At 35.8% G+C, this 72,089-nt stretch overlaps 5 protein-coding genes across 6 annotated transcripts; 1 reads left to right on the top strand and 4 right to left on the bottom strand.

The window, feature by feature from the left end:
• Positions 1-18,162: 18,162 nt before the first annotated feature.
• On the bottom strand, positions 18,163-23,830 carry LOC142617347 (uncharacterized). Its single transcript, XM_075790150.1, has 4 exons — positions 23,671-23,830; positions 21,582-22,260; positions 20,395-21,150; positions 18,163-19,294 (listed from the first exon to the last, which is right to left on the bottom strand). Exons 2-4 carry the CDS (start codon positions 22,182-22,184, stop codon positions 18,548-18,550), a joined length of 2,106 nt encoding a protein of 701 aa, XP_075646265.1. The 5' UTR covers positions 22,185-22,260; positions 23,671-23,830; the 3' UTR covers positions 18,163-18,547.
• An 8,020-nt stretch (positions 23,831-31,850) lies between these two features.
• Positions 31,851-38,557, bottom strand: LOC142617346 (uncharacterized). 2 transcript variants are annotated; one of them, XM_075790149.1, is made up of 5 exons: positions 38,033-38,557; positions 34,710-35,131; positions 34,453-34,640; positions 33,275-34,021; positions 31,851-32,945 (listed from the first exon to the last, which is right to left on the bottom strand). In XM_075790149.1, exons 1-5 carry the CDS (start codon positions 38,110-38,112, stop codon positions 32,154-32,156), a joined length of 2,229 nt encoding a protein of 742 aa, XP_075646264.1. In that variant the 5' UTR covers positions 38,113-38,557; the 3' UTR covers positions 31,851-32,153. The 2 variants fall into 2 exon arrangements, with proteins under 2 accessions (XP_075646264.1, XP_075646263.1); XM_075790148.1 differs by having other exon boundaries at positions 34,453-35,131.
• Positions 38,558-40,441: 1,884 nt separating this feature from the next.
• On the top strand, positions 40,442-45,490 carry LOC142617065 (uncharacterized). Its single transcript, XM_075789758.1, has 9 exons — positions 40,442-42,765; positions 42,846-42,911; positions 43,189-43,288; positions 43,371-43,508; positions 43,614-43,747; positions 43,838-44,154; positions 44,775-44,851; positions 44,989-45,138; positions 45,413-45,490. The coding sequence occupies exons 1-9, from the start codon at positions 40,442-40,444 to the stop codon at positions 45,488-45,490; spliced, it is 3,384 nt and encodes a 1,127-aa protein (XP_075645873.1).
• A 1,699-nt stretch (positions 45,491-47,189) lies between these two features.
• LOC142617064 (G-type lectin S-receptor-like serine/threonine-protein kinase LECRK3) lies at positions 47,190-48,159 on the bottom strand. The gene is made up of 2 exons (XM_075789757.1): positions 48,013-48,159; positions 47,190-47,891 (listed from the first exon to the last, which is right to left on the bottom strand). Exons 1-2 carry the CDS (start codon positions 48,157-48,159, stop codon positions 47,190-47,192), a joined length of 849 nt encoding a protein of 282 aa, XP_075645872.1.
• Positions 48,160-65,185: 17,026 nt separating this feature from the next.
• Positions 65,186-66,849, bottom strand: LOC142617063 (ankyrin repeat-containing protein BDA1-like). The gene is made up of 3 exons (XM_075789756.1): positions 66,247-66,849; positions 65,660-65,830; positions 65,186-65,479 (listed from the first exon to the last, which is right to left on the bottom strand). Exons 1-3 carry the CDS (start codon positions 66,847-66,849, stop codon positions 65,186-65,188), a joined length of 1,068 nt encoding a protein of 355 aa, XP_075645871.1.
• Between the last annotated feature and the right edge of the window lie 5,240 nt (positions 66,850-72,089).

The following is a 72,089-nucleotide window of genomic DNA, read 5'->3' as shown; positions in this document are numbered from 1 at the left end:
ATTTAGGACACATGGCGCAAAATTGGAACTCTAATTTGGAATTCTAATTTGAGTTTCTCTCTGCTTCACCTATTATTATATATGTAGATATATAGATTAGGGGTCCTTTTATCAAAGAATCGTATCGAAATCAATTATTATTTGAACTCTTCAATTAAAAATTGCATATGAATTTTATGAAGGTAAAATTGAAATTTAATTAGTCAATAACTCTAATAAGGAATAAAGTAATCTCTCTCTCTCTCTCTCTCTCTCTATATATATATATATATATATATATATTAATAGGCAAAAGAAAGTTCAATTAGAATTCGAAATTAGAATCCAATAATGCATCATGTGTCTAAATTTATGTAGGGATCACACTATAATTGTCCACTAAAGTTTATGTCATCTGTCCTCATAAGTTTTTTAATTTTCATGACAAGTGAGTTAATGGGTGCAAAATACTAAGAATCTAATATTAATGAACTGTAAAATTAAAATTAAAAAAAAAACTAATCACATATACTAAATAAAAATCACTACACAATATAGATAACCACACATTCTATCTTATTTAAAATTAGAAAATAAAATGATTATAAGTAGTATTAAATTTGGATAAAATTTTTAATTTGTGATTAATTACATTTACTTTTTCTAAAAAAATTGGCTAATTATTTATATTTTTAAGATAAAAATTATGTTTAATTTTAAATATATCTATACGTATGCATGTATTACATGCTAGTTTTATAATAATTTGATTAGTTATTTATATTTTTATAATAAATTTTTTTTTTTAATTTTAAATGCATCAATGTGCTTGCATGGGTTACATGCTAATAAATTATAATAAAACAATTCCTCATCAAATTTGATAGGGTCATAATTATGTATTGTAAGTGCACAATTGCACCTGGACCCAAAGACAACTGTGGGCTTAGGCCCAATGAGCCTTAAACAATGAAATTTGTAGAGTATGGATTTGAAATCTAGTCTAGGGATGCTGAAAACTTAATAAACAGGCTAAGGTGTAAAAATACTTGCGAATAGTAAATGATTATGGCAAAGGAACTTCCTCGGACGTAAGCCGAGGATAATTTCTGTATTATCTCTCTTTCTTCTTTGAAGGTTACAATTCTTAGTCCCTATTTTTGATAACTGATCCCCATTTCTTTGCCCTCTACCCCTCTTAAATACTTCTTCTCTTGGTGCTTTATCCACGTGTTGCAAAAATCTTATCCTCCCCTTTTGACACCACCTTCTTCAAGTGTTTAAATAGTAACCAAAAGGTTCAGTTCTACTGTTCAAGGGTCACTTCCCCATTAATGCGGCCAGGGAGGTAGGTGCAGGATCTTTAATGTGGAGGTGGCAGCCTTTTTCTAAGATATTCCTCTAACACCGGTGCATCTAGAGGGTACAGGGATCTCCCTCTTAACCAACAGTCTTTTCGGAACTCTACCTTGATCTTTCTAGCGAATCTCCAAGTCGTCCAGGGTCTGTCCGAGGAGAGATTCTTCTTCGGATGCATCCTCGGACCCTCGGCTCGTAGGTCGACTTTCAGTCCTAAAGGCCTTTAGTCAAGAATGAACTGACCCTTCTTATCTGAGCTCAAAGGCCCAAAGACCTGCTCGGGTCCTTTTACTCCCCACAATAGCCCCTCAAAACTTTATTTTTTAGCATCCGAGGAGAAAAATAGGGTTTTGATCCGAGGAGAGCCTCCCCCACACGTTTTGTAATTTACCACGCGTGTGAAGATCGTTTCATGTTCCAGAAGATGCCATTTGGCGCTTTGAATTTCAAAACTCGCGCATTTATGACCGTAAGTTACACCTTGTTCCCCACGTTCAACGGTGAGATGAACATCCAACTGTCCTTGTCGCCCGCCGAAACTTTGGGCGAGACGGATGCAATTTCGATGCCGCTTCCCGCACATCATAACGCTTTGGAAACATGCACCTTCATTTATTTCTTCAGAACTTAATCACATCAAAACATCAGTCGTTGCCTTTTCTCTGCAGAAACCCGTGGAAACTCGCACAACTTCAAACTCGTAAGTTCCTATTTTTTTCTTTTACTCCTTTCTCCTCGGATTCTATCCTCGGCTCCCTTCTTAACCACTTTCCTTCTTAAAACTCGCCCTTTCGTTTCTTAAAGATTGGTAGATTTAAGTGTTTAGTTGACTCCGCCGCTGGGATGGAAGGTTTTAGGGCCAAATACCAGATTCCCAGCGACGTAGGCTTGAAATACTGTCCGGCGGAAGCAGTGGGTGGGTCTAGGAAAACGGGAGAGGTCATCATCCCTATGATTGCCTTCATAGAAGGTGGGATGACCGTCCCTATGAGAAGCGTAACCAGGGAATACCTTCGCAACCACCGGTTGTGTCCTGACCAGTGCGCACCCAATGTATTTAGGGTCTTAGGAAGCGTCGACGCTTTAAATGAGCAGATGGGCTTAAATCTTACCTGGCATGATGTCGTCTTCATGTATGAATGCCACAAGCTTAGAAGCGTAGGATATTATATTAAATCCCGATCTAGTGTAGTTAGATTAATTTCCTGTCTGCCCAAGTCCAATAAAGGCATGAAGGACGACTACCTCATCGCCTCAGGGAACTGGCACGACGACCCCCACTATCCAGTCGAATGGGGAGATCTAGGTGTGACTCCTTAGGATCTAACTTCCCAACCCCGTAACTTCATCTAAAAATCTTGAAATGCTTATTTACTTGTACCGACTGTTTAACTCCGATTTTTCATTTGCATTACAAATCTGACCATATTTGCCTTTTTTGGTGTCTTTCCTTGCAGATAAACAGCACGGGCGCCCACGCCTGAGCCACTGCAACGTCGTTGACTTAAACTGAGTACTACGCTTAGAAGTTTTCGTGAGTAAAGACCTGCAGCTTAGAGCGGCTCACTTAATACTAGGGTACGACCCTATATCCTCGGACTTCCAAGAGATAGAGAACGTGATTATCGTGGGGGACAGGAGGCGTAGGAGAATAAACGTAGCAAGACCACATTTTCTTGCCGACCACGACATTCCCGACGACCTCCACACCATTCTTTACACGCAACCCATCGCGGCGATCCCTCTCGCAACGCACTCTCCAGCAACCGTTGTCCCAGAGGAGCAAGTGTCCTCGTCGCACACGTTGGACGAGGAGATAGACCAGTTTCACCTCGAAGACGTCCAAAGACCTCGAGGAAACCAGTTTTTCGTCCTTTCCGATGAGGAAGAAGAGCCCGCCGAGGCCTCTGGGATTGCCGGTTTAGTGATTGCACGTTCAGACGACAGCTCCGTTGAAGAAGACATGGACGTGCTCAAGGGCCTTCTAACTATGAGAGGCGAGAGAGTCGCCAAGAAAGGAGCGAGGGGATCCCAAGTTCCCCCGTCCTTGCCACCACCCCCTCCTCCAGCCGATCCCTAGCCTCCCGCTGAAGAGCCCAAGAAGAAAAGGAAGGTGGAGGCTGAGGAGACTGGTGGTGACAAACAGAAAAAGCTAAAACAGCAGCCACAGTAGGCTCAGCAGCAGAAGCTGGACAAGGGCAAAGGGCGTGCTCGTTCAGTTGAAAGTGGGGAAATCAGAGACGTGGCCGAGGTGCGCCGAGCACTGGCTATGTGGTCTCCTGAACTGAGACTGGACGGAGCACCAATCCCCCTCCAGTCTAACATCAGGGCGTTCCAACAAGGCCATGCTCTCCACCTGGCCGATGCGTTGGAACGTCCCCTTCTGCTGCCCAAGGATATGGAAGCCTTGGAAAAGATGAGCAAGCCTCAGCTGTTCCTTTCTTTGAAAAGGGACTTAGCCCTGGTAAGTTTCACTTCGTGTTTATAATATTTGGCTATTTGTAAATGTTTTACTGTATTTAACCCCCTTGATACTTTATCACAGGCCATTCAAGAGGTTTTCGTTACCGAGAAGTTCGTGGAGAATTCTCGGAAGCAAGCTGGAATGGAACAGGAGATCCGGCTAGAGACAAAGAAGTCCCTAGGCCAGGCCCTAGCAGAAAACGGGAAGCTCACCTCTCAGCTGGCCGACCTAAAAAGAGAAAAAGACGGTGTCGAAGCCAGCCTGAGAACGATGAGGAATCAAGTGGAGGGGCAACGTAAGCTTCTTCACCAAAAGGATGATGAGCTTTCCCAAGCCCAGAGGGAACGCTCGGACTTGGAGAAGGAGCTTGCACGAATGAAGGAGGAAGCGTGCACCTTCAAGCGTTCACTAGAGGCTGCAAAGCAGGCGAGCTATAAAGAAGGGGTAGCCGCAACAGAGGACCAGCTGACAGAAGCTTTCGCGGCCTTATGCCAAGAATACTGTCAGCAGGTCTAGGGGGAGGCTTTAAACGTAGCAGGGGTTCCTTTAGCTTCCGAGCTGAGGAAACCCGATAGCGTTTGGCTTTCCTTTGACATATAGGAGATAGAGGAGACTCCTGCTGTTGCTTCTCCTCTTGCGGCAGCTCCTCCTGCTCTTCCTCCCGTGCTGCCAGAACTCATTCCTGATCCTACAGAACCTGAAGTTTCCAATAAAGAGAAGGATGGGTGTGAAGGTGCCGAGAAGGAACAAAGCCAGGGTGTGGAGCCCATCATTCCTCCAACGACTACAACAAACAAAGGGAAACAAGTCCTTTCTGCCTTTGGCTTGGAGTTAAAAAGCACCGAGGCTGGCAGTACTTCCCATCAAGACCCCCCTCCAAGAGCTTAGGGCCAAGCTTAGGGCTTCTTTTCCTCTGTACTTAAAAATTTCCATGTAATGATGTATACCAAGTTAATTAATGAAAAACAGCTTTATTTGATTTTCATCTGAATTGTGTTTATTTCATCTTGTCATTTTATGCTTGCCATAAAAGTTCTCATTAGCACACAGCGAAAGAAAGAACGAGATGAATAAGTCCAATTTTAACAATTGAACAATTACAACTTTAAACAACTATGCACATACTTGCCTTGCAAAGTAAAGCGTTCATGAACCTGACAAAAATTAACTTAGTTTAGTTGGTAAACAGTGCCTCACTTTGGAAACCCATGTGATACTTAGACTTTGTAACCTGAAACGCTGATTTTAATAAAGTGTAAGGTCCGAGGACCATACCTTACCAAATTTCTACTTAACACTTGAAGATGTACAACTTGAGATTCAATTTAACCCCGGCATAACTAAGGTTCTATTTAACAAATTATAAGATATCAATTTCCACAAGGTGTGTGGTCCGAGGACCATACTTAACCAAGTTTCTGTTTGATATATAAGAACAGTAACTTAAGATGTTAATTTTCCCAAAGTAGAAGGCCCGAGGACTCCGCATAACTAAGGTTCTGTTTAACAAATTATAAGATATCAATTTTCACAAGGTGTGTGGTCCGAGGACCATACTTAACCAAGGTTCTGTTTGATATATAAGAACGGTATTTGTAAGCCCATATGCATTCATAACTTTGAACTGTGAATCAACAAAAGCATCTTTTATTAATAATAATACCTTCGAAGGTTGTTTACATTCCATGGGAGTTGTACAATTTTTTCATCTAGGTCAGCTAGCCGATACGACCCTATGCCTGCTACAGAAACAATGCGATAAGGTCCTTCCCAGTTTGGTCCTAGCTTACCCCAAACTGGGTTCTTAGCAGTGCCCATGACCTTTCTTAGTACGAGATCCCCAGGCACGAGTGGCCTTAGCTTCACATGGGCGTCATACCCCCGTTTAAGCTTCTGTTGATAATAAGCCATTCGGACCATAGCTGCCTCCCGCCGTTCCTCAACTAAGTCCAGGCCTTTCTCCAAGAGGCCATTGTTGTTTTCTGGGCTAAAAGAACTCGTCCTTAGCATTGGGAAACCAGATTCAAGAGGTATCACCGCCTCGGCTCCATAAGTCATAGAGAATGGAGTTTCTCCAGTGGACCTGCGCAGCGTAGTTCGATACGTCCACAAAACATGGGGTAGTTCTTCTACCCATCTGCCTTTCGCATCGTCCAACCTTTTCTTGAGCCCACTGACTATGACCTTATTAACGGCCTCGGCTTGCCCATTTTCCTGAGGATAAGCTAGAGTGGAGTATCTATTTATGATGCCCATGTCACCACAATATTTCCTAAAAGCCCTGCTGTCGAATTGAACGCCATTATTCGAAATAAGTGTGTGTGGTACACCAAATCTGGTAACGATGTTTTTCCAGATTAACTTCTTGGAATCGACGTCCTTAATATTTGCTAAAGGCTCAGCCTCGACCCATTTAGTGAAGTAGTCGGTCCCCACGAGCAGCCACCTTTTGTTTCCTGTAGCCCTCGAAAATGGCCCCACTATGTCCAATCCCCATTGACCGAAAGGCCAAGGACTGGAGAGAGGATTGAGAACCCCTCCAGGTTGATGAATGTTAGGGGCGAACCTCTGGCACTGGTCGCATTTTCTTGCATAGTCTTGAGCTTCCCTTTGCATATTGGGCCACCAATATCCCTGAGTCAGGGCTCTATGGGCTAAGTACCTTCCCTTAGTGTGGCTCCCACAAATCCCTTCATGCAATTCTTCTAAAAGCGTCTCCGTTGATTCAGGGTGTACACACAACAAGTATGGTCCGAAGAAGGATCGTTTATACAGTTTTTGATCCTCGGACAACCAGAAACGTGGCACCTTTCGACGAATCTTATCTGCTTTAGACTTGTCCTCAGGAAGGATGTCGTTTTTTTAAAAAAATATCACCAGGTCAATCCAACTAGGTCCAGGCCTTATCAGATGGATACAGGCTGCATTGACAGTGGTAAGAGTTGGCTCTAGCAAATCCTCTACAAGGATAATCTTGGGCAAACACTGAGCCAAGGATGTCGCTAACGTGGCCAAAGAATCTGCATGTGTGTTTCCACTTCTAGAAACATGAGATAGGACAAAAGAATCAAATTTGGCTTGCAGACGTTTGACCTGGGCCAAGTATTCTTGCATTCTTAGATCCCTAGCCTCCATGGTCACCGTGACCTGGCCGACCACTAACTAAGAATCCGAGAACATATGAACTTCCTTTCCGCCCATCCTATGTACCATGCTCATGCCCACCAAGACTGCTTCGTACTCGGCCTCATTATTAGTAGTCGAGAACGCCAATCTCAGAGATTTTTTGAAGACAATTCCCTCAGGGGACATCAGGACAAGTCCAACACCAGACCCTCTCTGATTAGCTGCCCCATCAACAGACACTTTCCAAGTCGGAGGTGCTACGCCTGTAATCACACCAACTGATTCCTTCAGAGTTTCTTCTAATAATGGTTCGGCAAACTCTGCCACCAAATCCGCAAGAACCTGGCCTTTCACCGAGGTGCGCGGCATGTATTTGATATCAAAGGCTCCCAAAATGGTTCCCCATTTAGCCACCCTCCCAGAGTAATCGGCACTGTGTAACACTGACTTGAGGGGCAGTTGGGTCAGAACCACCATGGTGTGGGACTGGAAATAGTGAGGAAGCTTTCGCGTGGCATGAACTACGGCCAGCAGTGCTTTCTCCAAAAGTAGATAACGCACCTCGGCCTCATTCAAGGACTTACTAACGTAGTAGACCGGTCTCTGCACCCCACATTTGTCCCTTATGAGGACCAGGCTGACTGCGTGGACGGCCACTGCTAGATACGCAAACAGGACCTCGTCCATTTCAAGCCGAGACAAAATGGGTGGCCGAGAAAGATATTTCTTAACCTGTTAGAAGGCTACCACGCAGTCCTCGGTCCATTGAAACCCTTTTCATTTATTCAACAATTGGAAGAAAGGATGACACTGGTTAGCTGACCGAGAGATAAATCTGCTGAGAGCAGTGATCATTCCGGTCAACTTCTGGACTTCTTTTGGATTCCGAGGCGGCTGTAAGTCCTGAATAGCTCTGACCTGTGCTGGGTTTACCTCTATCCCTCTATGAGTAACCATATAACCCAGGAACTTTGCAGAACCCACACCAAAAGAACACTTTGAGGCGTTAAGGCGCAGCTTGTACTTCCTAAGCACCTGAAAGGTGTCGTCCAGATCTTTAACGTGCGAAGGTATTGTTTTACTCTTCACCACCATATCATCCACGTATACCTCAATGGTCTTCCCAAGTTGCAGTTCAAACATTCTAGTCATCATTCTTTGATAGGTAGCTCCAGCATTCTTCAACCCAAACGACATGACCTTATAGTGGTAGTTCCCTGTTGGAGTAATGAAAGCAGTCTTCTCTTGATCCTCCAATGCCAATGGAATCTGGTGGTAACCCTGGAAGGCATCCAGAAAACTCATCTGAGGATGTTCGACAGTGGCGTCCACAAGCTGATCAATACGTGGCATTGGGAACGAATCCTTTGGGCAGGCCTTGTTTAAATCCGTGAAGTCCACACATACTCTCCACGTTCCATTCTTCTTTTTGACCATGACCGTATGCGCCAACCATTAGGGGTAAAAAACTTCTTTAATAGCTCCGGCCCTCTTGAGCTTGAGCACTTCCTCTTTGATAGCCTCAGAGTGTTCATTGGAGGAACGTCGAGGTGGCTACCTTCTCGGAACAATGGCGGGGTTAACATTCAAATGATGACAAATGAAGCTTGGGTCTACGCCCAGAGCCTCATAAGGATCCCACGCAAAAACATCAATGTTGTCTTTTAGACACTCCAGCAAATCCATCTTCTCCTGGTGTGGCAAACGTATGCTAACTTGAAAGAATCTTTCAGGATCCTCCGCTATCAAAAACTTCTCCAATCCTCACGTAGGGCTTCCTCTCCTGTCACCGCATCGGGCGCATTCGGAGCTGTTAATTGCTATAAATCTTTGATGATCAAAGTCGAGGACTCAGTTTCGGCCTGATGCAGCACTGCGGCCAATATGCATTGCCTGACCACTGATTGGCTGCCGAGAATCTCTTCAACGTATTCCCCCGATGGGAATTTGACCTTAACATGCAAGGTAGAGGAGACAGCACCCAAAGCGTGCAGCCACGGCCTAGCAAGGATGGTTGTATATGGGGAATACGCGTCAACCACAATAAAATTCACCTCAACCGTTTCTGAGCCAGATTGAACGGGCAAACGAATCTGTCCCTTCGGTACAACAGCTTTACCTTCAAAGCTTATAAGTGGCGAGTCATAAGGAGTAAGATCCTCCGGCTTCAACCTTAGCCCCTTGAATAAATCAGGATACATGATATCTGCGTCGCTGCCCTTATCAATCATCACCCTTTTTACGTCGTAATTCCCTATCCTCAGAGTGACCACAAGGGCATCGTCATAGGGTTGGATGGTCCCAACCTTATCCTCCTCTGAAAATCCCAAGACGGGCAGATTCACCTTCAACTTCTTCGACTTACAGCCTGCCTCATCAGCCTGAGAATGCGAAACTACCATCACCTTGGTGGGACATGAGCCGGTCCTGCCAAGTGCAGCGAAGATAACATTAATCGTTCCCAAGGTCGGCCAAGATGAATTATTCTTCTGATTGTTCGAGCCAGACTGACTGCAGTGCCCGTTAGATTGATAAAGGTGCTGCTTCAGTTTTCCTTTACTGACAAGCTGCTCTAAGTAGTTCTAGAGGGTCCAACACTTCTCAGTAGTATGACCCACGTCCTGATGGTACTGACAAAAGAGATTCTGATTCCTCTTCGCAGGGTCCCCCGCCATCTTACCAGGCCACCTGAAGTAGGGCTCCTTGCGGACTTTCTCCAGTAGCTGGTGTACTAGCTCTCGGAACACAGTATTTACGGTTTGAGGTGCTGCCGAGCCAAACTGCCCGATGTAATCTCTTCTCGGCTTATTTTTGTAATATCTGTCCGACCTGAAATCCCTTCTCTCTTGTGGGATAACCTTCGCCTTACCCTTTCCTTGCTGTTGGTCTTCCTCTACCCTTTTGTATTCATCAATACGATCCATGAGACGACGTACGCTGCGGACGGGCTTTTTGGTCAAGGACTTCCCCAAGTCATGATCAGTAGGAAGGCCTACCTTAAAGGTATTGATTGCCACCTCATTAAAATCACCATCTATCTCATTAAACATCTCCCAATATCGGTCGGAGTATGCTTTCAACGTCTCTCCTTCCCTCATGGCCATAGATAACAGTGAGTCCAATGGTCGAGGCACTCTGCTGCAGGTAATAAACCGTGACGCAAATGCCCTAGTAAGCTCCCCGAACGAACCTACAGACCCTGACTTAAGGCCGTTTAACCACCTCATAGCAACAGGTCCCAAGCTAGAAGGGAAGACTTTACACATCAGGGTCTCATTATGAGAATGCATCGCCATCCTCTGGTTAAAGTAACTCACATGTTCCACCGGGTCAGTCTGACCATTGTAGATGGTGAAGGTGGGCTGGGTGAACCTCCTGGGGAGCCTCCCATTCTCAATCCTCCGTGAGAATGGCGATTTAGAGAGTTGGTGCAACGCCCGACTCATAGCGTCATTCCCCAAGCCCCTAGAGGGGAGCTTCTTACGCCTATGAGCTGATGGGTCGTCCTCCTCACTAGAGGACGTTCCACTGGGGGGCGACCATGACCTCGAGCTGTAGCTACCTCCTCGGGCTTCCCCTGAAGAAGGATTGGATGAGGATGGTGAATGGTTCCGTCTGACGAGGCGCATTTTCCTTTTAAGATGACTAATCTCCTTCTGCATGGCCTTAGCACCATCCTCATGGGTGGTGCTGCCTCCGCCATGAGTATGGCTAGCTCTAGGATATTCAGTGTGAATGTTTCTCTCTCGATCCCTTCGGCGCTCAAGACGCTGAAAAAGATCCTCAGGTTGCGATCCCTGAGACTCTGCATGGTGTGAGCCTAAGCCTGCCATAGTATTCCAACTCCTTCCAGACTAGACTCCCCACAGACGGCGCCAATTGTAAGTGCACAATTGCACCTGGACCCAAAGACAACTGTGGGCTCAGGCCCAATGAGCCTTAAACAATGAAATTTGTAGAGTATGGATTTGAAATCTAGTCTAGGGATGCTGGAAACTTAATAAACAGGCTAAGGTGTAAAAATACTTGCGAATAATAAATGATTATGGCAAAGGAACTTCCTCGGACATAAGCCGAGGACAATTTCTGTATTATTTCTCTTTCTTCTTTGAAGGTTACAATTTTTAGTCCCTATTTTTGATAACTGATCCCCATTTCTTTGCCCTCCACCCCTCTTAAATACTTCTTCTCTTGGTGCTTTATCTACGTGTTGCACAAATCTTATCCTCCCCCTTTGACACCACCTTCTTCAAGTGTTTAAATAGTAACCAGAAGGTTCAGTTCTACTGTTCAGGGGTCACTTCTCCATTAATGCGACTAGGGAGGTAGGTGCAGGATCTTTAATGTGGAGGTGGCAGCCTTTTTCTAAGATATTCCTCTAACACCGGTGCATCTAGAGGGTACAGGGATCCCCCTTTTAACCAACAGTCTTTCCGGAACTCTGCCTTGATCTTTCTAGCGAATCTCCAAGTCGTCTCGGGTCTGTCCGAGGAGAGATTCTTCTTCGGATGCATCCTCGGACCCTCGGCTCGTAGGCCGACTTTCAGTCCTAAAGGCCTTTAGTCAAGAATGAACTAGCCCTTCTTATCTGAGCCCAAAGGCCCAAATACTTGCTCGGGTCCTTTTACTCCCCACATGTATAATTATAAATTTTTTTAATACAAGATAGAATTTCTACTCTAGCCTAGTCTATGTGTGTGAAGCTCCTTCCTGGAGATTTGAATCCAAACCCTTGTCCCTCACACCCCACAAGCATTTATACTTGTGGAACGACCACTATACCAAGAGTGTGCGGTGACAATTATGAACTTATTAATAATCTAGACCATTGGATACGTTAAACATATCTTTTATGATAATAAATAGACCGCCACCATCCTACTTGTAGACTGTTATAAAACGCCCACATTTACTCTAATAATGCAAAGCGCTTCCTTAAAGCTATTCCCAGATTCCAACTTTAACCAACACTTTTTCATTTCTAATTATTTTTTGACAAAAATGCAAAACTGACCCTCTAACTTTCAACGTTTTTCATTTTAGTCCTCTAACTTTAAGTTTTGTCATTTCAGTCCTCTAACTTTCAATTTTTGTCAATTCGGGCTTCTGTTAGAACTCAGTTAAGATTACCGTTAAACTCACTGAGAAATGACCATTTTACCCTTCTTTTTTTTAAAAATAACAATTCACAATTAAAAGAAAAATCTGTAAAAAAAAAAAAAAAAAAAAAAAATTAAGGAGAACGAGCAACTCCACCCCAAATCAGCCATAACATGAACACAAATACAAGCAATGGATCTCCCTCGGCCACGACATCTTCTCCGAGGAGGACTTCTTCTCCATCGTCGCCCCAGTTCTATTCATCCATCATCCTCCTCACCCATTCTGTGCCACCTTTCCCTTCCCCATCGCCAATCTCCTTTCCCTTCTCTGTTGCCGATCTCCTCTCCCTTCAATATTTTTTCTCTCTTCCTCCACCTCATCGGCCTACCTAGCCATCGATTGAAGGCCTCAAAACTCTCTTCGCCAGAGTACTCTATGTTGAGTTCGGCTCCGACTGTGACTTCAATCTGCACCTCTCTCTCTACTATCTTATTTTCTCTGCCGTGGGTGTAGTGGGTTTCTGTTTGTGTTGCTAGGTGCGGTGGGTCTGTTGTTAGTTGATTTGGTGTTGCTGGGTTTGTATTTGTGTTTGTGTTGTGGCTGATTTGGGGTGGAGTTGCTTGTTCCCCTTAAAATGTTTTTTATTTTTATTTTTTACAGATTTTTCTTCTTCTTTTTTTCTTTTAATTCCGAATTGTTATTTTTTTTAAAAAAAGAAGGGTAAAACGGTCATTTCTCATTGAGTTTAATGGAAATCTTAATTGAGTTCTAACAGAAGCCTGGATTGACAAAAATTGAAACTTAGAGGACTGAAATAACAAAACTTAAAGTTAGAGGACTGAAATGAAAAATGTTGAAAGTTAGAGGGTCAGTTTTGTATTTTTACCTTATTTTTTTAACAAGCAAAAAAGTTACATTACATCCACTAGTGTCTACTGGTATTGTTACATCCTTTTTCTTTTTCCATTTTTCTTCAGTGTCAATCACTTTTTCCTTTTAGTTTTATTAAGGGTCCTTTTAACAAAGAATGGCCCTTTTCAAAATCGTATCTCGTGCTTTTTTTTTTCCCAAAGTTTACATCATTTGAAGAGACCTGGACTAAGACTTCGCATCAATGGTGTCTTTCCACCCGATATCATGGTATCTTTTTTTTTTTTTGGTTGCAAATATAAAATAAAAAAGTGGAAGAGATTGGATAGTTTTGGATCATTCATTGAAAACAAAAGTATGGTATTTGAACTTAACTAACTATCTGACACTTGGACAAACAATAATATCATAATTTTGGATCATTCATTGAAATTGAGAATTTTTAAAAATAAAAAGTAAGCAAATTATAGACAACTTATGATATAAAGATCGAAATCTAATGTATTCAAAATAACAATTAAATCCTTAGATAAAAGTAAAGCTAAAAACACAACAAATGAGCAAGTGATTGGATAGTTTGGGCATATCATTCAATTTGTTCATCGCCAGGGGAATGTACATTTGAGGGAGTATATATGCATCATAATAGAGGTACCATATAGAATGTCTACAACTCTACACACTTGAACATAATTGTTGAGCTTTACATGGGGAAGGTGAATTCTCTCTCTATCTTTGCACGAATCACATATCAAATTACCAACAGCAATTAAACCCAAGGGAGTTGATATCGTACCGTACCGGCCCGTACGGCTGGTATTTTCCGTTCCGCCACCTTTGCCGGTACAGAAACACCTTTGTTTCGTACCGGTTTGAATACCGGACATACCGGGTTGTTTCGTTTATTCCGGACAAAATATTGGATTCCGACCGAAAAAGATGTACCGGACCGAAACAAAACCAAAATTACAGAATTAGATTTAAATATAAAAACTAAAAATTACTCTCTCTCCTCCCACAGTAACTTGCTGTTGCTCACGTTGACGTTGCCACCTCCATTTCGCCATCATGTTGCTAGTTAGCTTAGGTTTTGGCGAGCTCCTCCTCTCTGCTTCTTCTTCTTCTTCTTCTACTTCTTCTTCTTCATTTTCTTTTTTCTTGGCTCTCTCAACTGTATATTAACTTTTCCAATACTTTTTCATTTTTCCTCTTTGTTTTTTGTGTCTTTTGCCAAGCACACGTGAAAGTTACTTTCAATATCAAATTTTAGTACCATTTGTCATGGCTATTGAGTACTATTTGTCAGTGGCATGATGTCATTGATATGCTATTGCCTCAAAAGAAATTTATTTATATATTTATATTATTATTTTAACTATTATTTTTAGTATTAGCATTTGGATTCTCAGCTGAAAAAAAAAATATTAAATATATAAAATAGCGGTAAACTCGAAACGGTACACCGGTATTAATTGGTATCCAAAATATATCGTACCGCTGGCCAAATCGGTATAGCTTCCGGTACGGTATTGACTTCCTTGATTTAAACCAAAAATGTGAAACACAATCTTCGTCCACTAGAATTACCCGAAGAAAATTCAAAATTTTCAGACATAAAGATCAATTAAAAATATTCAACTTTGGAATAAAAATCCAAGAAGAAGAAACACGTGAATATGCAATCATCAAAATGCCATGCTATGTCAGTATTTCAAGGACTCTAATCATTCTCCTTTTCCTCTCTATATCTTAATTAATTACCCACTTGTTTGTTTTTTTTTGGTAAGATAGTCTTCATTCAACACTAGTAATATACGAATTTTGCATTATGTAGGAAGGCCAAACAGCTAAACTTAAGAAAGACGCCAAGGACTTGGGGTCAATGGTGTTTTCCTTGCACCTTATATTGTGCTTTCTTGGATAATCCTCGCATTATTGTAGAAGACCTAGCTAGTTGAAGACTTCGTATCTTTCCATTTTCTACGTACCAACCACGATGATTTTTGTCAACTTTCTTTTTTGACTAAAAATTATCTTAGATTGTCAGTATTTCAAGGACTCTAAAGTCTAATCATTCTGCTTTTTCCTCTCCATCTCTTAATTGATTATCCTCTTGTTTGTTTTTTTTGTAAGATAGTCTTCATTCAACAGGAAAAAGAGTTGCATCCACCACTAGTAATGTACAAATTTTGCATTAAATTAGGAAGACCTAAACATCTAAACTTAACAAGGACACCAAGGACTTCAAGTCAATGGTGCTTTCCCTGCACTTTATATTGTGCTTGCATTATTAAAGACCTAGCTAGACTACAATAGTCGAAGACTTCGTGTAGTTCCAGTTTCTACCAACCACGATGACTTTTGTGAACTTTGTTTTTTGACAAATTAACCTATATGCCAAAATGTGCTTCCAGCTAAAAATTTCCTTCAATTGTTGACAGCTATGAGTTGCCTCTTCGCTCAGCTAAGCCTTTGTTTACTCCTATTTGTTGGGAATGTAGAATCATGTTTATGTTTGGATTGTTTTTTCTAAGGTTCTGCGTTCATGAATTTGTTAAGAAAGAAAACAATTTTCTGGAGCTCAACTTGATTACAAAACAAGTCTCAAAAGAATAAACAAGCTTGACTTGTTTAAAAAAAAAAAAAAAAAACATAAACAAGTTTGATACCAAGTTTTACAACCCTACCGAAGACTGACAAAGTTTTTATCCAACTCTCATTTAAATAGGCTTTCTATTGAAATAGACTACCAACATCCAGTGATGGAGCTAGAAATTTATCTTTGAAAAGTTCATAACTCAATTTTTTCCCTTTTATTTATTGAGATAATTGTTAAAATACCTATATGTTCATTTTAAAGATAATGAATGTTTAATTATTGTAATTTGTTGATATATATATATATATATATATATATATATATATATATAAATATATATATATAGATTGTATTTTATTTAAATGAAAATTATGTTTATTTTTAAACTTTCTTAAATATGTATGTATATTATCAGGTATCAGAGGACAAAATGATAAGATTATTTAAAAATTATCAAAATTTTTAAGATATTTTAAGAAAAAATCATTTTTTTTTAAAAAATTTGGAGGGGCCCAAGCCCCCTTGATCATCAAGTGGCTCCACATCTAACATCACAGTAAAACTGGTCCACATCTAACATCATAGTAAAAAAATTGCTTGTTTTCTTCTTCTTCTTCTTCTTCTTCTTTCTTCTTTTTGTATGTGCGCGCATGTGTTTGTGAAACAATTGCTCTAATAATGCATAGCGTATTGGTTAAAGCTTCACATTTTCCTTTTACTATTTTACACAATATTCCTAATTGATTCAAAAATGTCTATATCTTAAAAAATGTTCACATTCAACATATGAAAATATATGTTAAAAAAAAAAAAAGCTATAAACTTTCATGTGCTTTCTTCTAAAATCCTTGAGAAGACCTAAACTAAGACTTGGCATCCATGGTGACTTTTCCACCAACTACCATGAGAATATATTTCTATTTTACTAATATAAATGAAAAAAATTAGGAGAAGCAATTGGGGAAAGTACGTTAAAAAAAAGAACGCCACACTTTTAAATAGGACATATTAACTAAGCTCACAATTTTAAATGAGACACTTCAAATGAGATGTTTTAAAATGGTAAAAATTTTGGCATTAATGAATCGTACTGTTCCAAATTTAGCCTAACAAGATATTTTGATATTTTGACGGGATTTATTTTTGGGACCAAGCACCATGGGAGTTCATAAAAGTCACAACTCACAAATAAAATTAAAGGTGACAATTCCTTATAATGAATAAGGAAGATTTTTAGTTATTAATATATGCTCGCTTTCATAATGATAAATAATCATGCATAAAGTCAATTAGAGAATCTTATAGATGTGTCAAAACAGGTGTATAGTTCGGATCGGGTCAATCAGGTTTGAGTTGAAAACATGTCCGTGTCAAAATTGACCATTTTAAACATATAAGAAATGGGTCTTGTTAATTGTGTTGCGGGTCGGGTTGGTTTGGGCAAGGCAGCCCGTATTTTTCACATGAATTTTTTATTTAGAGCAAATTACAATTTACCCACTTGTGGTTTGACCAAAATTTTAGTTGCTTATCTGTACTTTGAGAAAAAAAAATGGTTGATTAATCTCTGTATTACAATTGCTCTTAAAGCCATATTCCCCTAGTTCCAGCTATTGGCATTGGCTTTTTTAGTCCTATTATTTATGTTCTGTCATCTTTGATTTTGCAATTAGGTCTTTCTTTTTAGCAATCTTGCACCAATTATCAATACTTTATTAACATGTACATTATTAATAATGACCTCTCTCTCTCTCTCTCTGTTTGTAAAATAATCTTCACTCAACAAGTTAGAAAGTTACATTTACAATTATTTGTTTATTTATTTATTTATTTTTTGCATAAAAAGTTACATTTAATGTTGCATTACTTAAGAAGACCTAAACTTTTTTCCCCCTAAGAAAGAAGAAGGCCTAAACTTAACTACAAGAGGCCAAAGACTTGATGTCAACGGTGAATTTCGTTATTTATTTATTTGAAAGAAACATTGTATCATATGAGCAAGTTTTATAAAGACAAGTGGTAATGGTGTGAAAATGGTTCTGTAGGAGATGGGTGAAGGGGAATGCCGTGAGTGGAGGAGAAGGAGAGAGTGGAATACCTGTTGGGATTAGTGTCCTTAAATCCTATTATATGATGCTATGTATGTTATTATTTATGACATTATGTATGACTTAATGTTGTGTTTAATAAAGTTGTTTTATTATTTTCTAAAAATAATGGTAACATGAATATTGAGACATCATCATATAGTCCATGAGATCTTCATCATCTCTTCTAGGGCTCCCTCGAATTCTACTCTGTTCCATCTAATGATCACTCTACAAACAAGTGGCAATTACTATTTGTTCTGTTTGTCACTTGTTTTGAAGAATAGACGTTTATGGATACTTATTAGAGGTTAAAATTAATCATAATATCATGTATTATGACCAGGCCAACGGTGTTTTACCTTATTTTGATTCAAAGTAGAGTTTATTCTTTCCCAAAAGCTTCACTCTATTATCGCAAATAATATAAGTATGACCACTGTTTCATGGTCATGATATTATGCTTCCAAAGCATGATCTTATTGAAATTTAAAGCACCCAATAATATCCTGAGCTTTCAAAACTAAACACTCTTAGAAATTTGATTATAAATTCAAAAATTAATACTAGCCAATCACACTGATTTATTACAATATACATTAAGTACTACAACGATGCACAAAGAAACATAGACTAAATTTTATTATCAAAGAAACTGAAAATAAAAATTGACACACATTACAGACGCATACAGCTCCAAGGTCGGCTATTTTTTTTTTTATTCCGTCATTTCTTCTCCCTTGATTGAATCTGCAAACCACTTAGCCTGACTCTTTCCAAAGCAGGAAAATTCGACCAATCTGGATCCTGGGAACAAAAATAACAAAACCAGAGGAAGTAGGCAACATCTGGAATGAGGAGAACAATTACTGTAAATCAAGAATATCAGAAAAGGGCCTTCTAAACCAATGGCTGTCCCTGCTTCTTTGTGTCGTATTGCACTGAGTCTGATCATTGCTTCTAGGAAAAAAACTGTGCTACAAAAATAAACAAGGCCGAAATAGTCGTCAAAATACCCGCCGTATATGCCTTATATGGATCACCGGCTATGGCGAGAAGTGCATAAGAATAGCTAAAACAGAGGGTGACATTGAGTGCGAAGAACAAAACCTTCATGTACCCATTTGGAACGAGGAAAATAATTAATGAGTTTGAGATCATAAATGTGATAGTATTACAAACGAGGAACACCGGAAAAAGGCCATCTTCGAAAGCAATGGCTGTCCCTGCTTGGTGTTCACACACTGCTGTGGTATTAAACGGAGTTGTATTGTCAATATTGGGGTTAAAAAAACTTGGTTTGGTTTTCGGTAGTGTTGTATTGGTTCCATCAAGACTACTCCCTACCTTAGTGGTATTGCACAAACCATTATCTTGCCAAAGTCCACCAGGAGGGCTAAGTACCGCTTGATAGCTGACTGTCACAAGCAGTACTGCAACCACCAGAAGCAAACTGCGCCTTTCTTCTGATAATTTCCTTATTTCACGCTTAAAATCCGTTTTCAAAAACTGAAAACAACTTGATACTGGTAGCCCTTGGTACTTTGCATACCTATTAGATGTAGAAAGAGATGAACCCGATTCTCCATTCTCTCCATTCTCTACTTGTGTCATCCCTTGCAAGATATCCCATGCTGTTTTATCCTCTAAATTCTTATGGTTTACATCGACAAATTTGTAACCCCAAGCAAGTAAGTGCTTCACAGCCTGCGTAATGTAAATCAGTCAAGTCTCATCCTTGCATAAGTTTCTTATAAGAAAAAAAAATGATCATAATGTATTACATGCAATTGCAAAGCCACTGAATCATTAAAATATAAGATAATTTTTTTTATATATTACGCCGGTGACAGAACTGTACATAGATCGAGGGAGGCCACCACTCACTAAAATTTTAAACATTTTAAAGTATATTTTAAATTTTGGGAAAAAAGTAGAAAGAAATTTATTTGACCCCAAAAATGAGTTTTGGTTCAAAAAATAAAATGGTCATGTAGACTATTCATGGTTGGTTATTTTAGATGTTTTATTTATTTATACGTTGTTAAAACTTAGTAGATGTTTTCTTTTTGCTAATATAATACTTAGTAGATGTTATTGGAGAGAACTTGCCCGTGATTGATTTTTTAATACTGCAACATGCAACACAGTATTGCCTTCATCATCCTTCCAATTCAAGATTGTTCTTTGATACGATTTAGCATTTTTATAAACATTTACTCCAAGCCATGTCACTAAGAATTTAAAAACCTCAAGCTTGTTATATTTGAGGGCAATATGCAAAGCAGTCTCGTTTCGCCCTGTCACGTCTACAACAGAATCAGGACAGACCAATAAAAATTCTTCCAATAGATCAAGGTGTTTACCACTTTCTACTATGTGATGCAAATGAGTGAGATGCTCCCTTCCTTTAAGTTTCATCTACTTATTTTATATATATATTTTATAACTAAAATTATAATCAAGAAGGAAAAAAAAATCATATTCTATTACATGCAATTGCAAACGCACAGGATAATTATAAGATAATATATATATTACGCCAGTGACAAAACTGTAAATAGACCAAGGGAGGCCACCACTCCCTAAAATTTTAAACATTTTCAAATAGTATATTTTGGTATAAAATATTTTAAATTTTGAAAAGAAAAAAAATGAAAGAAATTTACTTGACCCCAAAAAATGAGTTTTGGTTCAAAAATAAGATGGTTATCTAGACTATTCATGGTTGGTTATTTTATGTTTTTTTTTTCCCCTTTAATTCATATTTTGTTAATACTTAATAGATGTTAATGGAGAGAGCTTACCTCGATTTTATTTTTTAATGCTAACATGTGCAACACAGTATTGCCTGCATTGTCCTCCCAGTTCAGGACTTTTCTTTGATTAAATTCAGCATTTTTAGAAGAATTATTTGCAAGCCATCCCACCAAGAATCGAAATGCCTTGAGCCTGTTATATTTAAGGGCAATATGCAAAGCCGTCTCGTTTCGCACCGTCACATCTGTAATAGAATCTGGACAAACTGATAAAAATTCCTCCAATAGATGAAGGCTCTCACCACTTTCTACTACGTAATGCAAAGGAGTTAGCCGCTCCCTTCCTTTGACACGAAGAAGGTCCCCATCAATTTGTAGAAGCCGAACCACCAGCTGGGTACACTTATTCCTTAGAGCGAGGTGAATAGGGCTAAACCCATTTTGATTTTGTTTCCTTGCAAATGAGGGCTTTAAAGTCATCATCTCCAGGGCAAATTGGATGTTCCCATAAGATGCAGCTATGTGTAAAGGAGTATTAACAAATGGTAGCTCGTCGATGTGCTTCAAAAGTTGTACATCCTCTCCAATTAAGTTGTAAAATTCATCAATGTTATTATCATCACTTTGAGCATTTGAAGAAAGAGATACACCTGATAAAGCTCCAGCACTGTGTAGCATAAGCCTGATCTCTCTGCTATTTACTTGTGTTTGTCCTTGCAAGATGTCCCATGCTGTTTTGCCCTCTAAATTTGTAATATTTACGTCAACAAATTGGAACCCCCAAGCGAGTAAGTGACTAACAATCTGCATAATGTAAATTAGTTAAGTTTCATCCTTGGTTGTTCTTAATCCAAACGAATAAGCTTCTTCTTCTTTTATAATTTTTTTTAACTATAATTATAAATTTATAATTAAAGAAGGAAAAAATGATCATTATGTATTATATGCAATTGATAATTAAGCCAGTGAATCATTAGAAAAATAAGATAATTATTCTATATATAACTAGTGATGGAACTGTACGTACGTATACCAAGGGAGGCCATTACTCCCTAAAATTATAAACATTTTTAAGTAGTATATTTAATTAAAAAAATTTACTTGGCCCCAAAAAAGGAGTCTTGGTTCGAAAACAAGTTCAAAAAACAAAATGGTTATCTAGACTATTCGTAATTTTTTTTTATGCTCATATTTTGTTAATATTGAATAGAATTTAATGGAGAGACAAAACTTGCCTGGGTTTCATTTTTTGATACTGCAATGTGCAACACATTATTGCCTTCATCATCCTTCTGGTCCAGGACCATTTTTACATTTAATGACGCATTTTTAAAGAAATTTCTTCCAAGCCATCCCACCAAAAATTTGAAAGCCTCGAGCTGGTCATTTTTTAGGGCAATATGTAGAGCTGTCTCATCTCGTACTGTCACATCTCCAACGGAATCAGAACAAACTAATAGAAATTTGTCCAATAGATCAATGTGATGATCACCTGTTGCTACAACATAATGCAAAGGAGTGATACAATCCTTTCCTTTGACATGAGCAAGGTCCCTATCAATCTTTAGAAACTGATGCACTAGCTCAATATGCCCAATTTTTAGAGCAAGATGAATAGGGCTAAACCCGTCTGGATTTAGTTTCCGAGCAAATGAGGGCTTCAATCTCATCATCTCCATGGCAAATTGGATGTGCCCAGCAGATGCAGCTATGTGTAAAGGAGTTTGAACACGTGGTACCTGGTCAATGCGATCCAAAAGATTTACATCCTCTCCAATTAATTGGTGCAAGGCATTAATATCTCCACTTTCAGCAGCCTTCTTCATCCCCTCATTCATTTTAGAGAAGGCTGATATATTGAGGCAGGGTTTCTCTTAGTCTGATCTTGTTGATGTGTGCCTTGAATTAGTAGTGCTGCATACAACGAAGCCAATGTTACCAACTCATCCTAATTTGTTTCGAAGATCTCCAGCAAGTGGCCTAATCAAAACGTCAGTATGTTTTAAATTTTTATTCCTACGTGGTTTTGGCTGCTTTGGAGTATGGTTTCAATTTGATTTAGACTCTGCTCAATGGCAAGCCAGCTTCAGAGTAGCACATATTTTATGTTACTATATTTCCTTTCTCTATATCATAGCATATATTTTAGGTTACAACTTACAAGTGAGAGAAATACACTTCCTCTACTTCAAATCCTATATTGCCGTGGTTGTTATGATCGAATTATCCAAACAATAAGTAAAAAGAAAAAGACTTCGATATGAGTGTGGAATGATCTCAATCCCAAAAGAAATTTAAGAATGATTTTTATTTTTTATTAAAAAAAAAAGAGTTCTTTTGAGTAGAAGTGTCATTCTTTCAGCTTCTTTTTTAAATGTCATGTTAGATTCTTGGTGAATATGTTGGCTTCTTTTATAGAATAACATTTATGCATCTAAGTAGTCTGTACCACTTACAAAAGGAATTTTATCCATCATTGGTGTCATGATCTTCTAGGTGTCTGAAATAGTTTTATAAAAAATAGGAAATTTAACCCACATTGGCTTCATTTTTTTATATTTCTAAGATAGTCTTATAAAAAAAATTGGACAAATTTTTAAGATTTAGAATAATTTTTTTAATACACTAAACAAGCGCAGATCAACGTGAAGGGGCTAATATAGCCAGAAATGAAAATTTATTAGACCTTCAAAATGGTGAAACATGCATACCAAATGTATGAGTTTTATTTTTTATTTTTATTTTTTTAATATGACCAAATGTATGATTGATGCTAAAGGAAAATTATATTCCAATATACCTATAAATGAAAATTTATTACACCCTCAAAATTTCATAACATGAATATTAAATATATGAGAGATGTTAAGGATGTTAATAATTTTACTATGATTCTAAAAAATAGAAAATAAAAAATACTACAAAAGTCTTACAAAATATCATAACATGAATATTAAATATATAAGAGATGTTAAAGATATTACTAATTTTGTTACAAAAGTCTTACAAATTATATATCAACTTTTTATCACGAAGCAAAGAAGTAATAAAGAGTTTATCTAGTATGATATGGATGTGGCATCCCTTATATTTGTTGTCATTTCAGTTTTCAAGTATTTTATAGTAAAATTTATAATAGTTTAACGTTTTCTGACAAACTTAAAAATAAAGAAAAAATAATCACATTAAGTGACGAATTATGTTTTTGAAAATTAATAGTTGGAGGTGGGATGCCAATTCAAACCCATCAAGAGAAAAAACAAAATAAATAAATGAAGAAACAAATGGAAAAAGAAAAGGTGAAAAACTCAACATAAGTTTTACCTCAGGTAGTTGTCCTTCGTTCTTCTTCTTCTTCTTTTTCTTTTTCTTCTTTCAGTTTGTCCACTGGCTGCCAGACCCTTCGGTCTTTCTCATTACTTTATAGGATGGCTCCCCTCTACCGCTCTACGTTACCTCTATATTTTTCTAATTTTTATTTATTTATTTATTTTGACTTCGTGATACTCATCCTGTCATCCGTAGGCCAACCACTCTTCTCTCTTTCTTTAATCCAGTCAAGCCTTTTCTTCTCTCTCTCTCTCTTCAATTCTTTTTAAAATAACCTTACTTTGCTCTCTTTCTCTTTTAAATCCTTTTTGAATTTTGGTTTTTTTTTTTTTTTCATTACCCCTTTCTATTGGGCTGGCTATTTTTCCAGGAAGTACAATTAGTATTAGTGGATAAGATAATTAAGTTTTGGTGATATACATTAATACTTGCTTAGGATTAAAAGTGTATATCACCCTTTTTATACTTACCTTATAAATTATGAAAATATCCATTTATTTCCCGACTATTACCCGTGTAAAATTTTCTGTGGATGTGGTGCAAAACTTATTTTATCCATTAATATTTGCATTATTGAAGAATACCCAGACTAAGACTTGGCATCCTTGGTGTATTTCCACCCACTTCACGAAAATCTTTTTATATTTTACTAATATATAAAAAAAAAAGGTTGAAGAAGATAATTCATTTTCTTTTAATGAATAAATACATTTAGTTGACTTACTCTTATGATTTTCTTTCTTTCTCAAGTTTTTGCAATTAGGTCCTACTCAAGAAGAAGCCAAAACCTTTAGGGTCAATGGTGTTTTTCCAATTTCTTATCTATATCTATTACTTTCTTGGAACATGCTTAGCGATGGCTGATTACTAAACTATTGGTATTATGAGCTTTGCATTATTTAACAAAACCTATAAAGTCAATGGTGCTTTCCCAATCCCAATCCGGTATGTTCTTAGAAAATGTTTCATAGTTGTGCCTATTCCAAATCATATCATATACACCTACTATACCTAAGGGAGACCTCATCAATTTGAATAGAATAAACTAAATTAATTAGTGCCTAATCAAAAATTTAAAAAATATAAATAAATTTAGTTGGTTGGTGTCATACAACTACTATACCTATCGTTATCTTTTCTTTCTTAAAAAAAAAAAAAAAAAGATTTAATTGGTTGGTGCCATACAACTAGTGTAATTAACAAAGGCCTAATTAAATTAATGCCTAATTAGAACATTTTTAGATAAAAATAAATTTCTTTTAAAAAAATTAAATTAAATTTAGTTGGTTGATGCCATACAACTACTATACATAAGGGAGATAGAAAAATACTCTGACACACCTTGAATTTTGGATTAGTTGCATTTACACTCACTAAAAAAAAAAAAACTTTTATTTAAGTCAATTTATTATATAAAATTTTGTACTGTAGTAAATAGACCCCATTAACTTTATCTTTCATCAATTCAGTCCATAATCTTTGATAATGTAGCTGCAAGACACCGTAAAAAAGATCCAATCAGTTTGAATAACAAAAACAAAATTAATGTAAACTTTTAGAAGTTTAGGGTATTTGATTTTTACGTGGACTCCTTTTGGGTAGACTAGTGTGTGTGTGTGTATATATATATATTATATACATGGTTATTTGGTGTATTTCTTCATTCTCCTATCCATTGTACGGTTTTTTGGTTTGGTCTTCCCTTCTCCTGCCTACGGCACCTACCTGTATGTATTTTTTTCTCAAATATTTGTTATATATAACCAAATAGCATAAGCTTTATGTATTTGTTGTCTTTTGTTTAAGCTAGTTTTTCTTAAATTGATATAATTTATATGCTTATGGTTTGGGAATCTATTATTACTAGACCTATACCCACACAATGCGTGGGCTTTATAGAGTAATATAACCATGCAACCTTGGCTTGTAATGATCTCTTTACAAGTATAAGTTCTTTTAAGGTAGGGGCAAGGATTGAAGTTCAAATCTCTAGAAGGGAGGAGTTTCACACACATATACACTTAGATTATGCTAGAGTTGGATTTTTATCTCAAATTAAAAAAGAAATATATATATTTTTTTTTTGAAAACTTTCAATTTTTTATATTTTATTTTTTTAATTTCCAATCGAATAAATTCAAGTTTTCCTCGGTTAAATATTAGCATAAATGTGTATACTATGTTGAAAATGCTAAAGTAGATGTGGAAGAGGAAGCATATAATAGGAATACAAGAATACAAGAGTTACATAGTAGGTGTAGTCTTGGGCCTATACAATGGGTTTATATGTCTAATATTTCTCTAACACTCTCTATCTCTTGATTCCCCTTTTATTTGTTTGTAAAATAGTACTCTTCATTCAACAAGTAAAAAAGCCTACATCCATCTTCATTCAACAAGTATAAAAGCCTACATCCAGTACTGCTGGCATTTTCCTAGTATCTATCTTGTGCATTCTTTGAAAGTCTTTGCATTACTGAAGAACATCTAGACTAAGACTTGGCATCCATGGTGTATTTCCACCCACTGCAATGAAAATATTTTTATATTTTACTAATATAAAATAACAAAGGTCGAAGAAGATCATTCATTATCTTTTGATGAATACATTTAATTGACTTACTCTTATGATTTGCTTTCTTTCTCAAGTTTTTGCAATTATTAGGTGCTTTTCCAATTTCTTATCTATATCTATTACTTTCTTGGAACATGCTTAGTGATGAATGATGACTAGCCCAAACTATTGGTATTATGAGCTTTGCATTATTTAACAAAACTTATAAACTCAAAATGACGCTGTCAAAGACCTTGGCATCACTGGTGCTTTCCCAAACCCAACCTGGAATGTTCTTAGGAAATGTTTCATAGTGATGACTATTCCAAATAATATCAATACTTAGGGGAGACCTAATCTATTTGAATAGCAAAAAAATAAATTAATGCCTAATGAAAAATTTTAGAAAAAAATAAATTTCTTTTATAAAAAATTAAATTTAGTTGGCTGGTGTCATATAACTACTATACCTATCTTTATAATTTTTTTTGAAAAAAATAAATGTAATTGTTTGGTGCCATACAACTAGTATAATTAAGAAAGACCTAATTAAATTAATGCCTAATCAGAAAATTTTTAGATAAAAATAAATTTCTTTAAAAAAAATTAAATTTAGTTGGTTGGTGCCATACAACTACTAATACCTAAGGGAGACCTAATCAGTTTGAATAGTAAAAATAAATTAACACCTAATCAGAAATTTTTTATATAAAAATAAATTTCTTAAAAAAAAAAAAATTTAGTTGGTTGGTGCCATATAACTACTATACCTCAATTTAGTTGGTTGGTGCCTTTTGGAAGATCTATTATTTTGTATATTAGAAGTGAGAGAAATTATAATCCTCAAGGGACGATAGGTGAGAGAGATTATAATCTCCATGGATTCTATAATGCTTAAACTCTAGCTAGGAAGCATGAACATAGACACATATAAGGGTACAATACAACCACACAATATTTTTTTGAAAAAATAGGACACGACATGGCGGGATACACATATTAATTAATTATTAAATATATTGTCATTTATATTTCTCGAACCTTAGAAAGATATTATTTAGGATACATACATAGGAAGACTGTATCATGTAAGCTATTTTTTCAAAGAACTCAAGTTTATGGAACTCGAGTACCATAGAAAACTTGAATTTTCCAAACTCGAGTACCTAAAAAGTGATAGATTCTTACATATTTGTGAAACAGTGATAGATTAAATATATTTCGGTAAACAGTAGTATTTGGCCATTTTGGTCAACAATTATTGGTTTACATTTAGGTTCATGTAAACTGTACACATTTTTTTAGTCAAACATGTAAATCTTACATTAAAAAAAGAATTTAAACCAATAATTTTCTATATATAATATAATAAGAAAGATATACCAACTCTAGGATTGGATTGAAGGAGAGAAAAAATCCTTGCCCATTGCAAGTTACAGCAAACAGTGATCATTACCAGGGAACACAGTTTAGGCTGTTTAGCAGGTAATATTCGAAGTAACAACTAAGAGTCTTGAAGCACATTACAAGAGGAATGAGATTTATTAGTTCCCATCTCGGGTTTTTCATCCAGTTGACAACAGAACAACTGATCAAAGTCAGAATCCTCTGTGGCAACTGGCATGTTCACTCTCAGAGTCACTCAACAAATACCTTGTCTGCCTACGGTTCACCCTTTGAGGTCTTGCTCTTGCTCGTGCAACTTCAATGGTTTCTTCTTCTTCAGTATAAGTAGAAGCAGAACCCGAATTTTCTTCAATTACAGTTGCCTCATTTTAAGTAGCAGAGTGTAAGAATTTTTTCTAGGATAATCATTGGTCACTAAAAAGCTTAAATTATATCCCTCATAAAAAAAAAAAAAAAAAAAACTTAAATTATATAAAAACTAAAAAGAGAAAAGAAAAACTGATTGACAAGAGATAAAGTGACAGCTTTTCTCCTGTCACATATCTTATGTGACTTGCTATTATTAGTAAGTAAAAAAATATGTCAGAACGGGGTTCAAATTAGAATTAGTAACAGTTTAACTCCTGGATTTGTTGTAAAATTACTATAAAAATGTTGTGAATATAAGCATTACTCTTATATTTGTTGAACCCAAATTATTGTGATTCATATGTCATGGTGTTTGATATTTTTTTAAGGGTAGTCAAAATAGGATAATTTAGTATCTGTTTGGCAAAAATTATTTTTGCTAACTTATTTTTCTATTCAACTTATTTTTGCTACTATTCATAGGTTCTATTGCATTTTTTGTACTATTCATGGGTCTCACTGTACTATTTCAGCTAGCTTTTACCTTTATCTAAAGTACTTTTAACAAAAAAAATTTTCAATTTTAACAAAATAAGTAGATCTTAAATAAACCCATATTATGTAAAAATCATTCTCACCTTCTTTTTTTTTTCCCCTCTCTCTCTTAGCAATTGATTTTATGAAGAAGAAAAACGGAAACACAAATATAAGCATATAGCATTTACCTGCTGATTGACCAGACACTGACACAAATAAAACACAATGTTTATGAATAAGCCCCATATAAAACACAATGTTTAATCAATAAATTTTATTTTTTATCTAAAGTACTTTCAATAAAAAGTTTTCAGTTTCAACAAAATAAGTGGATCTTAAATGGACCCTCGTTATGTAAAAATCTTTCTCACCTCTTTTTTTTTTTTTTTTTTTTTTTTTCTTAGCAATTGATTTTATGAAGAAGAAAAACGGAAACACAAATATAAGCATATAGCATTTACCTGCTGATTGACCAGCCACTGACACAAATAAAACACAATGTTTATGAATAAGCCCCATATAAAACACAATGTTTAATCAATAAATTTCACCTTTTATATGTTCTGTTACTGTCAGAATTAATTAATTGAACAATAAAGATTGACTGTGACTCAAATTGGAACAAATTCATTGATTTGGGATTATATTTGACAAAATTCAATACCTAATCTAAAATATGAAATAAACATTGGATCTTAATATATGTAATTTACCACCAAAAGAAAAAATATTCGAAGTTTGAACCATGCACTGTCGGATCACGTTACAGGCAATGGAATTGGTTTGAATTGTCTGGATATATCAAATATTAGATGAATGGCCGATCGAGTGAAAATCAAAAGGTTGTAGAAAATGAGTTAATGTGGGCCCAAGTTGGGTCATTTAAAAAAAAAAAAAAAGACCAGCCTCAGTGTCAGTGGATCCCGAATACACATTTCAGTCAATTGCCATTTTCGTTTAGGGATTATTAAATTATCAATTGTGCTATTCACATTTTCTTATTTCTAGAATTTTGTGTGTTAACTTAGAATTAGATACCACATAAAATGTGGATGTATCTTTAATAATTAATGGATGTCTCTTCAAAATATGATTATTAGAATCAGTATGTTTAATGAAATGTTTGATGAATAAAATTTCGTTAAACATTGACCAATCTAGTGTTAGAGCATCTACATCAGTGGAGCTAAAAATTTAGCTATTTAGCACCACAAAAATTTATTTTATTTATTTTACTTATTCATATACTGCAGCAGTGGATCTATTTTATCTTTCAACACAATAAAATAATATAAACATCACAATAAAATAATATATCCACTACAATAAACAACAATCACAACCACCCGCAACTGCTACCGCTGCTACTATTGCCGCCGCTGCCGCTACCAACTCTTCTACCGCCACTGCGACCGCCGCCACAGCCCCCACCACTGCAATGATATTTTTTTACCACTTCATTTTTTTCTATAGAAAATTTACCACTTCCATTAAATATCCATTTTTATTATCTCTTTAATAAATAATATTGTGTCAGTGGGTTGGATTTTGTCATTTTAGTTTAAATTATTTTTATAAAAATAATGATAACTGCATAAAAATAAATAAATGCTATACAAACATAACAAAATAAAATGGTCACATATAGTCACATTGACAATAGATAAGAAAAACTGATAATGAACTATCATGTAATGATATAAAAATATGAAAACTGATAATGAACTATCAAGTTAATTAATTAATTTGGCTAATTAATTGATTAATTTACCATAAGGGGTCAATACATTCTTGGCCTATCAAGTGGTATTAGAGCGAGCACACTCTAATTAGGGTTAATTTTTGCTGTGTGATCCATTGACCCCTGTTGTCATGGCTACAACCGGCATGAAAAGATCTTTTGGTTCAAATACATCCTGTTTTTCTAATCTCTTCTTAATTGAGTGTATCAGAAAATGCAAGTCTAAAAGTTATTTGAAATCTATCATGATGATTAATGTTAAAGATCTTAGCATGACAAAGAAGAAACTAGATTGTCTCAGAATGAAAATGTGCAGAGGAGTTCATCTGAGAAAAATAAAGGTTAAAAGCTTTGTTCATAAATGGCAGATGAGAGAAAACACCATTCCTACTGATATTGTGGCTGCTCAAGACACATGACTGGAGACCAATCTCTCTTGAAGTCAAAGACATTGTACTATAAAATGATGCTTGACAGGGAGTTTCATATGAAAAAGGGAAAAAACTAATATTAGGCTGTATATTTCAGCAGATAAGACGCACAAAGATAACTTAAAGGTTGCAACAAAACAACCATTTTCAATAGAGAAAGAAGCTCTAATTTTCTGCAGCAAAACAAGGACTCCAGACCTAATTTATATTCATTCACTGTTTGAGCAAGTACTCATTTTCAGCCTTACAAGTGAACCACTTCATAATCATACGACAAATTCTTTATTTAAAAAAACAAAAGACAAGTTCAGTGAACAGTGTCAGAACACATTAGCCATAACAAGGGCATGATATTCAGCTGAATGGCTTTTTATGTTTCCGTTGCTTAGATTGACTGCAATGGATTTTCATTTCTATTCCCCTGCGATAGAGGGTGGCATAATGATATGATTTTACATTTTCACTAGGCTTGTCTTACCATGGCACAATATTTTTTGTTTTCAGATACCATAGTTCCAAACTTACAAAACAAGATGTTGGTGAAAAAAAAAGACGACCAAAGAGCTTCATCTGTATTTCCAGCTATTCATATAAGACTGTGAAGCACTATTTGCTATTGCTAACGGTTCAGCTAAAATGAATTTGTCCAACCTACACATTTGTCATCTGCTTCTTTAACAATTGAAAGTCCAGCACAGCTGCCTCCATGCCCATGAACCAGCTTTGCTGCCTGTGAGTACTATAACTGAATGCATACCCCTACACTGAATAGCAGGGCAGGCTGCACTTAACAAAGTCAAAGTCCTCAATAGACCAACCGAGAATCATTATTTGTTCTTTTTTTTCACTTGTTTTGAAGAATAGTCATTGATGGATTCTGTGCATTATGACCGGGCCAATGGGGTTTTAACTTATTCTGATTCAAAGTAGAGTTTATTCTTTTCTAAAAGCTCCACTCTAACATTGCAAACAATATAAGTATGACCACTGTTTCATCGTCAGGATAGTATGATCTTTTTGAAATTTAAAGCGCCCATTAATATCCGGAGCTTTTAGAACCAAATACTCTTGAAATATAAGGTATTAGAGAAATTCAAAAATTAAGTAACGCTATGCAATCACACTGCTTTATTACAATATAATTAAGTAGTTCAACTATGCCCATAGAAACATAGACTAAATTTTATTACTATCAAAGAAACAAAAGTATAAATTGACACACATTACAGATGCATACAGGTCCAAGGTCGGCAATTTTTTTTCCCCGACAATTCTTCTTCCACGATTGAATCCTCAAACCACTTAGCCTGACTCTTTCCAAAGAGGGAAAATTCGCTAGTAAGATTGCAGAAATCAAGGCTAAAAGAAAAACTGAAATAATTTACCAATCTGGAGCCTGAGTGAAGAAAACTAACAAAACTAGAGGAAGTAGGCATTGATTTCGAAGAAATTAAGGTACCTAGTCTAAAAGCAGTATATAAACAAAGTAGGCAAAGAACGAGTAGAAAATCATCGGTAATGCAGTATCGGTTATGGTACTGACTGAATAAAAATAGCTTGCAAAGAGGATGATATTGAGTGCAGTGAACAGAGACTTAGTGTGAATATCTACAATGAGGTGAACAGTTAAGAAGGTTGAGACCAAAAATAGCGCGGTATTAGGGATGAGGAACAGCCAAAGAAAAAGGCCATCTTTAAAAGCAATGGCTGTACCTGCTTTGTGCTCACACACTAATGTGGTATTGGACTGATTCGGATAAATGATTTTAGGAAAATTACTACTCCCTACTGATTGATTAAAAGGTTGGCACTGACCATTATCTTGCCAAAGTCCACCAGGAGGAGTGAGTACCGCTTGAAAGCTGAGTGTTACAAGCAGTGCTGCAACCACCAGAAGTATATTGCGCCATTCCACTGTAAATTTCCTCATTTCACGTCTTAAATTCTTAAGCAAAAAAGCATCAACATATGACACTGTTAACAGCCTTTGGTACTCTGGATTTGGATACCTATTAGATGTAGAAAGAGATGAACCCGGTTTAGCTCCAGCACGGCGTAGCATATCCCTAATCTCTCTGTTGTCTTCTCGCGAGATGTCCCATGCTGTTTTATCCTCTAAATTCTTTTGGTTTACATCCACAAATCTCATACGCCCACGGTTTACACCCATAGCCATAAATGTCGTTTCCATAAAATTCACAAATCTTGATTCTATAAATCTGTTAGCCCAAGAGAGGAAGTGTCTCACAACCTGCGTAACGTAAATTAGCCAAGTCTCACAGCCTGCGTAACGTAAAAGATAAGATATATATATTACATTGGTGACAGAACTGTACATAGATCAAGGGAGGCCACCAGTCCCTAAAATTTTAAACATTTTTAAATAGTATATTTTGGTATAAACTATTTTAAATTTTGAAAAGAAAAAAAAAAAAATTTACTTGGCCCTGACAAATGAGTTTTGGTTCAAAAAATAAAATGGTGATCTACACTATTCATGGCTGGTTATTTTATGTTTTTTTTTTTTCCTTTTATTCATATTTTGTTAATACTTAGTAGATGTTAATGGAGAGAGCTTACCTGAGTTTGATTTTCTGATACTAAAATGTGCAACACATTATTGCCTTCATTGTCCTGCCAGTTCAGGACTTTTCTTTGATTAAATTCAGAAGAATTATTTGCAAGCCATCCCACCAAAAATTGAAATGCCTCGAGCCTGTTATATTTAAGGGCAATATGCAAAGTCGTCTCGTTTCGCACTGTCACATCTGTAATAGAATCTGGACAAATTGATAAAAATTCCTCCAATAGATGAAGGCTCTCACCACTTTCTACTACGTAATGCAAAAGAGTTAGCCGCTCCCTTCCTTTGACACGAAGAAGGTCCCCATCAATTTGTAGAAGCCAAACCACCAGCTTGGTATACTTATTCCTTAGAGCGAGGTGAATAGGGCTAAACCCATTTTGATTTTGTTTCCTTGCAAATGAGGGCTTTAAAGTCATCATCTCCAGGGCAAATTGGATGTTCCCATAAGATGCAGCTATGTGTAAAGGAGTATTAACAAATGGTAGCTCGTCGATGTGCTCCAAAAGTTGTACATCCTCTCCAATTAAGTTGTAAAATTCATCAATGTTATTATCATCACTTTGAGCATTTGAAGAAAGAGATACACCTGATAAAGCTCCAGCACTGTGTAGCATAAGCCCGATCTCTCTGCTATTTACTTGTGTTTGTCCTTGCAAGATGTCCCATGCTGTTTTGCCCTCTAAATTTGTCCTATTTACATCGACAAATTGGAACCCCCAAGCGAGTAAGTGACTAACAATCTGCATAACGTAAATTAGTTAAGTTTCATCCTTGGTTGTTCTTAATCCAAACGAATAAGCTTCTTCTTCTTTTATAATTTTTTTAACTATAATTATAAATTTATAATTAAAGAAGGAAAAAAATGATCATTATGTATTATATGCAATTGATAATTAAGCCACTGAATCATTAGAAAAATAAGATAATTCTTTAATATATTACTAGTGATGGAACTGTACGTACGTATACCAAGGGAGGCCATAACTCCCTAAAAATTTAAACATTTTTAAGTAGCATATTTAATTAAAAAAATTTACTTGGCCCCAAAAAATGAGTCTTGGTTCGAAAACAAATTCAAAAAACAAAAATAGTTATCTAACCTATTCGTAATTTTTTATGCTCATATTTTGTTAATACTGAATAGATTTTAATGAAGAGATAAAGAACTTGCCTGGGTTTTATCTTTTGATACCGTAATGTGCAACACAGTATTGCCTTCATCATTCTTCTGGTCCAGGACCGATTTCACATTTAATGAAGCATTTTTAAAGAAATTTCTTCCAAGCCATCCCACCAAAAATTTGAAAGCCTCGAACTGCTCATTTTTTAGGGCAATATGTAGAGCCGTCTCATGTCGCTCTGTCACATCTCTAATGGAATCAGGACAAAATGATAGAAATTTGTCCAATAAATCAATGTGATCATCACCTGTTGCTGCAACATAATGCAGAGGAGTGATACACTCCTTTCCTTTGACACGAACAAGGTCCCCATCAAGCTCTAGAAGCTGGCGCACTAGCTCAATATGCCCATTTTGTAGAGCAAGGTGAATAGGGCTCAACCTATTTGGATTTAGTTTATGAGCAAATGAGGGCTTTAATATCATCATCTTCGTGGCAAATTGGATGTGCCCAGCAGACGCAGCTACGTGTAAAGGAGTTTGAATAAATGGTACCTGGTCAATGTGATCCAAAACATTTACATCCTCTTCAATTAACTGGGGCAAGGCATTAATATCTCCACTTTCAGCAGCCTGTGTCATCCTCTCGTCCATTTTAGAGAAGACTGATATATTAAGGCAGGATATTTTTTGGTCTGAACTTGTTGATGTGTGCCTTGAATTAGTTGTTCTACATACAACAAAGCCAATATTACCACCTCATCCTACTTAGTTTCGAAGATCTCCAATATGTCACCTAATTAAAACATCAGTATGTTTTAGATTCTTATTCTTACGTTGTTTTGGCTGCTTTGGAATATTATTTCTATTTGACTTAGATTCTGTTTCATGGCAAGCCAGCTTTAGAGTAGCATATATTTTAGGTTACTATTTATTCTTTCTCTATATCATAACAAAGTATTTCTTATTTGTGAGAGAAATACACTTCCTCTACTTCAAATCCTTTATTGCCGTTGTTGTTATTATTGAATTATCCACATAAAAATAGGTAAAACGAAAAAGACTTCCCCATAAGTGTGGAATACCTCAATCCCAAAAGAAACTTAGAAATGAATTTTTTTTATATTAAAAACAAAGGAGTTCTTTTGTAAATTTCATGTTGGCTTCTTGGTGAATATGTTGTATGATGATTTAAAATTTATTTCCCAAAAGGAAAAAGAAGTTCAATGGGAAAGCTAGGATATGTCTACAATTAAATGTTTTCAATTTACAAGTCATTATAGAATAATACTTATTTCTACATCTAAGTAGTTTGCACCGTAGGTTCCAGTTAGTTCAATTGGTAAAATCTCTGATAATTAAATAAGAGATCTGGAGTTTAATTTTCGTTTATACTAAAAACCGATTGATGTCTTGATCTGATGATAAAGAGGACAATTATCATAAGCGGATGACATCCTTCATTGGTGTCATCTTTTAGATGTCTAAAATAGTTTAATAAGAAAAACACTCTCATCCCTTGAGGTTTGAAGAAATTAACACTTTCCCCTTTTTGTTTATATTAGTGACATAATATTCCAAAGTTCTATAAAAATCTCTTTACAAAGTTTAACCATGGTTAGTAAAAATATAAATGATAATTTAAGAATAAAAATTCAAATTTTATCAAGCACCAAAAGACTTGCAAGATAAATCTATCAACAACCCCTTGAACAATAAAAATCATACTTAATATTTTAAAATATACCTTAATTAAAAATTTAAAAAAATAGATTTTAATTATGAAATTGAGGATAATTTGGAAAACCTACCATTAAGAAAATGACAAGTTAATACACAACATTTTAAATATTAATTTAACAAAATTTGATCAAATGGATATTCAAGGGTAGAATGTCATCCTTCCAAATATCAGGGGAGGGAGTGTCCTAAAAAAATGGGACAAAATTTAAAGATTTAGAGAATTTTTTTTAAAAAGAAAATCCACTAAACGTGTGCACTTAAGCATATCAACTTAAAAAAAGTTAATATACCAATAAATATAAATTTATTAGACCTCAAAATGACACAACATGCCTTCTAAATATGGGTCATGTGAGAGAAATTGTTAATAAACCATATTAGGAAAGTTTTTTTATTACTTTCATAGGAAACATAAAAAGCTATCAACATAAAAAGCTTTATTATTTTCCCAAAAAATATTTCTAAAAATAGTTCTTAAACCAATGTCTTAAACATTTCTCACTATATATAGGTGATGCTAAGGAAAATCATCCTCCAATATACCTTTAAATGAAAATTAATTACACTCAAAATGCCATAGCATGAATATTAAATATAGGACAAAGTTTGGTCACTAAAAAGACTAATATGACATGATTACATACCTTAAAAATCTAACTATTAGATTGTATATTTGTTATATCCTTAACATGTATGTCAAATTTTGTGTTAGTTAGATGTTATTTACCATTCGGTCTATCAACTTATTTTTTATACATAATTTTATATTACAACACTTGAAATTTATATATTTGATTAATGACATAACTATTGGTCTTTGATTTTGTAGAAATTTTGCAAGCATGAAGAATATAGGAAAAAAATATAATCCAATGGTAAATTTTTCAGAATTCACATCAAATAAAAAGATATTGAGCAGAATACAATTAAGTTTGTAGCCATCAGCTACAACTAAATTTGTAGTCAAGCTTTTTACTTAAATATATGAGAGATGTTAAGGATATTTACTAATTTTACTAGAAGTCTAACAAATGATGTGTCAACCTTTTCATCAAGAAGCAAAAAAGTAAAAATGAATTTATCTAATCTAATATGAAAAATGCTAGAATTACAATTTTTTTATAAATTGCTGATGTGGCAAATGGTAATTGATAATTAAAAAAGTAATGTTAGTAATAGACCCAAATGAGAACTAGTAAAAATTTGCAAATTCAATGATTTGTAAAAGTGTTATAAAATATTTGGGCTAAATTTAGATAGAATTACTTAGATATTGTTCGCCTAGATTCCCCTTTTAATTTTTTTGACATTTGTCACTTAGCCAAATAAGCAAACCGGCGTTATCTTATCTCTCTTTTTTACCTTTTCTTTTCTTTAAACCTTTTTTTTTTTTCGTTCCTAGGCTGTGAGAAATCCAGATCCAGTCAATATGGCTTCATTTTATACTACAATCCTCAACAGTAATTTCCTCCTCTTCCTTGCTTTCTTCCTTTCTTCTTTTTTTCCCAAGGAACCAAGCAGAATTTTGAACCATATTTTCATTACCACAACCAAGCAACTACAACACCCACCAGGCCACCACCAAATTCAACCCAAATATCAACACAAACCCACAAAATCAACCTCCAGACACCCAAATCCACCACTACAATGACCAGTTACGACCACCCAAATCCAAATCTCCCATCGTTTTCGGACTGCTTAAACAGCGCATATACTATGTAATTGTTTTGTTATATTAATGATATTCTATCTCCTTACCTCAAAAAAGAACAGTTTATAAGTAATAAACCCAACCCTAACTGCTAGAATTCAAACCCATTAAGAGGAAAAAGCAAAAAGATTAAATAAATAAATAAAAAGAAGAAAAATTCAACATAAGTCTGACCTCAGGTGTTTGTAATTCGCTCCCTTCTTCTTCTTCTTCTTCGTTGTTTTCAGTTTGTACACCGGCTGCACTATTCTCATTGATTTATACAATCCATGCGCTCTCCTCTACGTTACCTTTATGTTTTTCCAATATTTTTATATTGACTTCGTGATTCTCATTCATGGGGCCGACCACTCTTCTGTGACTCTCCTTAAATCGTAGCAAACCTTATCCATATCTTTTCACACTTTTTCTTTTAAAATCCCAGGTTAGTATTTACTCAGAAAATCCAAGCCCATCTACACCTGCTTTGTAAAAAGTTCATAGCTTTTAGATTATAGTGAGATTTTGGAAGGACATATGTTTGTATGAACTAATGATTTTTTAAAAAAAATTTAGCTTTCTTAGCCTTCAGATCTAGAGTTACTAGATGAACCTAAATTGTGCAAAAAAACAAAAACAAATAAAGATGGAGGCCTCGTCAATTTTTCTCTGATTTTTATAGCATTCTTGGCTTCTTACCCTTCTATTCTCTTTTTCTTTCACACTATCAATAACCAAATAATATATATAAACTGTTACAAATTTTTCTGTAAAAAAAAAAAACTTAAAAACTCACACCAAGTGGATATGTTACCTCAATTTTTTTTTGGACATGATACCTAATTACTACATGTTTTGATTTAATTTATACTTTTACTGCTATTTTATTTATTTTTATCAACTTTTTTTTCTCAATATTTTCATCTATGAACAAGATTAATTTATTTTATTGTTTAACACACGAGTTTTATTTTAGTAAACTTCAAAAATTTTGGATAATCCAGATTTATATTTAGCACTTTATTCATTTTTTATTTTTATAGGAATGTTATCTTTTTATTTTTATTTTTAATAAGAAATGGGCATGTTATCATTATATTAGCAAGCTATGCAACACAATTCAAAATTTGGCCTTTTTTTAATTATTTTTTTAACTATAAAGTTCTTGGATCGCAAAAGGGAAACTTTTCTTCCACGTCAAACATTGAGGTGAGTGAATTGGGGCTAGCTTCTGATTAAATTTTCTATAAATCTCTTTAAACATGTTTAGAGCCATACTTTTTCTTTAATAAAATAGAGAATTAGTTTGGAGGGATCTCCTTGTTACAAACTCATGCAAAATTTGGATGATTTGGAGTATCTTTTTTAGTTGAGACATTTAGGCATAATGGGTAAGTTTCCTTATGTGTACCAAATGACAAAGTTTGGATACAATTAAACTTCAAATATTTTCTGCAAAGTGGTCCTTAATTATTTTGCCTAATTGTTCCAAGTCCTAACTCATAAAAATTTTCTGCAACGACACCTTTATTTGCCTTCCACATCATTTAATTGTCCTCTTTTATTTTGTAAGTTAAGTACTCATTTATTGTGATAAGCTTGGACTTTTTTAGAAAGGTGATTGCTTAGCTTGAGCATAGTAAGTAATTTTTGCTTAAAACTTTGTACTTGAAATGTTAATAATTGTGTTGGGGTGGATTGTTGAGTTTGAGCAAGCGGGTGGCTTGCATGGTGTTATAAGGTCATTATAATTGATATTGGGAGTGTTTATTAAATTTGGATGTATATGGTTGAGTTATATTTGTTGATTACTTTTTGAACTTCAATACTTGTAAGCATCCTATATTTGTGATTATGATAATTGCGTTGGGGTGGATTGTTGAGTTAGAGCAAGCGGGTGGCTTGCATGGTGCTATAAGGCGATTTACATTCATATTGGAAGTGTTTACTATTTTTTGAAAATTTGGATGGATATTTTTTGAGTTATATTTGTTGATTACTTTTTGGACTTTAATACTTGTAAGCATTCTATATTTGTGATTATGACAATTGTATTGGGAGGATTGTTGTGTTGGAGCAAGTGGATGTCTTGCATAGTGTTATAAGACGGTTTATATTCATATTGGGAGTGCTTATTACATTTGGAAATTTGGATGGATATGGTTGAGTTATAGTTGTTGATTACTTTTTAGACTTCAATACTTGTAAGCATTCTATATTGTTATATTGATAATTGTTTTGTGGTGGATTGTTTAGTTGGAGCAAGGGGGTGGCTTGCATTGATAATTGTTTTGTGATAGATTGTAGTTTGATTTTTTTATTTCTTTCACATGTCGAACATGCAAACTAAATAGAAATTATCAAGAGATATTGATTAGTTACCAAATATATTAATAAATTACTTATGAATTTTGACTCCTTATGCCTACACTTAGGACCTTGGTGTGACTTACAAGTCATTTTCTCAAATTTGAAAATTTAGCCTTGTTTTCTTAGAAGCATAGGTTTGTTTTGTTAGAGTAATTTAAATATGGACTAATGGTTGGTTTATTCTTTCATGATATCGTGCTATAGGTATTTATTGTGTAAAGTTGTTCTATAGCTATGGACAAGAGTTGGATGGACATTAGAGATAGGACATCTGTGGGTTATAGAAATGGAGTTGCACAATTCTTGAATTTTGCATCTCAACATGCACAACAAGATGGTATGATTGTTTGTCCATGTCGAAAATGTGCACATTCAACAATGTTGGCTATAGATGATGTACAAATTCATCTAGTATCACATGGGATTTGTAGGGGTTATCGACGTTGGACTTTTCACAGGGAATCATCATCTAGAAAGACTTCTGTTAGAACTCCTAGTACCTCTGTCCAAGAAAACTCAAATGAAAATAGTAATATGCGTGAAATGTTGCATCACACGTTCCCTATGCATGATATGGTGCCCAAACCAATGGAAGAAGATATGGCATTAGATCTTGTGGTAGGAGACCCTGGTTTGGAACAACCTACACAAGGTCCTAACGAAGAGTCACTCCAATTTCCCAAATTGCTCAAAGATGTTGAGGAACCTTGTTATGAAGGTTGTACAAAGTTTAGCAAATTGTCAGTTATTGTGTATTTGTACCACTTGAAGTGTCTACTTGGTTGGAGCAACATATCAATCACCTTCTTGCTTCAATTTTTGCAAGAGCTACTACCTTCAAGTACGAAGTTGCCAAAAGACTGTTATGAGGCAAAAAAAATTATCAAGGATCTAGGTTTGAGTTATGAGAAGATTGATGCTTGCCCCAACGATTGTATGTTGTTTTGGAAGGAAAATTCCAACCTTGAAGCTTGCTCAAATTGTAACCATTCAAGGTGGGCAAGCAACGAGGCCGGAGTTCCAAAAAATACGAATGCTCCTTCCAAGAAGGTAAAGAAGAAAGTTGCAAAGATCTTAAGGTGGTTCCCTTTGAAGCCAAGGTTGAAACGATTGTTTATGTCTCCCGAAGTAGCTCCCCACATGAAATGGCATGTTGATGGTCGTACAAATGACGGGCTAATGAGGCATCCTGCTTACTCTGAAGCTTGGAATTCTTTTGACTCTAAGTATGTAGAATTCTCATCTGAGCCTCTTAATGTTAGACTTGAATTAGCAGATGATGAATTCAACCCGTTCTCCAATATGAGTACTGCTCATAGTACTTGGCCTGTCATGTTAGTCCTATACAATCTTCCTCCTTGGATGTTTATGAAAAGGGCTTATTTCATGTTATCACTATTGATTCTTGGTCCAACCTCTCCTGGGAACGATATAGATGTGTACTTACAGCCCTTAATACAAGAACTCAAGGAATTATGGGATGTTGGAGTAGAAACGTTTGATGTGTCTTCTAATAGCTCATTTCAAATGCATGCAGCATTGTTGTGGACCATAAATGATTTTCCAACATATGCTGATCTTTCAGGTTGGAGTACCAAAGGTGCTCTTGCATGTCCTTCTTGTAACTACAATCCTCAATCTCGTTGGTTAAAACATGGAAGAAAATTCAGCTATATTGGACATAGGCGATTCTTGGATAGGGATCATGAATTTCACAATCATGATAAGGAGTTTGATGGGCGTACAGATTTTAGTAAAGCTCCTGATATAGTGCCAAGAAGTGAAATCATTGCGCAAACAGAACCTATGGTTAATGTTGTTTTTGGGAAGAAAAAAGATAATTTGACGAATAAGAGAAAAAGAGGGGAGGACGCCTTGTGTATATGGAAGAAGAGAAGTATATTTTTTAGCTTGCCTTATTGGGAGAACCACATGTTGCGTCACAATCTTGATGTGATGCATATAGAAAAAAATGTGGTTGACAATGTAATTGGCACAGTGTTGAACATGGATGGAAAGACGAATGATAACTTAAAGGTACACCTTGACTTAGAAGAAATGGGTATAAGAAGTGAACTTTATCTTGAGGAGCTTGGTAGTGATAAGACATATAAGCCACCTGCCTACTTTGAAATGACCACTAGTGAAAAAGATAGTTTTTTGCAAGTTTTGAAGGGTGTAAGTGTGCCGGATGGCTATGCTTCAAACGTATCCCGTTGTGCTAAACTTAAAGAACGCAAGATTTCTGGGATGAAGAGCCATGATAGTCATATCTTAATGCAACAACTATTTCCAATAGCTATACGTGGATCTTTGCCGGATGAAGTGAGCAAGCATTTGATTGAGTTATCTTGTTTCTTTAGGGAAATATGTTCCAAAGTATTGAGTTTGGAAGATCTTGAGAGTTTTCAGAAGAGAATTGCATTGACGTTGTGTGAATTGGAAAGGATATTCCCTCCCTCTTTCTTTACAGTTATGGTACATCTACTCATTCATTTGACTGACGAAGCCAAGATTGCTGGCCCAGTTCATTGTCGTTGGATGTATCCCGTAGAGTGGTAAGACATATATAGTAAGTCTATCCATTTGCTTTCATTCAAATTCAATGTTCCATTGTTGATCTTCTTTATTCACATAGGTACTTGTCACGATTGAAGTCCTATGTTCGAAATAAGGCTTGTCTAGAAGGTTGTATTGCAGAAGGGTACTTGGCAGAGGAGTGCTTAATATTCTGTTCATGATATTTCAAAAATTTCGAAATTGTCTTCACTCGGCCCATAAGGAATGTTGAAGAATCTACAGGTGTGGTGTTGAGCATCACCCTAGATTCAAAATCATGGACCCAAGCCCATCATTATGTGCTATTCAATTGTGATGAAATTACCCCATTTCGCACGTAAGTAATTAAGACATCATTCGGTACTGCTTAATGTCATAACATAACTCAAGTTTATGATACTAACACACATTTTCCTACACAGTGTGCACAGAGATCATTTAAAGGAACTTCACCCAAATGTAGCAAATGATGTTATGGAAAAGCAACACATGGAGAGATTTTGTCATTGGTTTAAGTACCATGTAAGTGTATGACATATAAAAGTATTTTTTGCTATAACTTTCTTGAGATTATACTTTTAATAGAACACATCGTTTATATTAGGTGTTGTCAATGGATGTTGATGAGAGGGAGAAACTTCCTGAAAAAGTTATATGGCTTGCTCGATATCCAGATAATGAAGTTAAATGGTTCAAGCATTATGTTCTAAATGGATTGAAGTTTCGCACCAAAGATTCTGAGGCAAATAGGAAAACTTAGAACAGTGGAGTTAGTGTCGCCACTGAATGTGGCGTTACTTACTATGGTGTCTTAACTGACATTATTGAGTTGAACTATTCTGAGAAGTTACGATATGTTTTATTCAAATGTGAATGGGTTGATGTGGATAGTGGAAGGGGATATAAGACAGATAAGTTTGGTTTCCCTCTTGTCAATTTTGCAAGACTGATACATAAAGGTGATCGATTGATTGATGAGCCGTATGTCTTAGCTTCTCAAGCTTCACAAGTCTTTTATGTGGAGGATTGAAGACATAAAGATTGGACGGTCGTTGTTAAAACAAAAGCTAGGGATGTTTTTGATGTTGGAACTGGTGCTTTGTCTGATGATGATGTAGATAACTTTTGTGAGAATGATCCTTATAATATAACCATTGATAATGCACATGATGTAAATGATAACCCTGCATGGACTCGTAGAGATGTAGAAGGGACCATTTATCAAACACCGTTATTTGTTGAGTGTGAATTGGTTGAAGATGACAATATAGATGATGAAGAGTTCATTGATGACGTATATGAGTCCAATGATGAGTTTACTGATGATGAGAATGAAGATGGTGAAGAGCTCAATGATGGGTCAAATGATGAGTCGACTGATAATGAGAGTTAATATGTCATTCATTTTTCATGTGTATTTCTATTTGCTTTGCTTGTGAAGAGTTTTAAAATTATCTTGTGTAATCTTATTTGCATGTTTATGAAACTAAGTGGTTATGAAGCTGTTGTGTATTATAGGAAAAGTTTATTTGTAATCCTCTTAGATGGTTATTGGTTGTTTCTTAAGAGGTTAAAGACTTAGTCCATTTGTGTGAATGAGGATATTGATAGACTTGACATGATTTGTTTAGTATATTTAAGATTATGTGTATTCCTATTTGCATGTTTATTACATCATCATCAGAACAAGAACATTCATATGGATATCCTTATTCTACATTAAATATCTACCATGAAAAATATATTCAAATAATACTTTGTTTAAATATGTAATTTTTTTGAACGTAGAATCTTGCTTTAAAAAATAAGAACAGTCGTTCCAAGCAAAAAAATGTACATACCGGTGGTTCAAAAAGCTTTGCTTCACACGTAAAAGAAATGGTATTAACTCAATAATTATCTTGTAAATGACTTATTGGATTGTTCTTAAGTTTGTATGAAACCATTATTCCTAATTAAATAAATGTAATAACCATAATTTAGGTAACAACACTTGGGAAACCTGTAGAGCGTGCAAATGTATATGTAAAAGTCCATCTTCATAAAGATGGTACTCCTGTTAACGCCGAAGCAGAAAGCAATATTGTAAGTAATATCCTGATTTGCTAAGTGTAATATTGAATCTATTAACATTGTTAATTTCTAATGCGTTATTGTGTTCAAATTTTGAATATTAGGAAAAAATCAACGAACTATTGAGTGAGTCCTCAAATCGTGTGTAGTCATCCGACCTTACTGGTAGTATTTTATGGGCACCAGATGATGTATATGCTCAAGTGTTTGGTAATGAGTGCAATGGTCATGTTCAGGGTGTGGGATTTGGCCCAACTCCAAGTATGCATCCTGCCAAGAGCACTCCTGCAATTGCTCAAGTAAGAAGCCAAGAAAGGGATGCTGAAGTGACTTAATTGAAGAATCAAGTGAATTTTTTGACGGAGAAAATGAATGATTATGAAAACTTGAAGGAGCAAGTAACCCAATTAATGCAACTAGTGCCAAATCATTCTTCTGAAGCTAGTCAAGTATTAAATTTTAATGTTTTAAGAATGTATTTGGTGTTTAAATTTTTTTAAGTATAGCAACTATTATTTTGTTACTTGAAATGATTTCTTTATGAACTTATTAGATACTTTAATTTGTATTCAGGGTGGTTTCGGTTTAGATTGTCAATCTCTAACTCCTTATAGGTCACAGGCTTCATCCCATCAAGAAGCTAGCGGATAGCGGTACATGCAATGTTTTAAGGACTCCATGGGCTATTACATAGTTAAACAACCACAATTATTTTGGAACTATTGTATTTTGTTTATAATATTGCCATAGTTTGGGTGATTGTTTTTTTTTTGTATAGGTAGAAAAGTGTTTTGTTACAACCACATTTATTTTGGAAGTATTATATTTTGTTTAATATTGTCATAGTTTAGGTGGTTGTCCACACTTTTTGTGTGTGTGTAGGTAGACAAGTGTTTTGTTCAATTCAAGATGATACATGTATTGGTATTAAACAAATATATTGAATCTATGGTTAATGTGTTATTGTGGAATATTGATGATCAATAGGTATATTTGATTTATTACAAGTGTGTGTTAGTTATTGTTGAATTTTAAGCAGGTTTATATAGCATTTTTAATTTTTTTTTTTTTTTAAATAATGAGCAGGTTTTTGCGACGTTTTAAAAATGTCTCTAAAAGTAAGAGAAATCCTTATTAGTGACGCATTTTAAAATGCCGTAAATAATCAATCCTATAGTGACGTTTTAAAAACGTCACTAAAAAAAAAAGGATAACTGCTTTCGCGACGTTTTTGAAACGTTGCTATAGGTGCGATTATTTGTGGCGTTTCAAAAACGTCACTAAATGTATTTTCCTATTTTATATACGAAAATGTTATATTATTCAGTGACATTTTAGAAAACGTCACTAAAAGCTTTTGAATGCCACTAAAGATTAACATATAGCGGCGTTTTTCAAAACGTCGCAATAGCCCAATAGTGACTGCTCTATTGCGACGTTTTGGAACGTCACAAAAAAAAACTTCGCTATGGACCATTTGGGTCTATAGTGCCTTTTTTGGGGTTTTAGTGACGTTTTAGAAACGTCACCTAAACCCAAATTTCTTGTAGTGACTAAATTTTTCAGTACTCAACGTAAGTGGAATTATTATTAATTAATAAAAAAAACATATGCATACACAAGGGAAAAAGGAATGGAGTTGTAATACAAAGGTATTTCAAATTCATAAATTAAATAATGCTATGTAATCACGCACATGTAGCTCCAAGATAGAGAAACAAAAATAGAAATTGATACACACTACAGATGCATACATTCAACTCCATCAAATCTTCTCCAATGATTGAATCTGCAAGCCATTTAGATTAGAGGCATGTTTGTTCTCGAAAGGGCAATGTTAAATATTAGTATTGATACACCATGTTGAATATGCGGAAGCGGAAGTATAAAGTATAGAACACAATAATACATGAGGGTTACGTAGTATGGCTCCATTAAAGGCCCCGGGACCGGAAGGGATGCCGCCCTTATTTTATCAAACTTATTGGACTGATATAGGTGTGGATGTCTCTCGGGCTGTTCTTTCTTGCTTAAATTCTAGATCCATCCTAAAATCTATTAACCATACTTTTATCACTTTAATTCCCAAAGTGCAAAATCCAAAAAGGGTGTCTGATTTTAAGCCCGTTAGCCTGTGTAATGTGATTTATAAGATTGTCAGTAAAGTTATTGCTAATCGCCTCAAACCTTTATTGGATTCTATTGTATCAGAAACTCAGAGCGCCTTTGTTGTAAATAGGCTTATCACGGATAATATTTTAATTGCTTTTGAATCTTTATCATATGAAGAATAATTGTACAGGCAATCAAGGTTACATGGCTCTTATGCTGGATTTGAGCAAAGCATATGCTAGGGTGGAGTGGGCTTTTTTGGAACAGATCCTTTTGAAATTGGGTTTCCAACGCTAATCATAATGGTTGTTACTTCTTCTACCAGCTTATCTAACTTCTTGATTGCAACAAATCTTTTAGAATCTGATGCAAGGACCCCTTTATAAACTGTTGCAAGAGCACCTCTGCCCAATATTTGCTTGAAGCCCCTGGTTGCTTCTTCGAGTTCTTTATATATATTGTTTCTCACATTTGTTGCAAGTGTTCTATCAATATTCCATGCCAATTTCATCTTTTTATTGTATAAGTAGTAAACAGCCACATAACTAATTAAGAAGAAAAGAATATTGAGAAATACAGAGCTGCCAAGGAGTAGTGCCAAGATAACTACCACAGACTGGTCTTTCTTATCTGAACCATGATCTTTAGGTACCTTGATGAGAGTTATTCTAGTAATATTTTGGCTTTGTCTTCCATTGGACGGAGGATAATTTTTCTTCCAACATAAATTACCTTTTTCCTCATAAATGGCCACAACACACAAGCAATAATCGAGGCATAGCTGTTTACAGCTTGCCTCATTGACCTGAGGTCCTTCAACTAGTTTATATGAAGTGAATGGAAAGTCCACGTTTTTAAGCTTTACAAAATCTACAAGCTCTTTATTTCTTTTTTTCCCATCCCTTGTGGCAGCTAGGCAATGGAAAATTTGGTTTACACCCTGCCCAATTGTCAAGTTGGATCAAGGGAGAAAATTCATTAGGACATGAGCAAAATGCTCTCCCACTTGAATTATCTGAGGTACTACAAATGCCATTGGTTCCGCAAAACCCATCACCAACATTAACATGATCACTGGCCAATGCACCACAAATATCATCAGGAATGCCTTGCACGATGGTCCATGATGAAGGACAGCTCCCATCACCTTTATTGTCCCTTAGGTGTTTGTATAGTCTGAAGACTCCATCATGATCAATCATAGCCATGTGTTAGAAAATTTCTCTTGAGCCTGGGTCTTCCCTAGTAAGATTATAGGTCTTCACTGCGTCTTGGATGTAGATGTATCCAGCCTCATTCAAGATCAACTGTGAATCCCATCGCAGTGTCATGGTGGCATAATAAGGTTTCTCAATGTCTTCAAATGGCATAGACAGAGAATAAAGCACTAGAATTCCATCCTTCTGCAAATAAAGCTGAAAGCGCCCTTTAAAATGACTAGTCTTAAATGTGTGAGACATGAGCTTGCTAGGCTTGTGTAGTATCTGCCTTGGCAAAATTGTATCAGTAGGTTCTTTGAAGCTCTCCTATACAGGATTATTATACTTGTCTCTAATCACCAAGTTTCCATTATCTAGCATAGCTATGCAACTAGGTTTAGAACCATTCGTTTGAACCTTCCATAATTCTATGCCTTTAGGGTCATTGGGAACAAACTCATTGTAGCTATTCAGCTTCAGTTCGGAACCTTCTGGTGCTGGTTTATTGCCATTTGTAGACCAAACTATTGTCTGAAATTTTATTTTCTTAAACCAAACTGCAAGCAAGAAGTGATTAAAGTTCTCACCGTTTTGAAGAATATGGAATCCAAATGCAAATTCACCTGAAGGTGACGTCCATGAACCAGACTGTCGCTATGCAAGTAAAGGTGATTCTGGCAACATTTTGCATTCATCACTGCTGTAGGTGAAAACAGTGGGAAGGAGAGGAAGAAGCATTAGTAGAAGCGTGAGAGAACGAAAATGAACTAGTGTTGAAGGAGCCATTGCAGCGGTTATGGCTTTATGATTAGAAAGAACCCATAACATCACTTATAAAGTAAAATGTTTGGTAATTTTTAAAAGAAATACTATGTCCATAATATTTTCACAACACTTTCATAACAAATTATAAGTGGTAGGTTGTTATTGGTTGTTACAACGTGAGCAAAAAAGTAATTTCAGTGATAGATTCAAATTAAAACCAATAACAACTTACAACATATGATTTGTTGTGAATATGTTCAAATTTCTCAAAATTTTCAAAATAGTTAGCTAATTTTTTTTTTAATAGATCCTTATTGCAGAATAGTAGAAATTTTTTGGCTAAATCCTAAATGAACGCAAATACTCTCAATTGTTCTAATAAATTAATAATGCAATGTTCGTTCCTTTTAAAGCCATTTTCCAACTATCACCAAACATCAATAGACATGAATACTAAGTACGAACAATATCAAGTTAATAACTTCTAGTTTTGTTTTTCCCCGATATAATATATTTAAGTTTTCCTCTCTAACCACCGCTCCCCCTTGGTGCGGTGGTCACTCTACAAGTATAAATGCTTTGGTAAATTTAGGATAAGTTTTATGCTTCAAGAAACTGTGTTTCAAGATCAAGTGTTGAAGTCATCAAGCCTGTCCAAGAAACAAGCTGAAAAGTGCAAGTTCATTAAAGCTCGACAGCTAGCATGTGTCGAGGTTTAAAGAGTTGTTCCAGCCCGTGGCTCAACAACTGCTCAACAGTATCTTGATACCTATATCTGTCGAGGTTTAAGAAAAGCAGATTTTGAGTTTTGTTTTGATTCCAATCCGTGAATGTGTTTTTGGACCTTCTTTTCTCCTAACCCTAGACATATAAAAGGATTAGTTTAAGAGCCGTCAAAATATATACAAGTTGTACAAGCATTAAGAAATCCTTATTCAAGTAAATTGTGACTTAAGACAAAGTTCTTGCCCTAGTTCATCTTTCTTGTGAAGAAGTTGTTGTGTCTTTGCACCATAGGGTTTTGTAACCAAGCATCTTCTTGATCTTCATCGGGTGGATGAATTGAAGAACTTTGCAGCCAACAATCTTCTCTAGTTGGTGATTGAAGTCGTGTACTGAGATCCGCGCAATTGGTTAGTCGCGTACTTGGGAGCTGTGCATTGAAATGAGAAATTGTCACTACAGAACAAGTCCAATTGGATATTGGGGTAAGGATTTAATTGTAGATTGGTAAGGTACTTAGGATTCCTTTACTTGTAATCGCTTATTGTGATAATAGTCGAATTTCGGGAGTAGTGACCTTAAATTCACCCGGTGGGGTTTTTTTGCCGTGTAGGTTTTCCCCATTCGTAAACAAATCACCATGTCTTTTATTTTCTGCTGCATACTTTAGTTTATTGGTGATTTGTTTGTGCTACCACGTGCTTTGCATGTTAATCTGATTAATTAATAACTTGGCTAATTAATCAACTTAATTCATCACAAGGGGTCAATATGTTTTTGGCCTATTAGTTGGCAAACCATGATCAAAATGTTTAGTCTTGTTTTTAGACGTGCTCTAAGTATGTTTATGTGTAAAGTTGGAATCAAGTGTACTACAGGATTTACTGTGTAAAACAATATGAACGTTTAAAGCCCCAATTAATAAATTACCAATTCAAGCTTAATATCAAACAAAGTATGTGCGAAAAATGAACATAAGCTTATAACAGAATTAGTAAACAATCTAGACCAAATAAAATCATATCCACGGCAGAAATTAAATGGCAAAGATTAAGAGAAGGGAGATGCAAACACAAGGATAACACAACGATGTGTTATCGAAGAGGAAACCGAAGTCCTCGGCGTAAAACCTCTCTGCCGCCCTCTAAGCGATCAATAATCCACTAAAGAATGTAGTTGGGATACATGGACAGTAGAAGACCCTCCAAGCCTAATTTACCTAGTGTACCTAAGCCCTCCAAGCTCCTACTCCAACGAAGTTGCGCCGAATCTATTTCTTCTTTAGCTTATGGATTCTGCTATAGCCCATAGCATCAACCAATATGAAATTGGTCCCTTCTTAATTACTTCCCAAAGTACCAAACAACTTTCTCATAGATATGGGTATGGTGAGAAAAGGTTTTGGTAATGTACTCTTCAAGGATGTAACAATGGAGAGGAAAAGAGTAAAGGAATTTGAAGAGTCTCTATGTGAAGATTGTGGATGAGGCAATCTTAGCTTTCTCTAGGGTTTCTTTCTCAAAATTCTCTCTGGAAGCTCTCTACATTTTGTGGGTATAAGGGGTATTTAGACTGGAGTGAGAGTTGAATGCAAAGAGTCAGGATTTTCTAAACAGAGCTGGCTGGCGACTTGGCCTTGCGACTTGACTGAGTCACGAGTTCAAGCTACGACTATTTTTATCTATAGGTTATCCAAGTTATTTTAAGCACTATATTATTTTGAATTATTTTAATGGATATATCTCCCACACCCCATATATTGTTTTACATCTATTTCATGATAACTCTTCCATTCCCCTTCATTTATTTCTTCATCTGTTACTATTTCGTCATCTTCTTCTAATTGTACCATTGGTAGGCTGAGCCTCCTTCTTAACTTTTCTATTTATTATTCTGTGATTATTTGTTCAGATTAACCTTTGCATCCCAGTTATCTGCTTCTTCTTGTTTCTGTGTTTAGCCCAAAAGTTTGTTGCAGATGTACTTTTGAGACATTCTGAGTCCGAATCTGTGTTGTTAGCCCTATAAGTCCAGTATCTTCCTAGTTTGGTTTGGTCAGCCCGTGTAAGCCGTGTGGAAGGCGTAAAGGGTGGTCCCCATTGTGTAAGTAAGTGCTCGGATTGCGTTTGCACAGATAAGGCTTTTGTCTTGATTGTATACCCTGTTCCAGATCTAAGGTTAGATCCAAAAGTTTGAGGATAAAGGTGAATAGGTTGTAATTGTTGATTTAAGCTTTTAATCTAGAAAGATGAATAGGTTGTTTAGAAGTTACTCTTCTACCAGTAGTAGATGTTCCCAACCATCGTCCCTCCCTGAGATACCAGCAAATGTAAGAATAATTAATTCAGAGTCTTATAAGTTATCAGATGTAGATCTAGACATAGGAGATTAGAATATCCCTAAAGTTTCCACCAACCAGATCTATAAGTCCTTATGGTCTTGAAAAAAGGCTTTCAAGACAGATTACCATGTTAAGACTATAGAGCAAGTTTATGGTATAAACAAGGAGTACGAGATGTGCTACTTGTTATCCCCATCAGCCATTCAAGCACATAGGAAGCAAGGTCATAACTTCCTACACATAGGTTTAGTCCAAGTCAGAGTTAAACCACTCATCAAAAAAGGTTTGAACAACTCAATCCTTATGGCCCTCAGAGATGCTCAACATATCAGGTTTCACGACAGCCTCTTAGGAACCAGAGAAACAAGCCTTAGCAACGGACTAGTCCATTTTGATTGTTTCCCTGATTTTGCTATCCACATCCACGATGATAACGTCATCAAAGCCCTCACACTCAATATCAAGACCCATGGAACCTTCATGACGCAGGGAACTAGTCAGATCGCCTTGATATACAGATTCTACTACAAGTGCATGAGAACGAACATGAATGTCAGAGCACTTGACAAGAGTAAGAAGGGTGAGACGACCCTCATCTAAACCACTGACCCTAGTGCCAAGATTCAGGTCCCAAGAACCCTGAAATGGACAGAAGTTCCCAGCCAATTGGACTTTAGAGAATGAAAACCATATTCTACAGATCCAAAACCTAGCCTAGAATCCAGATCTAGATTTTTTCCAGCAATTAGCCGACGGCACGGTTAGGTTGAGTTTTGACAGATCTAGGCTTAGTACTCCTCTAGATTATGAGTGTAGAACACCTTTGGATGAATCCCAGTTTAGATCCTCAATAGATTTACACCAACCCCTTAGGTAGTCACCTATCTACCTTAAAGAAAGACCAGCATCCCAGTATAGCTCAACCAGACCTTTAGGATCTCCATTCCCAAGGTCTAATTTTAGGAGTTTCTCCAAAATACCTCAAAGGTCCAGTTTTAGGAAGAGTTCCAAAACACCTCAGCTTTGCCTTCTCTTTACAACCCTTAGCATTGTAATCAGATGGCTCCCTTTTTCTTTTGCAATTCTTTAGCCGGTTTTCACAATTGTAACCCCATGGCCTCAGTCGGCCTTTATTTTTATTTTCCGCACATGGCCTCAACCGGCCTTAGTCTGTAACTTACCCCCCTTTTGGTATCTTTGCTAAACTTTGTACATGTTATTGTGTGTTATTTTTTTTTTGGTCATCCAAGATTGAAAGAACCTCTATTTTGATGTAAAATGTGTTTAAAGAGTTTTTGAGGAAAATTTGATTGAAAATCTTACTTTTGGATAATGAGGGTTAAATTCAAGTGTTTTTGAAAAGCATTTCATCTCATACTCATGCATTTTATTCATAAAATACTATGCTTTGAGGAGGTTTTGCATTAAATTGATAAGTTTTTCAAAAAAATTGTTTTTTCCAGATTTTTGATCGTCGAGTGTGTTGTTCAACCGATCGAAATTGCGATTAAAATTTTGGTTTGAATCTGTTTGGCTCAATTGATGCTCGATTGATGCTGGATTGATCGAATGTAATTTTCAATCGATCGAGCCTATTTTTCGATCAATCGAAAATCGTTCAAAGGGTTTTTAAAACATAAGTTTTTCACGTGTTTGTCACTATTCAAATTTTTTTCAAAAAGTTCTTTCTCTCTCTCTCTTCGATCGATCAAGGATTCAAAGCAATTTTTTGTCATTTTCCCTCCAACTTTTTCAAGGTTTATGTCTTCTAAGGCCGGTAAGACTCTTTTGCCCCTCCTTTTTCATTTATTTTCATGTTTCATGCATTTTGGGGAAATTTCAAACCTATGAATTTGGTGATTTCAATTTTTTCTTTCTAAATTGATCAATGGATTTTTGTTGTGGGATGATATAAATCTGATCTTTGTGAATTAATTTGATCAATTTGTTGATTTTGGGAAAATTGAATTTTCTAAGGCTTGAAACTACCCGAATTGGGGATTTTGTTCAATTGACCTTTAATTTATGAAATTGGCTTATTTGTTTAATTGATTTGATCATTATTTTCAGTTAACTATCTTGTGTAGTGATCAATTGGTCAATTTGTTGAGTTTTTTTTCATGGGTTTTCAAGATTTTGGGATTTTTGATATACATTCTATGCTTAAGCCAATTTTGTGATTTTAAAGTGAAATTGAACTTATTCACACTGCATTAGAGCATGCATCATATGTTGATATTGTTCATGTATCATATAGATTGTTATTTTCTATATTTTTGTGTGCTAACTTGTAGTCTGCCCTTGGTTTTTTGTTTTTTTCTCTCTTTGTCTCTTTTGTGTCTATCCTTTTGATCCTTAGCATCATGACTAGGAATACTAGAGCTAATAGGAAATCCTCCTCTTCTTCTATCCCCACCTTTAATAGTGAGAGATTTTTGAGTGAGAAAAACCAAGAGACGTATGAGAAGCTGAACATTCTTAGGTCTGTGTGAGTTAAGCGGAAAGTAGTGTTAGATGAGTTAGATGGTGATATTCAGAGAAATTTTGAGAGTAGGGGTTGGCTTCCTTTGTTGGAAATTTCACATCCCTCTTCGGCTACCTTGATTAGAGAGTTCTACTCAAACCTTTCTGTCCATTCCTATGATTCCAACACTTTGGTGAGGAGTTGGATATAGGGTGAAGAGTACATCATTACTCCTTCGGTGGTGGCTGCTGCTCTTGGGGTGCCTTTGGTCTAGCATCCTGTTTATCCTTACTATGAGTCTCCACCCCTTGATGACATTATGTCATATCTTACTAGGTCTTCAATCCAGTGGGGTTCTGATCCTCGGATCACTTCTTACGAGTTGACCGAGATTCATTATCTCTTTTTCCAGATTTCTTGTCATTCCATCTGGCCTATCTCTCATTTGCACACTATTCCTTTGGAGCGATGTCATTTTTGTATGCGCTTGTCACGGATGCTTCTATGAGTTTTCCTCATATTTTCATTCTTTCTTTGATTGAGGTTCATAGGAGTAGTTTTATTGCTCATGGTTTGTTCTTTCCCCTTTTTATTCATCAGATTTTATTACATCTACGATTAGATGAGTTTCCAGCGTCTGAGCCCATTTATATTATAGCTCCTATAGGTGCCACCTTTCTTAGGCAGAAGGCTGCTCATATTCGAGCTAGCTCTAAACACCCTAGGGTAGAGTCTTCCTCTAGTGCACCTCTTCCTCCTCCTCCATCTACAGGTGATCCAGCTGCTGATGATTATGTCAATCCGACTGCTACTGCTGCTCCTCCACCTTCTACTTCGGATGTTTCTAGCATTTGTTGTGATTTGGATACTGTCATGACCATTCAGGCGGCTCATGGTCAGCTTTTGGTGGACGTGCTTACCAAGCTTCAGGCTTTGAGAGTGGATTTGGCGAGTTTTAGGTGGTCACCTCCACCACCTCTTTTTGATGATGAGTGAGTGCCCTTTGGCAATTCGTCACAAAAAGGAGGAGTACATATGGATAGGAGATTTTGCTGATAGGGGGAGATTTTGGTTGTCTTGGAGCTGTGGAGATTTAGATTGTATCTAGGTGCTTCATCATGTATTTATATTTTTTTGGGTTGTCTATGATAGGGGGAGATACTATGATATGTTTATTTCTATTTCTTGTTTCACATTGTGCTACATTGATTATTGATTTATATTTATGAAGCTATTCATGATATATGTCTTGTAGTTTATGATTATGTGAAATCAAGAATTTATTTTGTTTACTTGTATTTTCCACACATGCGTTTATGTATTTGTTAAGTGATACAGGAATATACAGGTTGATTCAGTCATGCTACTGTCAACACTTTCAACTGATAGATAGTAGTTAGGTTGAAGTTGTTTTTGTTGGGCAATGTTTTGTAATGGGCTGTTTTTGTAACTTTGAACACTTTGTTTAGTTTGTGTTTTGTCACGAATTGCCAAAGGGGGAGTTTGTTGGGTTCTAAGATTTTAGGTTCAAATGTATTAGAACTTCATTTTGTAATGTTGGTAAACCATGATCAAAACATTTAGTCTTGTTTTTATACTTGCTCAAAGTATGTTTATGTGTAAAGCTAGAATCGAGTGTATTGCAGGATTTACTTTGTAAATCTGCCTGGCTCGATCGATCGAAAATTAGACTCGATCGATCGAAACTTATGCAGATTGTTTTTCTGCAGAATTTACCAACTCAACCCAAGCTCGTTTGACGTGTAGGATTTTATGTTTTGCCCTAGGTATTAAAAGGAAAACCCTAGCCACGTTCTCAAGGTTGTGCAATTATTGTTTATGCTGTGTATGTGAATCTCTTGTGAGATCTAGAAGTGTTTGTCTTCACATATACTTAGGGTTATCAAGAATCAAGATTATGTCAAGAACTTGATGATCATTCAGTTGCTGCATTAAGAGCTTAAAGATCCACAAGCGGGAGTGCTTGTACTTGCTGTGAAGTTGAGAAAGAAGTACTCTGTGGACTTGGAGCTGTCACGTGGTCATGGTAATAAGTTTCCTACTTGAGGTAGCAATGGGATGTTAGTGGTCTAAGTCGCTATTGTGAAAACTTCAATTCTTTCATAGTGGATTTGTTTTACCTTAAGGATACCTAGGTTAAATCCTCCCCAGGTTTTTTACCTGTTTGATTTTCCTGGGTTATCATATCGTTGTGTTATTTATTTTTCACACTGTTTCAATGATATGATTTATACGTATAAACCTAGATCTGCATAATTTACCTAAGTTAATCACTTGGCTAAATAACTAGGTTAATTTGGTTGTGTTTAAGGTGTCTAAAAACGTACATTTTTATATTTTACTAATAGTATAAATAAAATGGTAGCAGAAGATCATTCATTTCCTTTGATGAACAAATACTTTTTCATTAATTAACTCTTATGATTGCTTTCTTTCTCAAGTTTTTGCAATTAGGATCTACTCAAGAAGACCTAAAGTCAAGGGCCGATGGTGTTTATTTTTATATTGTGTATCTATTTGTACTTTCTTGGAACATGCTATAATTGATGACAAGCCCATACTAATGGTATTATGAGCTTTGCTTTATTTAACAAAACCTATGAACCCAAAAAGACTCTGCCAAAATCTTTGGCGTAAATGGTTCTTTCCTAATTCCTATCTAGCGCCTTCTTAGAAAATCTTTCATAATGATGACTAGTTCACATATTCTAATAATATTATGAGCTTTGCATTATTCAAATGACCTCAATTCAACAAAGGCCAAAGACTTGGTGCCATTTTTGTGCTTTCACAACTTGTAAGTGCTTTCTTGGAAAGTGCTTCATAGTGAACAATGAACACTAATCCATATCACTGGAATTATGAACTTTGCATTATTTAAGAACACCTAGACCATGACAGTAAAAACTTCACATTCCGGTATTTTTCCACTCACCACCATCAAATTTTTTTAAATTCTAATATTTAAATTAAAAGAAAAAAAAAGTTTGAAGAAGATAATTCCTTTTCTTCCATCAATAAAGAATTTCATTAAGGAATGAAAAAAGATTGGAAGGCCTAGCATAAGTTCTTTCACCAAAGAGATAAAGCTGCTAAGAAAACATGAGATAAGGATAGGCCATTGGGCCTCCAAAATGAAACCATATTGGCCCAACAGCATGATGAGGAAATTTCGTGTGTCTTTCTGAAGTGCATTGTAAAAATGAAGTGGAATTGGTATAGTTTAAAACCATTGCCCCATAATTCATCCCTCCCTCTCTCTCTCTCTCTCTCTCTCTCTCTCTCTCTCTCTTATATATATATATATATATATATATATATTAATAGCCAAATCTTAGAAAAAATATAATTAGATTTTAATTGGATTCTTAATTTTACACCACGTGTCCCATTTAATTTTTAATTTTGTGCCAAGTGAATTATTGAGTGTTAAAATCAAAAAGTCCAAATCCAATTAGATTTTAAGTTGGATTTCAATTGGAGTCTAATTTTTTGTCATGTGTCTTTTTTAATTTTTGTGGCAATAAATTATTGGGTGCAAAAATCAAAGATTCTGAAACCAATTAAATTCTAAACTATATATATTTAAAATGAGAAACCATTACATATTTTTAAAATGTATGGTTTAAAAAAAGGGTAAGCTAAAACTATGTGTAAGTTGAACCTCTTTTAAAAAAAATGAAGATATTATGGAACTTTCCCAGATTCCATCTTGTTCTTTCTTTGAAAGTCTAAGCATTGTTGATGAAGACCTAAAGTCAAGGGCCTTTTCATCCAAGGAGTCTTTCCACCTTCTACCATGAAAATTTGTTTACATTTTATATTAGGTCCTACTCAAGAAGACCTAAAGTCAAGGGTCAATGGTGCTTTTTGTTTTTAGCCTTTTAGGCAAGTGTGTTCATGTGAACACCGGACTAACACATAGTTGCTTTTTGTGCTTTCTCAACTAGTAAGTGCTTTCTTGGAAAGTGCTTCATAGTTAAAAGTGAACACTATTCATATTACTAGCATTATGTACACTGCATTATTGAACCTAGTGTTATAAAAAAAAAATAATAATAAGAAGACCTAGACCTAGACCACGCAGGGGCGGCGTTACCTGGCCAAAACATATTTTTTATATATAAAATTTAAAAAATTTGTTTTAAATACAACTAAAATAAGCTTGAATATGATTATTTTAATGCTACTTTCATAATATTTTTACAATAAAGGTGAAATAGCAAGTTGTAACTAGTTTTTATTTGGACCTACAACCAACATCATTTTTTTACTTTTATTTTGGTTAATACATTACTTTTTTACCTACCTTTAATAAATTGTCACCTAAATTTTGTTAAAAGTTTTATGAAAATGTTATGTTTGTAACATTAGTCTTAAAATAATTAATTCTATAAGAAAGAAAGAAAAAAATGTTTCAAATTTTTGCTCATTTTTAAAAAATAAATAAACTTTCTTTCTAGGACTTTGGCTTACCTTGCCATTGACAACGGAATGAAGCTGTTTTTCCCTACATTTTTCGTCTTCATTAGCAAAACATTACACCACCATTACAACCAACAAATCTGTATCTATATCTGTGATTCGTTTCTCATAATCTTTGTCTCTTTTTCTCCCTTTTATTTTTTCTTAGCTTTTCTTTTTGTTAGATCAAGTATTTTGATAATTGCTCTATAGATTTTCAAGTCCAAGAAGTTTTTTTAGTGCTTGCTCCAATTTCAAGAGAGCTACCACGTGTATGGTTAAAAATCCATACACTTAAAAAGCAAAAACTTATATCAGTTACTATTTTTTTTTTCTTAGTTTCACATTTACTTCCAATCCTACTCCTTGGTGTGCTACTATTTTTCTTTATCATATATTCTTAAAAAAATTTATTACATATAAATAAAAGAAGTTATTATTAATTTGACAAAAAAAAATGTATGATTAGGTATTTATTTATGTTAATTTATGTATTCAACGGTTGTTGTCTTATTGATCTTTAAACTATCAATAACTTTTTAAAACTATTGTACAATATAGTTGTATTGTATACTAAATTGGATTTAGAATACCATTTTAGATTATTGTATATAATATAAAAGCTGTATATGTAAGAAAAAAAAATATTTTATTTTTTATTTGCTCCCATTACAAATTCCTAACTCTACCATGTTACCCCTAGAAAAACTAGTGGACCCACCACTGAGATCAATTAGGGCTTAGTACCATTTGATAGCTGATTGTTACAAGTAGTATTGCAACCACCAGAAGCATATTGTGCCTTCCATCTGAATTATGCCATTATTTCACAAGCATACTTCTTTCGAACAAGATTCACAGATCTTGCCAATTTTGGAAACCAATAGAATGTAGAAAGTGAAAACCACAAATTAGCTCCAACATGTTTTGGCATAACTCTGATCTCCCTGTTAAATTTGGAATCCCAATACAGTAAGTGACTCACAGCTTGCATAATGTGGTCATACATTGTCATTATTGTTGGGTTAAAAAAGTTTGACCCTGATTAATTAATTCAATTACCCAAATTGATTAGTTAAGTCAAATTACATACAAATCATGGAGTACCAAAAAATCACCAAATAAACTAAATGCAGCTAAAAATAAATAACTCGGTGATTTGTTGACAAATGGGAAAAACCTCTCACAAAGAAAAAACCCCACCGGGTAAATTTAAGGTCACTACTTACAAGAATCCACTAATCAATAATCAAGCGGTTGCAAGTATGAGGAATCTTATCACTACCCTGCCATATCTTAATATACCAACCTATTATTGAACTTTCTCTTTAATACCCAATTGAACTTGATATTGTAATAGTCTTCTTTCATTTGTTGCACAAATCTCCAATCTGTAACTAACTCTTTTGCACGGATCTCAGTACATGACTAACTCTAGCAACTTGAATGATTATTGTTGGTTGCAAAATTCTTCACTTCATAAATGATGAAGATCAGGAAGCATTTGATTACAAAACCCTAAGATATGGTTTTGAAACCCGGACTGGACCGTATGATCCGACTGGATTAACCAGAAACCATTCAGCAATCCGATTTTTTAAACTGATAAAACCGAAATTGACTTTTGCTAGAAACTGTGTGAACTGCGGTTAAACCGCACGGGCTTCTAAACCAGTCACGGGTTTATGGGTAGGTAACATATTTCTTCAAATATTTTCAAAAAAAGAAAACTAGTAATCTATTTGCCCGCATCACCGTCAGTCCAAACTGTCCCATTTGGACAAGGAATGGACTGACTTGACTCCATTCCTTTTGCTACAAACAACTTACCATCGCAAGATCTTGATTTTGGTCGGAGGGGAGCTTGACTGTCATAGTCATGTTTGTTGTGGAGAGAGAGAGAGAGAGAGAGAGAGAGAGAGAGAGAGAGAGAGAGAGTTGAGGAAAGAAAAATCTGAGTCTGTGAAAGGGAGCAAGTGAGTTTTGATATTTATTTTGGGGAAGAACACCTAAGCTTTGGGAAGTAGGGTAATGGATTTAAAAACAATATATATATATATATATATATATATATATATATATATATATATATATATTAAATAAGACTTCTATCTTGGGACGAGTGAGTGGACGAGTGAATGGGCTCTAGTTTTTAAAATTTTAAAGTACATTGCATGGCATATTATTATTATTATTATTATTATATTTTGGTTAAGGGTCCGTTTGGATAGAATTTATTGTTGAAAATTAAAAACTGAAAACTGAAAACACTGTAGTAAAATAATTTTTAAATGTGTGAATAGTATTGCGGGACCTATTTTTAATAAAAAATTGCTAAAAAAGTACATGAACAGTGCGCGCACAGTACGCACACAGTGCGCGCACTGCACATTTATCTCCCATCGCAGCAGCAAACGAAGAAAAAAAAAAGAAAAAAAGAAGCAAAACGCAAAATGGTAAACGCAAAAAAAATAATCTCTATCCAAACCCTCTCTAAGAAAAGGTTTCTTACGTTTAAAAATTTAAATTTTAAACTATCAGTATTGATTTTTTTATTTATTAAGATTGAAATCTTAGTATTTTTTCTTATAAATAAAAACTTTTCCTATTTTTAGTTGAGATATTAGATTTTGAAATATTGTTATACCATTGTGCTAAAACAATTGAAATAATAGAAGAAATATCTACCTAATCATTGAAGAGTGCTAATTTTGCATTTTTATTTTATTTTATTTTTATATTAAATTAATTATTACATCATCAATATCCGACTTCGGTTTGATTTTAAAAACCTTAAACCACGGTTTGGATTTCAAAACTATGCCCTAAGGCGTACAAACACAGTAGGTTCTTATAGAGTGAAGAAAGATTGAAAATAAAATCACAGAGAAACACAAAGAAATACAGAGAAAAAAAGAGTAGAAGAAAGTTTGAGAAAAAAGAGGAAGAGAGACTTTATGAGAGAAAAATTGTTATTGATCAAAATGATTGTTTTGTTTTCTTAATTTACATCTGAGCACTAATACTCTCTATCTAGTATACAAATAATGACTGTAACTGTATAAAAAAAAATCCCAATCTTTGGGGATCTAAGCCCATGAATCCAGGAAATACAGCTGAGCTTCTAACAGCTTTTCGCGCCATCTGCAACGGTCATTTGATCCTCGCCACACGACACCGTTTAGCAACCTTCAGCCACACTCTCAGTACCAACTCAAAACGAAGCGTATTGATTCTAAGCACTAATGAAACGGAGCGTTTTAGAACATCTTCTATTTTAATGAAACGGTGCGTTGTAGGCTTTCCTTTCTTCTTTGAACTCGTTGAACCCGAACCAGAGACAATCACAGAACCTCCATGATCATCATCTTCAACAGAACTATGCCACTTTCTTCTCTTGATTTTAGATTGAAAAATCGCATTAAAGAAAGTTGAGAAATTTTTATGGATAACGACCTTGCCAACAGTGTTCAAACTATGTATGCAACCAATACAGGTATGACCGCTATTTTTTTGTTATAAATTTATGCTTCCAAAGCATGATCTCATTCAAATTAGACCCTTAGAGCACCTGAAACAATTTTAGAGCTTTCAAATACTGAGGAGCCCAACTAGATTACATCATTTTTCCCCACCCTCCATGACCCAAAAGTGTTGGCAAGTTGCTCTTGTGAACAAATCAGAATGATATGGTTTGTGCAAGAAATAATGACTTCTATGTTAGTTAGCATGCTGCTCTTGTTAGCTCTTAATTAGCATGCTGCTTTTGAATGGAATAATATTTTAAAAATATATCTTACCAATAAATTAAATGTTGTCTATTGTTAACACCGAATATTTTATTTTACATTGACAAGCACATGAATCAAAACTTGTTTTGTTATAGTTTTTTAGAGTTTAATGGTTCTAACACTAGATATGTGAGAAATTTGATTATAAATTCAAAAATTAAGTAATTCTATGCAATCACACTGCTTTATTGCAATATAATTATGTTCATAGATGACATTGCGTACTTCAACTATGCCCTTAGAAACATGGACTAAATTTTATTATCCAAGAAAAGAAAAGTAAAAATTGAGACACATTACGTCAGCAAATATTTTGTTTCCCATCAATTCTTCTCCCATGATTGAATCCGCAAACCTCTTAGAGTTGAATCTTACAATCTTAAAAGCTTAAGCGTATGCTTGACTCTTTTCAAAGCGGGAAGAAAAACAGAAATAATGGACTAATTTGGAGCCTGGAATTATGGTCAGGAGCGAACAAAAATAACAAAACCAAAGGAAAAGTAGCTAGACATTTATTACAAAGAAATTGACTTACTAATTACAGAGAAATGTACTCACTGAAACTAATTACAACTGGAACGTACAACCTAAGAAACTAAAACAGAATTTCACGCGCTTGTAACAACCACTCAATCACAAATAACGACTTCATGAGAACGATGTCGTGTGGATAAGTGTGTTAATAAGCTAAGCTAATTATAAGAACGACACCGTTTTCTTTATTAAGCACTAAGTGAAATGACACCGTTCATTAAGCAATGTACTTATTCTCAGGATGTCGACACCAAATGTCCTTATGGAGTTTATTATAGCCATCAGGATGTTTCTGAGCTAATCCCGGACCAGTCAGGCTACCTTCAAGTCAAGAACTCATAAGGCAATATATCTAACCTTAAATCAGAGGGTGCGGTCTTCAAGACAGACTCTTACTATAGGGCAACACTTGATTTTGATGGAGTTTTCAGATTCTATGCTCACCCAAGACAGAAGTTGGTCTCTCATCTTCCACCTTGACATTGAGAAGTATCAGCCCAAGCTCATTCTTGGGCCTACTGTACTGCAACAAATTCCTTGGTACTCTCTTATACTATTGTACTGCACTGTGCCACTTGTATAGTTGTATTGTACTTCTAGTACTCTTGAATTGATTGATTTCTCTATATATGGGCTCCCATTTCTTAAAGACTACACTTGGGCTTGGTTGCTTAATTGTTATCAATTTGCTAGTTTAAGTGCTTGAAGACAAAGACATTGAACTATAAAATGATGCTTGACAGGGAGTTTCATATGAAAAGGGAAAAATCTAATGTTAGGCTGTATATTTCAGCAGATAAGACGCACAAAGATAGCTTAAAGGTTGCAACAAAATAACCCTTTTCAGTAGAGAAAGAAGCTCTAATTTTCTGCAGCAAAACAAGGACTCTAGACCTAATTTATATTCATTCACTGTTTGAGCAAGTACTCATTTTCAGCCTCACAAGTGAACCACTTCGTAATCATACGACTAGTTCTTTAGTTAACAAAACCAAAGACAAGTTCAGTGAACAGTGTCAGAACACATTAACCATAGCTAGGGACATGATATTCTGCTGAATGGCTTTTTATGTTTCCATTGCTTAGATTGACCACAATGGATTTGACCATAATGATATGATTTTACATTTTCACTAGGTTTGTCTTTACCATGGCACAATAATTATTGTTTTCTCATACCATAGTTCCAAAAGTACAAAACAAAATGTTGGTGAAAAAAGACAACCAAAGAACTTTATAATATAAATTAAGTAGTTCAACTATGCCCACAGAAACATAGACTAAATTTTATTACTATCAAAGAAACAAAAGTAAAAATTGACACACATTACAGATGCATACAGCTCCAATTCTTCTTCCATGATTGAATCCTCAAACCACTTAGCCTGACTCTTTCCAAAGATTGCAAAAATCAAGACCAGGCATTGACCAATCTGGAGCCTGAGTGAAGAAAAATAACAAAACCAAAAGAAGTAGGCATTGATTTCGAAGAAATAAATGTACCCAGCTAAGATTAGGAGAACAATTACCGAGTATGAGAACAACACAAATGTGCAAGTACTGTAAATCAATGGCTGAATATCAGAAAAGGGGTTCCTTCCAAAGCAATGGCTGTCCTTGCTTTGTGTGCTGCTGTGGCATTGCACTGAGTCTGATCATTGCTTCCAGGATAAAATCTGTATAAAAACAAAGTAGAGGCCCGCACAAAACACTAAGAGAATCATCAGAATTGGAGCATTGGTTATGGTCCAAACTGAATAAAAATAGCTTAAACAGACGATGATGTTGAGTACGAGGAACAGAGCCTTAACGAAAAAATTTAGAATGAGGAGAACAATTAATGAGTTTGAGATCGAAAATAGCATGGTATTACACACGACGAACAGTGAAAAAAGGCCATCATTCAAAGCAATGGCTGTCCCTGCTTTGTGTTCACACATTAATGTGGTATTGGACTGAATCAGATAAATCATTTTTAAGGGCAATATGCAAATCTGTCTCATTTCGCACCGTCACATCTGTAATAGAATCAGGACAAACTAATAGAAATTCGTCCAATAGATAAAGGTGCTCACCACTTTCAAATATGTAATGCAAAAGAGTTAGCCACTCCCTTCCTTTGACACGAACAAGGTCCCCATCAAGTTGTAGAAGCCAACGCACCAACTCAATATGCCCATTTTGTAGAGTAAGGTGAATGGGACTAAACTCGTTTGGATCTAGTTTCTGAGCAAATGAAGGCTTTAAACTCATCAACTCTAGGGCAAATTATATGTTCCCATAAAATGCAGCTATGTGTAAAGGAGTATTAATAAATGGTAGCTCGTCGATGTGCTCCAAAAGTTTTACATCCTCTCCAATTAAGTTGTAAAATTCATCAATATTATTACCATCACTTCAAGTAACTGTAGAAAGGGATGAACTTGATGAAGCTCCAGCACCATATAGCAAAAGCTTGATCTCTTTGTTGTCTACCTGTATTTGTCCTTGTGTGATGTCCCATGCTGTTTTACCCTCTAAATTCGTACTGTTTACATCGACAAATCGGAAACCCCAAGAAAGTAAGTGACTCACAACCTGCATAATGTAAATTACTTAAGACTTGTCTTGGTCCAAATGCATAAGCTTCTTCTTCTTTTATAATTTTTTAACTAAAATTATAATTAAAGAAGTAAAAAAAAATGATCATTATGTATTACATGCAATTGTAAATTAAGCCAGTGAATTATTAAAAAAAATAAGATAATATATTTATATATTGCTAGTGATGGAACTGTACGTACTCCCTAAATTTTTGATAAAAAAAATTAAATATTATATTTAGATATAAAAGATTTTAAATTTTGGAAAAAAAATTTACTTTGCCAAAAAAAAAAGGAGTTTTGGATCAAATAAATTCAAAAAAGAAAATGGTCATCTAGACTATTTGTATTTTTTAAAATTCATATTTTGTTAATGCTGAGTAGATGTTAATGGAGAGATAGAGAGCTTGCCTGGGTTTCATTTTTTGATACTACAATGTGCAACACATTGTTTCCTTCATCATCCTTTTGGTTCAGGACTGAGAATACATTCAATGAAGTATTTTTAAATAAATTTCTACCTAGCCATCCCACCAAGAATTTGAAAGCCTTGAGCTGTTCATTTTTTAAGGCAATATGTAGAGTCGTCTCGTCATGTACTGTCACACCTGCAATAGAATTAGGACTGACTAATAGAAAGTTGTCCAATAGATCAATGTGCCAATCACCTGTTTCAACAACATAATGCAAAGGAGTGATGCACTCCTTTCCTTTGACATGAGCAAGGTCCCTATCAATCTCTAGAAGCTGACGCACCAGCTCAATATGCCCATTTTTAAGAGCAAGGTGAATAGGGGTAAACCCATCTGGATTTAGTTTCCGAGCAAATGAGGGCTTTAATCCCATCACTTCTGTGGCAAATTGGATTTTCCCAGCAAACGCAGCTATGTGTAGAGGAGTTTGAACAAATTGTTTCTCGTCAATGTGATCCAAAAGATTTACATCCTCTCCAATTAATTGGTGCATGGCAATAATATCTCTACTTTCAGCAACCTGCTCCAGCCTTTCATCCATGTAATAGAAGGTAGATATATTAAGGCAGGGTTTTTCTTGCTCTGAACTTGTTGATTTGTGCCTTGAATTAGTAGTGCTGCATACAACAAAGCCAATATTACCACCTCATCCTAATTACTTCTGAAGATCTCCAATAAGTCACCTAATTAAAACTTTATTATCTTTTACATTCTTATTCCTATGTGGTTTTGGCTGCTTTGGAATATTATTTGTATTTGATTTAGACTCTGCTGTGTGCAACGCAGTTTTAAGCAATGAGCCTCCTCAACTTAGGTCAATCTAATGTTCTATTAATATCGTTACCAAACTTATTTATCGATATTTCTTTCACAATTTGTACCCTACATTTAAATCTTTTTCTTGGTTAGCACTAGCTTGAGAGGGTGTTATGTGAATGAATTAAGATTATGTAGAAGCTATAGAGGAAAAGAATGACAAGGAAGTGGTGTTTTGGCTATGATACTTTCGCTGGTGAGCTATAATACACTAGAACAGGTAATCTTGTACTCTAGTTTGTCACTGTGATTGGATGATTAATTTCTTGTTTGATGTTAACAAAATACTTTCTGCAGTGCAGAAAACAGAGAAAGAACAGAGCAGTAAAACAAGTACTCCAGCTGCAATATATATATAATATCAATTTTTTGTAGTCATATCTTACTGTTAAATCTTCATTATTTATTTGCAATTGTTTATGAGATATATAGGTTTGCTAGTAATATATTTGTTGCGTGGAAAGAAGAACAAGGACTTGCCGTAGGAACTTGTTTTGCATATTGCTTATTTTACTCGGAACCAAGAATAAACATGTGAAAGAATGTGACAAAGCAACATTTGTCTAGTGACTTTCTTTGTCTTTGTTTTTGTTTTTTTCCTCCAAGTAGAAATAAAAAGAAACGACAGAATTTAAGTGGATGAAGGTTTATAAATGTCTATTAATTCCAAAGCCACTTCAAAAAGAATTCTTTAAGGGAAAAAATAACTGCTTCCCAAAATTTCTCTTCCAAAATTCAAATTATATTAATTTACTCATTCTTTGGGTAGCAAGATTTGGACCTTTTGATTTGGATTTGAGTTTATAAGTCTAAATACTTTGATTAAATAGTTTAAATGTCAATTATTTGTATTTGGGCCAAATTCATCAGAGATTTTAAAAACTTGAAATCCTTTGATTTTTTGTTAGACAATTGAAATCTTTGGATTTGAAATAAGATTTAGCACCTTTAATTTTAGATTTAACACTTCAAAAATTTTAAATACCCCAACTCCCCAAAAATTTTCATAGATGTTGAAGGAGAGGAGAGAGAACTACTTATGCTACCACACACCCATACAAAACCCCTTTTAAAATTTGTTGAATCTAATAATCATAAGCTTTGATATAATTCAGAAATATAAATGTGGTTGGTGAGGTAAATGAAGTCAAATTTAAGCTTGGTTTGGGACAAAGTTTTGTAGTAGATCATGGGTATGTCTAATATTATCTTTAGATAATAATCGAAGATTTTGGTCACTGGATTTTTGAAATGACAACTTTAAGCTTTTTGGGATATTACATCAATCTAGTTTACTATAAATTTTGGATAATTTGGTTAGCTATACAAACTTTTATGAGCCTTTCCAGGGAAAAATGATCGGTTAAAAACCACCTAAAAGAGAGACAAAAAAAATAAAAATAAATAAAGAGATAGAGTTCACTTTTGTGTGTGGGCAAAATATAGATTAAATGGAAGAGATGTAAACAAAAAAAAATTGGATGGAAAAGAGAGAATAACAATTATTTTTTAGTAAATTGTAACGTTAAAGTATAGATTACTAGGAGGATTAAAAGGTAAAGTGAAGAGAAAAATAAGACAAAAAGTATTGAAAACAAGTACATGATATAATAGTTAATGCACTTCAACATAAACATAAGAATAATAAATACTATATTTTAATTTTTAGATATATAAAAATAAAAATAGGTATAGATATATAAATATAAATTGGACGGCAGGCTTTCCACAAATATTAGAGATTACAAATCAAAGAAGGGGTAATTTGACTAAAAAAAAAATAGATCTTAAATCATACTACCATTAAATGTTTCTTTTGGGCTTCCGCAAAGTAAAGGTCAATCACTAATGACGAAAGAGGAATGATATGTGATAATATTTTCAAAATATTTTTACAACAAATTTTAAGTAGTAGGTTGTGTAAGCGCACAATTGCACCTGGACCCAAAGACAACTACGGGCTCAGGCCCAATGAGCCTTAGACAATAAAATTTGTAGAGCGTGGGCTTGTAACCTAGATTAGAAGTGCTGAGGACTTTATAACGGGTTAAGAGTTACAAACACATGTAAATAACAAAAGATAACTGAAAATAGGCCTCCTCGGACGTAAGCCGAGGACCACTTCTGTATTATTGCTATTTCTTCCTTAGAAGTTACAATTCTTAGTTTCTTTCTTTGTTTCTGATCCCCTTTTTTTCTCTGACCTCCACCCCCCTTAAATACTTCCTTCCCTGATACTTTTTGGACAGTGACTAGAAGTTTCAGTCTTACTGTTCAGGGGTCACTTCCCCATTAATGCGGCCAGGGAGGTAGGTGCAGAGCCTTTAATGCGGAGGTGGCAGCCTTTGCACTTGATATTTTCTTTAACACTGGTGCATCTAGAAGGTTCAGGGTGTCCCCCTTTAACCATTAGTCTTTCCAGAGTTATGCCTTGACCTTCATAATGAAGTTTTGAGTTCTCTTGGATTTGTCCGAGGAGAAGCTCGTTCTCGGCTGTACCCTCGGATCCTCGGCGTATGGGCCAATTCGTAGAGTTTAATTCTGGAACAGGTCGGCCCTCCATGCTACAGTTCAAAGGCCCATATGCCCATTTGGGTCCTTTTACCCCCCACAATAGCCCCTCAAAACTCTATTTTTCATCATCCGAGGAGAAAAATAGGGTTTTGATCCAACGAAAACTTTCCCCACACGTTCTGTAAATAACTACGCGTGTGAAGACCGTTTCGCGTTCCAGAGGATGCCACTTGGCGGTTTTATTTTCAAAAACGCGCGCATTTATTACCGTAAGTTATACCTTGTCCCCCACGTTCAACGGTGAGATGAGCATCCAACGGTCCTTGTTACTCCATGAAAATTTTGGCGGGACAAATACAATTTCGAGGCCGCTTCCCGCACGTCGTGACGCTTCGGGAACCTGCGCCTTCATTTATTTCTCCAGAGGCTAATCCCATCAAAACATCAGCAATCACCTTTTGTCTGCAGAAATCCGTGGAAATTTGCACAACTTGAAATTTGTAAGTTCTCATTTCTTTTCTCTTAACCCTTTCTCCTCGGACCCTGTCCTCGGCTCCCCTTATAACAGTTCTCCCTCTTAGAACTTAGTTTTTCGTTCCTTTCTGATGGGAAAGTTTAAATGTCTAGTTGATACCGCCGCTGGGATGGAAGGCTTTAGAGCCAAGTATCGTATTCCCAGCGACGTAGGTTTAGAATACTGCCCGGCGGAAGCCGTGGCCGGTTCTAGGAAGGCTGGAGAGGTTATCATCCCAATGGTAGCCTTCGTAGAAGGTGGGATGACCCTCCCAATGAAGCCTGTAACCAGGGAGTACCTCCGCAACCACCGGTTGTGTCCCGATCAATGCGCCCCAAACATTTTTAGAGTTTTGGGTAGCGTCGACGCTCTAAACGAGCAAATGGGTCTGAACCTCACCTGGCATGATGTCGTCTTTATGTACGAATGCCACAAACTCACTGGAGTAGGTTACTACATCAAATCCCGCTCCAGCGTAGTTAGGTTGATCTCCTGTTTGCCCAAATCCAATAAAGGCATGAAGGATGACTACCTCATCGTCTCTGGCAACTGGCACGACGGCCCCCACTGCCCAGTTGAGTGGGGAGATCTAGGTGCGACACCTTTAGGATTTAACTTCCCATCCCATAACTCCCTAAATCATCTAGGAATGTGCATTCGCATTTACTTGAGCGTTTACCTTTAATTTATTATATGTTCTACGCATCTGACCGTGTTTGTTTATTTGGATGTTTTTCTTTGTAGATAAGCAAAACGTACGCCCTCGCTTGAGCCACTGCAACGTTGCAGACTTGAATAGAGTGCTACGTTCCGAGGTGTTCGTCAGCAGAGACTTACAACTTAGGGTGGCCCACTTGATTCTGGGGTACGATCCCGTTTCCTCGGACTTCCAAGAGATCGAGAACGCAATAATCGCGGGTGACCGAAGGCGTAGGAGAATCAACGTAGCCAGACCTCACTTTTTGGCCGATCACGACATCCCTGACGCCCCTCACACCGTATTGTACACACAGCCCATCGCGGCCATCCCACTCGCCATGCACTCTCAGGCAATTGCTGTCCCAGAGGAGAGAGTGTCTTCCTCAAACACATTGGACGAGGAGATAGACCAATTTCAGCTCGAGGACTCCCCACGACCTCCCAGAAACCCGTTTGTTATCCTTTCCGACGAGGAAGAAGAAGAAGCTGAGGCCTCTGGGATCGCGGGTCTAGTGATAGCGCGTCCGGATGACAGTTCCATTGAAGAGGAGATGGACAAGCTAAAGGACCTTATGACTGATAGAGGCGCCCGAGTGGCAAAGAAGGGAGCAAGAGGGTCCCAAGCTCCCCCTGCCTTGCCACCACCCCCTCCTCCAACCGAGCCAAAACCTCCCACTGACGATTCTAAGAAGAAAAGAAAAGTGGATGCCGAGGGGGCTGGTGGAGAGAAGCCAAAGAAGCTGAAACAACAGCCACCGCCGACCCAGCAGCAAAAGCTAGACAAGGGCAAAGGACGCGCCCGCTCAGTTGAAAGTGGGGAGATCAGGGACGTGGCCGAGGTGCGTCGAGTGCCAGCCACCTGGTCTCCTGATTTGAGGCTGGACGGCGCCCCTATTCCATGCCACTCCAGCATTAGGGCAGTCCAACAAGGCCACGCCCACCACCTAGCCGAGGTGTTGGAGCGTCCTCTTCTGCTGCCCAAGGACATAGAGTCCTTGGAGAAGATGGGCCAGCCACAGCTGTTCCTCTCGTTAAAAAGGGGTTTAGCTCTGGTAAGTTCCATCTTACACTTATATTCTATATTTATTTGTAAACACTTCACTGCATTTAACCTCCTAACATTTTTGCAGTCCATCCAAGAGGTTTTCGCGGCCGAGAAGTTCGTGGATGACTCTCGGAAGCGCGCTGGGATGGAGCAGGAGCTAAGGCAAGAGGCAGAAAGGTCTCTAAGCCAGGCC

The sequence above is a fragment of the Castanea sativa genome, chromosome 11, assembly GCF_040712315.1.
Source record: "Castanea sativa cultivar Marrone di Chiusa Pesio chromosome 11, ASM4071231v1".
Classification (NCBI taxonomy): Eukaryota; Viridiplantae; Streptophyta; class Magnoliopsida; order Fagales; family Fagaceae; genus Castanea; species Castanea sativa.
Note: the sequence above shows the minus strand (reverse complement) of the source record. Positions and strands in the feature narration are given on the sequence as shown.

Bases quoted from the DNA above. Each gene is read 5' to 3' on its own strand.
- LOC142617065 (XM_075789758.1), top strand. From the start codon at position 40,442: ATGGACAAGAGTTGGATGGACATTAGAGATAGGACATCTGTGGGTTAT. The intron at 43,289-43,370 runs GTAAGTGTATGA...CGTTTATATTAG, and splicing joins GTCATTGGTTTAAGTACCAT to GTGTTGTCAATGGATGTTGA. The intron at 45,139-45,412 runs GTAAGAAGCCAA...ATTTGTATTCAG, and splicing joins GCACTCCTGCAATTGCTCAA to GGTGGTTTCGGTTTAGATTG.
- LOC142617063 (XM_075789756.1), bottom strand. From the start codon at position 66,849: ATGGATGAAAGGCTGGAGCAGGTTGCTGAAAGTAGAGATATTATTGCC. The intron at 65,831-66,246 runs GCAAGCTCTCTA...TACATTATGCAG, and splicing joins TATCAAAAAATGAAACCCAG to GTTGTGAGTCACTTACTTTC. The intron at 65,480-65,659 runs GTTACTTGAAGT...TCATTTGCTCAG, and splicing joins CAAGTTCATCCCTTTCTACA to AAACTAGATCCAAACGAGTT.
- LOC142617346 (XM_075790148.1), bottom strand. From the start codon at position 38,112: ATGAGAATAGTGCAGCCGGTGTACAAACTGAAAACAACGAAGAAGAAG. The intron at 35,132-38,032 runs GTCAGACTTATG...TGTTGTATGTAG, and splicing joins GCGAATTACAAACACCTGAG to AACAACTAATTCAAGGCACA. The intron at 34,022-34,452 runs GCAAGTTCTTTA...TACGTTATGCAG, and splicing joins TATCAAAAGATAAAACCCAG to ATTGTTAGTCACTTACTCGC.
- LOC142617064 (XM_075789757.1), bottom strand. From the start codon at position 48,159: ATGGCTATGATTGATCATGATGGAGTCTTCAGACTATACAAACACCTA. The intron at 47,892-48,012 runs GTTGGTGATGGG...ACAATTGGGCAG, and splicing joins TGGCCAGTGATCATGTTAAT to GGTGTAAACCAAATTTTCCA.
- LOC142617347 (XM_075790150.1), bottom strand. From the start codon at position 22,184: ATGAATGAGGGGATGAAGAAGGCTGCTGAAAGTGGAGATATTAATGCC. The intron at 21,151-21,581 runs GCAAGTTTTGTC...TACATTATGCAG, and splicing joins TATCAAAAAATGAAACCCAG to ATTGTTAGTCACTTACTCGC. The intron at 19,295-20,394 runs GTAAGCTCTCTC...TACATTACGCAG, and splicing joins CATTAAAAAATAAAATCGAG to GCTGTGAAGCACTTACTTGC.